Genomic DNA, 72,089 nt, shown 5'->3' with positions numbered 1-72,089 from the left:
CAGTAGTCTCCATTATTCAAATTACGCCGCATAGTAGCATCACTACACCAGGTAGAGCCCCTTTTACACCTTACGGCTGACAGATTCCCCTTTTTACACATTACGGCAGACATTGACCCTTTTTACACATTACAGCAGACAGCGTCCCCTTTTTACACATTAAGGCAGACAGCGTCCCCTTTATACACATTAAGGCAGATAGTGTCCCCCTTTTTACACATTACAGCAGACAGCGTCCCCTTTTTACACATAATGGCAAACAGCGTCCCCCTTTTTACACATTATGGCAGACAGCGTCCCCCTTTTTACACATTACGGCAGACAGCGTCCCCTTTTTACACATTATGGCAGACAGCGTGCACTTTTTACACATTACGGCAGACAGCGTCCCCCTTTTTACACATTAAGGCAGAAAGAAAGGAAGAAAGAAAGAAAGAAAGAAAGAAAGAAAGAAAGAAAGAAAGAAAGAAAGAAAGAAAGAATTATACTTACTCTCTCCGCTGGCAGTCAGGCTCCTCGGTGCAGCTTCTGTCAGAGATCCCGGGCAGGAGAAAAGGAGAAGGAGGGAGGAAGCCGCAGCCGCGCTGTGTAATTGGTGGAGGCGCTGCTGCTGCTGTCCCTGTCCTTCACCATAGGCTGTCCTCCGCTGCTGTGAAAGCTGGAATGCACCTCCCAGCATTCACAGCAGCGGAGAGCAGCCTATGGTGAAGGAGAGGACAGCAGCAGCAGCGCCTCCACCAATTATACCATGCTGCCGCGGCTTCCTCCTCCACCTTCCTCCTCCTCCTTCTCCCCAGTGGCCGGTGCGCTCCTCTCCTCGGCGGCGGCTGTGTGCTGCGGGTGGCGGTTGCCCGCAGCACACATCGGCATGTATTGAGTCAGTTTGACTCATTACATGCCGCGCTGCTTTGGGCCCCTGGACAGTGGTGGGCCCCAGTGCAAGGCACTGCTTGCACTGGCGGTAGTTCCGCCACTGGGTGCAACAATGGGTATTATAAGGGATGGGGGACATGCTACAGTGTGTGTGTGTGTGTGTGTGTGTGTGTGTGTGTGTGTGTGTGTGTGTGTGTAAGGGGGGAAGGGAGATGACACTGATATATACTGATAAAATGCAGGCACCCAGACCGTATAATACTTATTATTACACCCAGATTAACGTCCACATGGGCCTGGAGCTGAAATTTATGAAAGGCCTATTGTGTACCGCTGTAGCAGATCGGATTAAGGCGGTGCGAGCAGGGAATATGCTATCCTGAGGCCCCCTCTCTCAGGGCCCCACCGTGCCTGCCGTCAACCACTAGCCGATTGCATGTATTTTTAATAAGAAGAAGCTCAGCTGTGGGAGAGCCCCTACTCTATGTGTTCAGTGGTTTCCTCTAATACTCCCACCATGCACCTTGAAGCTGAGTACCCAACATGGGGGGTCATTCCGAGTTGATCGTAGCTGTGCTAAATTTAGCACAGCTACGGTCATGAACTTAGACATGCGGGGGGACGTCCAGCGCAGGGCTAGTCCGCCCAGCATGTCAGTGCCACCCCCCCCCCGCACAAATACAAAAGCATCGCACAGCGGCGATGCTCTTGTATTTGTAGAGCAACTCCCGGCCAGCATAGCTCCTGCGGCTGGCCGGGAGTTGTGTGTCGCTGTGAGACATCACACAGCCGCTGCGGCACCCCCCCCCCCAACGGTCCGGCCACGCCTGCTTAACGCCGCCGTTCAGCCCCTCCCGCCCAGCGACCGCCTCTGTCTTAGAGGTGATCGATAGGCAGCGGCGACTGCCATGCGCCGGCGCACTGCAGCGTCGGCGCATGCGCAGTTCCGACCCGATCGCTGCGTTGCGACAAACTGCAGCGAGCGATCGGGTCAGAATGACCCCCATGGTCAGCACACATCAGCGGTGGCCGCTGATTTACATTTGCCAATAGAGGAGGCATCACATAGAAGGAGCAGTGAAGGATAGCTGCAGCTCTGTTACATCTCTGTTGAGCAGCAGAGGACTTCACATATAGGCTTTATCAGCCACAATTTGAATTAAAAGGAAGACTGCGGAGTAGTTGCTTAAAAGCATTGTGCTTATATAATATATTAGATACATTTTTAGGGCATAGATGGTACCTAGCTACAACCACTTTATAGTGTAGCTACTGTATATCAAGAAAAAAGTTTTTTTGTGTCTGTGAAAGGGTGAGAATTGTATTGTCTGTCTTTCCTTGGGCGCTAAAATAGTTTAAATAAACAAAAAAATACAAAATTGTTCACTCATTATTACCATATTTATTTAAGTGTTCAGACCCCATTTCTAGTCACTGCAGTAAATGATAAAATGAATAAAATTCTTAGCTGTTGTCTGTTTTGAAAAATAAATATTGTAGCTGCCTTGACGATACTGCACCAGGGCTGTAAGGGTTAACTTACTGCTTCGCAGGTGTGCATGCATGAGCCGGTTTGTGTTTTACTCTTTAATTAAAAAATACAAACACATTTTTAAATAAAAAATATTTAAGATGATAAAGAATATCTGAAAAAAGTATTTACAAATAAAAATATATAACACCAACCCCCCCCCCCCCCCCATCTAAAACTTAGATGGCGCTCACAAAACAGGTAACGTGGTGGTGCAAGTACCACTAATCTACTAGTTAAATTATATATTACAGAGAGCATCAGTGACCACCATATATTACAGAGAGCATCAGTGACCCGTATACTACAGAGAGCATCAGTGACCACTAGAGCCATAACGAAACATTTTGGTGCCTGTACCAGAAAGTCCATTGGTGCCACCCTCTACATTTTATAAAAGGCAAGGTAGCATCCATTAGTCACATTACACCGCACGGTAGAATCCGTTAGTCACGTTACACCACACGGTAGCATCCATTTGTCACATTACACCACAGAACAGCGTCCGTTAGTCGCATTACGCCGCACGACAGCATCTGTTAGTCACATTACACCACACGGCAGTGTCCGGCAGTCACATTACACAGCGCGGTAGTGTGTAGCGTCCGTTAGTTACATTACACCACACTGCAGCGTCAGTTAGTCACTATTCACATTGCACCGCACATCAGCGTCTGTTAATCACATTACACCACATGGTAGTGTACGATAGTCACATTACACCGCGCAGTAGTGTGCAGTGTCTGTTAGTCCCATTACATGGCACAGCAGCATCCATTAGTCACATTTCACCACACCGCAGTGTCCGTTAGTCACTATTCACATTACATCGCTCAGCAGTATCCGTTAGTTACATTACACCCCATGGTAGTGTCCGAGTCACATTACACTGCACAGCAGCGCCTGTTAATCACATTACACCACACGGTAGTGTATGATAGTCACATTACACCGCGCAGTAGTGTGTAGTGTCCGTTAGTCCCATTACATGGCACAGCAGCATCCATTAGTCACATTTCACCACACCGCAGTGTCCGTTAGTCACTATTCACATTACATCGCTCAGCAGTATCCGTTAGTTACATTACACCCCATGGTAGTGTCCGAGTCACATTACACCGCACGGCAGCGTCTGTTAGTCACATTACCCCACATGGTAGCATCCGTTAGTCACATTACGCAGCACAGCAGCGTCTGTTAGGTACATTAAACTACACGGTAGTGTCCGAGTCACATTACACCGCACGGCAGCGTCCTTTAGTCACATTACGCAGCACGGTAGCGTCTGTTAGTCACATTACACCGCACGGCAGCGTCCGTTAGTCACATTACGCATAACGGTAGCGTCTGTTAGTCACATTACGCAGCACGGTAGCATCTGTTAGTCACATTACGCATCACGGTAGCGTCTGTTAGTCACATTACACAGCACGGTAGTGTCTGTTAGTCACATTACACCACACAGCAGCATCCGTAATACACACTGGCCGGAATTCAATTGATTATCACGCACAATAGATGGATAATATTGTATATACAGTATACTATATATATATATATATATATATATATATATATTCTATCTCTGAGCAATATTTAAAACAGTATGTCATTAAGGTCACAAAACATGCAGACATAACTTTCTGTGTTGGGATTTCGGGTGTTAACACGAAGACTCAGTGAAAGTCAGGATTGCTTAGTATGCTGTCCTGGGTACAGGGATACACAGCATATACTCTTTTGTACCTCATCTCAAACAGCAGCGGCAGAAGTAGAACACCTCAGATGACTCGGGCGGGGAGCACTGCAGTGTACTGTCCAGTGGGCGGGGCTTAGACCGGCCCGGGGGGTGGAGCTTCGGGCAACAGGGGGCTCAGCAGTGGAAGAACCAGGGGGCGGAGCTTATAATGGGCAGAGACACAGCTTGGGATTGCATGTGAGGGGACCTTTTGCCAATCATGGGCACAGCTGTAGATGGATAAGGAGGCAGAGCTTATCGCGATCGGGGGGAGGAGCCTATATCGAACCTTGGTTTGAGCTTCAACTGACGGGTTGGGGGGGGGGACACGCTTGTGCACAGCTGCTGGCAGATTGGAAGAGGCTCTCTGAGACAGGAGTTGAATGAAGGAATGCTACTGGTGATGACAGGAGAAAAGTTTTTTTCCCCTGTCAACACTATCGGAACTGCAGGGGATCTATGAGCCTATTTTCAGTGGGGGCCTGGAGCTGCAGCTCCATCCGCCCCATTGTTAATCCGGCCCTGATTACACCCAGTCACATTAGTGTTGACTGCATTATATATGAGTGCCTCTCCCCTTCCCCTTTTCTGATTGTAGAAGCCTATAAGATACCCCCATCTCTTGTAATACCCATTATTACACCCCTCAGTCAGTGTGTGCCTCCCTCCAGTGATGATTGTAGCAGACGGATGTTATACACTGTCCACCCCTCACCCCCACCCCCATGCCTGATTGGAATTTGAAGGAGGTGGATGTTATACCAAATTATAAAAATACTGTAATAAAGTATATCTCATGTTTTTCTCTGTGCTCGTCCTGACTCCTCTATCTGTGCCTCTGACATCAGATCATACACACGTGTGTCATGGTGGGTCACATGCACCATAGAAACATAGAATTTGACGGCAGATAAGAACTAGAGATGAGCGGGTTCGGTTCCTCGGAATCCGAACCCCCCCGAACTTCAGCCTTTTTACACGGGTCCGAGGCAGACTCGGATCTTCCCGCCTTGCTCGGCTAACCCGAGCGCGCCCGAACGTCATCATACCGCTGTCGGATTCTCGCGAGGCTCGTATTCTATCGCGAGACTCGGATTCTATATAAGGAGCCGCGCGTCGCCGCCATTTTCACACGTGCATTGAGATTGATAGGGAGAGGACGTGGCTGGCGTCCTCTCCGTTTAGATAGAGAGTGAGACACTTGATTTACTAGTAATTTAATTTTAGTAATTTTGGGGAGCATTAGGAGTACTCAGAGAGTGCAGAGTTTTGCTGATAGTTATACTAGTGACCAGTGACCACCAGTTTTATTTATTATTTAAAATCCGTTCTCTGCCTGAAAAAAAACGATACACAGTCACATACCATATCTGTGCTCAGCCTCAGTGTGCTGCATGATAATATCATCTATGTATATCTGACTGTGCTGAGTGCTCACTGCTCACACAGCTTAATTGTGGGGGAAACTGGGGAGCAGTTATAGCAGGAGTACATAACAGTGCACACTTTTGCTGCCAGTGTGACTGACCAGTGACCACCAGTATATTGTCTGCCTGAAAAAGTTAAACACTCGTGTGGTGTTTTTTTTTTTAATTCTATAAACGCATTCTGCTGACAGACAGTGTCCAGCAGGTCCTCATTCATTATATTATAATATATACCTGCAATAGTGATATATATATATTTTTTATATCATTATCATCCAGTCTATACTAGCAGACGCAGTACGGTAGTCCACGGCTGTAGCTACCTCTGTGTCGGCAGTGCTCGTCCATAATTGTATACCTACCTGTGGTGGTTTTTTTTTTTTCTATCTTCTTCATACTAGTAGTTTAGGAGTCTGCTGCTGACAGTGTCCAGCAGGTCCGTCATTATATAATATATACCTGTCCTGCAGTAGTGATATATATATATTTTTTATATCATTATCATCCAGTCTATACTAGCAGACGCAGTACGGTAGTCCACGGCTGTAGCTACCTCTGTGTCGGCAGTGCTCGTCCATAATTGTATACCTACCTGTGGTGGTTTTTTTTTTTCTATCTTCTTCATACTAGTAGTTTAGGAGTCTGCTGCTGACAGTGTCCAGCAGGTCCGTCATTATATAATATATACCTGTCCTGCAGTAGTGATATATATATATATTTTATATCATTATCATCCAGTCTATACTAGCAGACGCAGTACGGTAGTCCACGGCTGTAGCTACCTCTGTGTCGGCAGTGCTCGTCCATAATTGTATACCTACCTGTGGTGGTTTTTTTTTTTCTATCTTCTTCATACTAGTAGTTTAGGAGTCTGCTGCTGACAGTGTCCAGCAGGTCCGTCATTATATAATATATACCTGTCCTGCAGTAGTGATATATATATATTTTTTATATCATTATCATCCAGTCTATACTAGCAGACGCAGTACGGTAGTCCACGGCTGTAGCTACCTCTGTGTCGGCAGTGCTCGTCCATAATTGTATACCTATCTGTGGTGTTTTTTTTTTTTTCTATCTTCTTCATACTAGTAGTTTAGGAGTCTGCTGCTGACAGTGTCCAGCAGGTCCGTCATTATATAATATATACCTGTCCTGCAGTAGTGATATATATATATTTTTTATATCATTATCATCCAGTCTATACTAGCAGATGCAGTACGGTAGTCCACGGCTGTAGCTACCTCTGTGTCGGCAGTGCTCGTCCATAATTGTATACCTACCTGTGGTGGGTTTTTTTTTCTATCTTCTTCATACTAGTAGTTTAGGAGTCTGCTGCTGACAGTGTCCAGCAGGTCCGTCATTATATAATATATACCTGTCCTGCAGTAGTGATATGTATATATTTTTTATATCATTATCATCCAGTCTATACTAGCAGACGCAGTACGGTAGTCCACGGCTGTAGCTACCTCTGTGTCGGCAGTGCTCGTCCATAATTGTATACCTACCTGTGGTGGGTTTTTTTTTTCTATCTTATTCATACTAGTAGTTTAGGAGTCTGCTGCTGACAGTGTCCAGCAGGTCCGTCATTATATAATATATACCTGTCCTGCAGTAGTGATATATATATATTTTTTATATCATTATCATCCAGTCTATACTAGCAGACGCAGTACGGTAGTCCACGGCTGTAGCTACCTCTGTGTCGGCAGTCACTCGTCATCCATAAGTATACTAGTATCCATCCATCTCCATTGTTTACCTGAGGTGCCTTTTAGTTGTGCCTATTAAAATATGGAGAACAAAAATGTTGAGGTTCCAAAAATAGGGAAAGATCAAGATCGACTTCCACCTCGTGCTGAAGCTGCTGCCACTAGTCATGGCCGAGACGATGAAATGCCAGCAACGTCGTCTGCCAAGGCCGATGCCCAATGTCATAGTACAGAGTATGTAAAATCCAAAACACCAAATATCAGTAAAAAAAGGACTCAAAAATCTAAAATAAAATCGTCGGAGGAGAAGCGTAAACTTGCCAATATGCCATTTACCACACGGAGTGGCAAGGAACGGCTGAGGCCCTGGCCTATGTTCATGGCTAGTGGTTCAGCTTCACATGAGGATGGAAGCACTCAGCCTCTCGCTAGAAAAATGAAAAGACTTAAGCTGGCAAAAGCACAGCAAAGAACTGTGCGTTCTTCGAAATCACAAATCCACAAGGAGAGTCCAATTGTGTCGGTTGCGATGCCTGACCTTCCCAACACTGGACGTGAAGAGCATGCGCCTTCCACCATTTGCACGCCCCCTGCAAGTGCTGGAAGGAGCACCCGCAGTCCAGTTCCTGATAGTCAGATTGAAGATGTCAGTGTTGAAGTACACCAGGATGAGGAGGATATGGGTGTTGCTGGCGCTGGGGAGGAAATTGACCAGGAGGATTCTGATGGTGAGGTGGTTTGTTTAAGTCAGGCACCCGGGGAGACACCTGTTGTCCGTGGGAGGAATATGGCCATTGACATGCCTGGTGAAAATACCAAAAAAATCAGCTCTTCGGTGTGGAAGTATTTCAACAGAAATGCGGACAACATTTGTCAAGCCGTGTGTTGCCTTTGTCAAGCTGTAATAAGTAAGGGTAAGGACGTTAACCACCTCGGAACATCCTCCCTTATACGTCACCTGCAGCGCATTCATCATAAGTCAGTGACAAGTTCAAAAACTTTGGGCGACAGCGGAAGCAGTCCACTGACCAGTAAATCCCTTCCTCTTGTAACCAAGCTCACGCAAACCACCCCACCAACTCCCTCAGTGTCAATTTCCTCCTTCCCCAGGAATGCCAATAGTCCTGCAGGCCATGTCACTGGCAATTCTGACGAGTCCTCTCCTGCCTGGGATTCCTCCGATGCATCCTTGCGTGTAACGCCTACTGCTGCTGGCGCTGCTGTTGTTGCTGCTGGGAGTCGATGGTCATCCCAGAGGGGAAGTCGTAAGACCACTTTTACTACTTCCACCAAGCAATTGACTGTCCAACAGTCCTTTGCGAGGAAGATGAAATATCACAGCAGTCATCCTGCTGCAAAGCGGATAACTGAGGCCTTGGCATCCTGGGCGGTGAGAAACGTGGTTCCGGTATCCATCATTACTGCAGAGCCAACTATAGACTTGTTTGAGGTACTGTGTCCCCGGTACCAAATACCATCTAGGTTCCATTTCTCTAGGCAGGCGATACCGAAAATGTACACAGACCTCAGAAAAAGACTCACCAGTGTCCTAAAAAATGCAGTTGTACCCAATGTCCACTTAACCACGGACATGTGGACAAGTGGAGCAGGGCAGACTCAGGACTATATGACTGTGACAGCCCACTGGGTAGATGTATGGACTCCCGCCGCAAGAACAGCAGCGGCGGCACCAGTAGCAGCATCTCGCAAACGCCAACTCTTTCCTAGGCAGGCTACGCTTTGTATCACCGCTTTCCAGAATACGCACACAGCTAAAAACCTCTTACGGCAACTGAGGAAGATCATCGCAGAATGGCTTACCCCAATTGGACTCTCCTGTGGATTTGTGGCATCGGACAACGCCAGCAATATTGTGTGTGCATTAAATATGTGCAAATTCCAGCACGTCCCATGTTTTGCACATACCTTGAATTTGGTGGTGCAGATTTATTTAAAAAACGAGAGGGGCGTGCAAGAGATGCTGTCGGTGGCCAGAAGAATTGCGGGACACTTTCGGCGTACAGGCACCACGTACAGAAGACTGGAGCAACACCAAAAACGGCTGAACTTGCCCTGCCATCATCTGAAGCAAGAAGTGGTAACGAGGTGGAATTCAACCCTCTATATGCTTCAGAGGTTGGAGGAGCAGCAAAAGGCCATTCAAGCCTATACAACTGAGCACGATATAGGAGGTGGAATGCACCTGTCTCAAGCGCAGTGGAGAATGATTTCAACGTTGTGCAAGGTTCTGCAACCTTTTGAACTTGCCACACGTGAAGTCAGTTCAGACACTGCCAGCCTGAGTCAGGTCATTCCCCTCATCAGGCTTTTGCAGAAGAAGCTGGAGACATTGAAGGAGGAGCTAACACAGAGCGATTCCGCTAGGCATGTGGGACTTGTGGATGGAGCCCTTAATTCGCTTAACAAGGATTCACGGGTGGTCAATCTGTTGAAATCAGAGCACTACATTTTGGCCACCGTGCTCGATCCTAGATTTAAAACCTACCTTGGATCTCTCTTTCCGGCAGACACAAGTCTGCAGGGGTTCAAAGAACTGCTGGTGAGAAAATTGTCAAGTCAAGCGGAACGCGACCTGTCAACATCTCCTCCTTCACATTCTCCCGCAACTGGGGGTGCGAGGAAAAGGCTCAGAATTCCGAGCCCACCCGCTGGCGGTGATGCAGGGCAGTCTGGAGGATTATATGAGTAACCGCATCCAAGTAGGCACGTCAGACAGTCCGTACGTATACTGGCAGGAAAAAGAGGCAATTTGGAGGCCCTTGCACAAACTGGCTTTATTCTACCTAAGTTGCCCTCCCACAAGTGTGTACTCCGAAAGAGTGTTTAGTGCCGCCGCTCACCTTGTCAGCAAACGGCGTACGAGGTTACTTCCAGAAAATGTGGAGAAGATGATGTTCATTAAAATGAATTATAATCAATTCCTCCATGGAGACATTCACCACCAGCAATTGCCTCCACAAAGTACACAGGGAGCTGAGATGGTGGATTCCAGTGGGGACGAATTGATAATCTGTGAGGAGGGGGATGTACACGGTGATGAACCGGAGGATGATGATGAGGTGGACATCTTGCCTCTGTAGAGCCAGTTTGTGCAAGGAGAGATTAATTGCTTCTTTTTTGGTGGGGGTCCAAACCAACCCGTCATTTCAGTCACAGTCGTGTGGCAGACCCTGTCACTGAAATGATGGGTTGGTTAAAGTGTGCATGTCCTGTTTATACAACATAAGGGTGGGTGGGAGGGCCCAAGGACAATTCCATCTTGCACCTCTTTTTTCTTTCATTTTTCTTTGCGTCATGTGCTGTTTGGGGAGTGTTTTTTGGAAGGGCCAGCCTGCGTGACACTGCAGTGCCACTCCTAGATGGGCCAGGTGTTTGTGTCGGCCACTAGGGTCGCTTAGCTTACTCACACAGCTATCTCATTGCGCCTCTTTTTTTCTTTGCGTCATGTGCTGTTTGGGGAGTATTTTTTGGAAGGGCCATCCTGCCTGACACTGCAGTGCCACTCCTAGATGGGCCAGGTGTTTGTGTCGGCCACTAGGGTCGCTTAGCTTACTCACACAGCTACCTCATTGCGCCTCTTTTTTTCTTTGCGTCATGTGCTGTTTGGGGAGTGTTTTTTTGAAGGGCCATCCTGCGTGACACTGCAGTGCCACTCCTAGATGGGCCAGGTGTTTGTGTCGGCCACTAGGGTCGCTGAGCTTACTCACACAGCTACCTCATTGCGCCTCTTTTTTTCTTTGCGTCATGTGCTGTTTGGGGAGTGTTTTTTGGAAGGGCCATCCTGCCTGACACTGCAGTGCCACTCCTAGATGGGCCAGGTGTTTGTGTCGGCCACTAGGGTCGCTGAGCTTAGTCACACAGCTACCTCATTGTGCCTATTTTTTTTCTTCTTTGCGTCATGTGCTGTTTGGGGAGTATTTTTTGGAAGGGCCATCCTGCCTGACACTGCAGTGCCACTCCTAGATGGGCCAGGTGTTTGTGTCGGCCACTTGGGTCGCTGAGCTTAGTCACACAGCTACCTCATTGTGCCTCTTTTTTTCTTTGCGTCATGTGCTGTTTGGGGAGTGTTTTTTGGAAGGGCCATTCTGCGTGACACTGCAGTGCCACTCCTAGATGGGCCAGGTGTTTGTGTCGGCCACTTGGGTCGCTTATCTTACTCACACAGCTACCTCATTGCGCCTCTTTTTTTCTTTGCGTCATGTGCTGTTTGGGGAGTGTTTTTTGGAAGGGCCATCCTGCGTGACACTGCAGTGCCACTCCTAGATGGGCCAGGTGTTTGTGTCGGCCACTAGGGTCGCTTAGCTTAGTCATCCAGCGACCTCGGTGCAAATTTTAGGACTAAAAATAATATTGTGAGGTGTGAGGTGTTCAGAATAGACTGAAAATGAGTGGAAATTATGGTCATTGAGGTTAATAATACTTTGGGATCAAAATGACCCCCAAATTCTATGATTTAAGCTGTTTTTTAGGGTTTTTTGAAAAAAACACCCGAATCCAAAACACACCCGAATCCGACAAAAAAAATTCGGTGAGGTTTTGCCAAAACGCGTTCGAACCCAAAACACGGCCGCGGAACCGAACCCAAAACCAAAACACAAAACCCGAAAAATTTCCGGTGCACATCTCTAATAAGAACCACTTGGCCCATCTAGTCTGCCCTTCTTTTTAACCATATTTTTATCTCAAAACTTATTTGATCCTTATTTCTTTGTAAGGATATCCTTATGTCTATCCCATGCATGTTTAAATTGCTCTACTGTCTTAGCCTCTACCACCTCTGATGGGAGGCTATTCCACTTGTCCACTACCCTTTCTTTGAAGTAATTTTTCCCCATATTTCTCCTGAACCTCCCCCCCTCCAGTCTCAGTGCATACTACAGGACTGGAGACACAGGCAAGCGCTGGAGCCAACACCCAACAGTTGTTTAATCACTGACAGCCTGTCGGGAATATTCAACCAGCCCAGCTCTCTGACCATTTCGGATGAGCTTGTGGTCCACCAGAAATGTCCTTTCTACTGCCTTGTTTGTGGGCCCTTTGGGACTAGCAAGGTCCCCTGTAACCCACAGGGTCCTATGCAGCCACTTTGGATGCCATGTGATAAATCTGCTAGTGACCCTAACTATAATATCTATTATCTGGCCACCCTGTCTAATGTCAAGTGACCCCTGTGTAACCATATATATAGTGTTAATGATGTGTATATAAAAAGAAATAATATATATATGCTGGTGTAATATATCTATATGTGTATAAGGTATGTTGTAAGATGAAATATGGTGGTATTAGATAAATGTGTATATAAAAAGGATTTGGAGGGGATAACTAAATTAATTTGTTTGGAATGATTAATGTAATACGACAAGAATGAAACAGAGGTCGTATATTGCGATTTTTTTTTAGTCAGCCACTGTGGTGTACTATTTAACATAGAACGAGGCATTGTGAGCCGGTAATAGTCTGCAGGGTAATAGATGGATCTCTAGAGTGTCCACGCGCTGCAGGAGTAACAACCTGCCGGGCGGGAACAGCGGGTCCGCGAGCAAAGAGCAAGGCTGACCGCGAGGCTAAGGGAAAGATGGATATTGATTGGCAGCAGCAGGGGGATCGCGCGGCTCCGGCGGGAAGCGGGCGGCACGAGCCGGAGGTCTGGGGAAAATAAATAGAGCTCCCCGCCGGCAGACAGACAGACTGCTGTTCCCCCTGTGAGTGCGCACACCTGATTCTCCTACTCTGCTGACAGCAGCATACTGTCACTGCCGCCGGCGGAGTTCAGGTGATGTAGCCGGAGCAGGGCTGGCGGAGGAGAGCTGAGTGGCGGCGGGGCGAGTGCTATAGATTGTACTCACCGCTGTGCTAGTGTTGACGCCTGCGGGATCCAGAAGACCGGAGAGTTCAAAGACCTCTGCGCCGCAGAGCGGAGGGGTTACGGCGCTGGTCCAGGCGAAGGAGTGCTGAGGGAGAGGCTCGCTGCAGCGGTGCCAGCAGGACCTGAGAGGCGGCAAGTACAGAAGAGTCCTGGCGTTGAAAAAATAAAGAGGCAGAGAGAAGGACTGGCGACAGCAGAATCGACAGTCCATAGCAACCAGAGAAGCTATTCTGGTTGGCAGGGGCGGAGTGGAACAGGCATCAGTATAGCACAGAGGGACCTCAGCCTACCTATCATCTCATCACTGAGCAGAAGGAGGAGTCGGGGGAGCGCTCGGCAGCAGTACTACTAAATGAGTGAGTGAAAAATCCTGCACCTTGTCCATTTTCAAGCTGAATTCTATACACAGGTAGGTCTTTAAACTTTTCTATCACTATATAGGGGTCCTCTCTCCATCGATTTGAAATTTTTAATTTCCTCGGAATCCCTAGCTGTCTTAACAACACTCGGTCCCCAGGAAACAGAACCTGATCCCGCACACTTCTATCATAGCGAACCTTGTTCCTCTCTCCCAATCTACTGGCAGTTCGCTCAGCTAAAGCATAGGCATCCCCCAATTCTCTTCTCAGTCTTTCTACATACTTTAAATGAGAAACACAAGGGTCATTGCCTGCATTAGTTCCCATACATACATCGATTGGGAGCTTAGCCTCCCTCCCAAACATTAAATAGTAAGGTGAAAATCCAGTGGCCTCATTTCGGGTACAATTGTACGCGTGTATTAAACGGTCAATATGCCTCTTCCAATGCTGCTTATTTAAGGGATTCAGGGTCCCTAACATGTCTAACAAGGTTCTGTTGAACCTTTCGGGTTGCGGATCACCCTGAGGGTGATATGGAGTAGTCCTAGATTTGGAAATTCCACAACTCAAACACATTTCCTTTATTAATCGACTTTCAAAGTCTCTCCCTTGATCAGTATGTAATCTGTTCGGCAAACCATAATGGATAAAAAACTTATCCCATAAGGTATTCGCTACAGTGGTGGCCTTTTGATTTGGCGTCACATATGCCTGGGCATAACGAGTGAAGTGGTCTGTCACAATTAATATATTACACTTCTTTCCTTCTTCTACTTCAAGGGAGAGATAGTCCATACAGACCAAATCCATAGGCCCTTTGCTTTTAAATGTCACCAAAGGAGCTACTCTGGATGGTAACGTTTTCCGTAATACACAGTTTCCGCAGTTTTGGCAGTATTCTTTTATTTCCTTTCCCATACCCGGCCAGTAAAATCTATCTGCTATAAGGTTTAACGTTTTCTCAAACCCCAAATGACCATGATTATCGTGTAATGCGTGCATTATTAGAGCACGGTGTTTCTTAGGTAACACTAGCTGAAACTTCTTTCGCCCATCCACTTGTCTAATGCTGCGGTATAATATCCCTGCTTTTATAAGCAAATTACGCTTTTGTTTCCTCAACAGTCTGACTTCTAATAGAGATTCATGGGCAATTTCCGATTTTCTACTGCCAGGAATTAAGTGTTGTATGCAGGGGTCCTGTTGTTGCTCTTTCCGAATTTGATAGCGTTTCAGTTTAGGCAAATCTTCAAGCTCTACATGACTAATCCAACAATATGATGGAGGCAGTGCGGTTGACTTCATTCCCAAAGCGCTAACTTGTTCACTTCCAGCTGATACTTTCAAACTCATTTTATGACACATTCCTTTGATTTCTCCCGCTGGTATCTCTATCCACTCTTCTTCTGTATTTTCCATCTGCTGGTTTGGAATTCTGGAAAGGGAGTCGGCGTCAATATTGCTCACACCTGGTCTGTATTTCAGTGTGAAATCATATAGCGCCAGGGCAGCCAACCACCGGTGACCCGTGGCATCCAGTTTTGCCGTTGTTTGTACATAGGTCAGAGGATTATTATCTGTTTGTACCTCAAATGTCACTCCATATAGATAATCATGGAATTTATCTATTACACTCCATTTCAAAGCCAAGAACTCTAATTTGTGAGCGGGGTACCGTTTTTCGCTACTAGTTAGGCCTCGACTTATGAATGAAACAGGTTTCAATCCATCGGAATGTTTTTGATACAGAACACCCCCCAATCCTTCTAAAGAGGCATCAATATGAAGGACATAGGACAACCCAGGATCTATATAGGCTAATACAGGGGCATTAGTCAATTTTTGTTTTAACAAATTAAAGGCCATCTCAGCAGTGCCTCCAAATGTAACCCTACCTTCAATACCTGGAACGAGAGCAATCTATGCATATTAAGGGATGGTTACCAAATAGCTGTGCCTCCACCCAAGCTAATTATTTGGGCTTGCCTGGGTAAGCCTCTCTCTAATAGTGAAGATTAACTGGAAATCAGTTTGTTTTATAAATGTATCTATATATACTTTTCTTACAATATTATACCTGTTCTTCTGTTTGCATTTTCTTTTCAGGATCTCCAGATGGTATTCTCAAATCACATTACATATGATAAGTATGGGTAAGTATATTTATTCATCACAAAATTGTTTAAAGAATTAAAAGCAAACACATTTCACGGGTATAGTAACCTAAATCACATTTACAATCCTGCCCACTAATCCCTCCTTTAGAACCTATACAAGTTATCTTGCATGCAGTACAAAAAATTACCTTCTTAAGGCAACACCATTAGGTGTTAGAGTGACCCGGGTACTCTTACTGTGATAGTGCACTAAGAAAAAACCCTTAAGATACATGCAATTAACAATAATAATCAATATCCACAGTTTAGCATTACCCTGTAATAACTACTTTAGTTCTTCCCTACTTTCCTTGTTGTGTCTGGATCACCTAACCTAGCATGAAACACAGCTGTACTACTCACTGTATTATATAGTGTCAATGAGGTTTCTTTTCCTCTCTGTTAAAGAAACAAAAGTATCTTTTCCTTCAATGTATCACATTTCAATAGAAAGCATCCCTTTGACAAAACTGCTCTCCTATAAGTATTGTAGCATAAAATGTCTCATCTACTTAGTGAAGAGAAATTTCAATCATTCAGTTCCATACTAGACTTTTAAAGAAATGGATATAATTTACGTTCAATAGCTATGCTCCCTTGGCTTGACGTGGTTATTTCCTTGCACTTTAAATAATGTATCCTCTCTGCTCCTGTAGAATTAGATAGAATTTTCCTTCGGGTAATACCCGTGCTATTTTTACTCGCATTGAATATATTTTGTTTCACTACACTTGAACTCTCCAGCTTTGTATACAAATAAATATATATATATATCTCCTGTGCAGGTTTTTTTTCTTGTAGGTGCACAATTTATGTGTGATATTACAAAGTTATTTAGCGGCAGATGAATTAAATCCTCTGGCATGAAATGTTCATTCTCGGCTATTAATGCCATGCAAATTAATTCTTTACTAACGCCACAAGTCTTTGTCAATTCTTGTGCAGAGATATATCCATTAAATATACTAAAAAATATCTAAACTTTGGTGTAATAATTGGTGCGGCAATAAAACATGTCACAGTCTCTTCTTTCTTGTTTCAAAGTGACTACTTAGAACAATAGGGAATTTAAAGTTATCTGAGCAGAGTTACAGTCTCATCCCAAGGTATGACCTCCTTACTGATCTATTAGGCTGTCTCATATGGAGCTATAATGCAGTTATTAAAAGTTTCTGGGATATAGCTTGTTAAACTTTCACAGTAAACACTGCCCCTGCCTCCTCAATAATTGCTGCTTAGCAAATGTGCCCTCAATCGTATTCTAATTGTGGCATGAGTGATGCATAGCACTAGTGTTATTGTGTTTAGCTTAAATGTGGGAGAGGTGCAGGATTTTTCACTCACTCATTTAGTAGTACTGCTGCCGAGCGCTCCCCCGACTCCTCTTTCTGCTCAGTGATGAGATGATAGGTAGGCTGAGGTCCCTCTGTGCTATACTGATGCCTGTTCCACTCCGCCCCTGCCAACCAGAATAGCTTCTCTGGTTGCTATGGACTGTCGATTCTGCTGTCGCCAGTCCTTCTCTCTGCCTCTTTATTTTTTCAACGCCAGGACTCTTCTGTACTTGCCGCCTCTCAGGTCCTGCTGGCACCGCTGCAGCGAGCCTCTCCCTCAGCACTCCTTCGCCTGGACCAGCGCCGTAACCCCTCCGCTCTGCGGCGCAGAGGTCTTTGAACTCTCCGGTCTTCTGGATCCCGCAGGCGTCAACACTAGCACAGCGGTGAGTACAATCTATAGCACTCGCCCCGCCGCCACTCAGCTCTCCTCCGCCAGCCCTGCTCCGGCTACATCACCTGAACTCCGCCGGCGGCAGTGACAGTATGCCGCTGTCAGCAGAGTAGGAGAATCAGGTGTGCGCACTCACAGGGGGAACAGCAGTCTGTCTGTCTGCCGGCGGGGAGCTCTATTTATTTTCCCCAGACCTCCGGCTCGTGCCGCCCGCTTCCCGCCGGAGCCGCGCGATCCCCCTGCTGCCGCCAATCAATATCCATCTTTCCCTTAGCCTCGCGGTCAGCCTTGCCCTTTGCTCGCGGACCCGCTGTTCCCGCCCGGCAGGTTGTTACTCCTGCAGCGCGTGGACACTCTAGAGATCCATCTATTACCCTGCAGACTATTACCGGCTCACAATGCCTCGTTCTATGTTAAATAGTACACCACAGTGGCTGACTAAAAAAAATCGCAATATACGACCTCTGTTTCATTCTTGTCGTATTACATTAATCATTCCAAACAAATTAATTTAGTTATCCCCTCCAAATCCTTTTTATATACACATTTATCTAATACCACCATATTTCATCTTACAACATACCTTATACACATATAGATATATTACACCAGCATATATATATTATTTCTTTTTATATACACATCATTAACACTATATATATGGTTACACTCTCCCCCTGGTGATCTAAACAAAGGTATTTGGGTTAGATTACCACAAATATACACAATATTAGTTTATTCGATAACTATTTGTATAATTCTCAAAATAGGGCCAGGTAAGTATAGCATTGGGATGTATTATCCTGGGTATAATGCTAGGGATTCCTAATTCATCATAAGTAAGCATAGATGGGGGTTGACATGTTCTTCTTGGTCTATTTATAGTTTCTTGTTCTATGCTTATATCACTACAGGGAGAATAATGATCAAATCCCTCCCCTGGACCACTACTCTCCTTATCTTGAACAGCACTGTCATACTCTACAGGATCTATACAGGTAATTGTGTGGTCAAGCTCTGAAAAAGACACAGGGAGCCCCCTGATGTCTCCTATATCATTCACTTTCCTACTTTCAACATATGGATCCTTATAATAGCAGCCCTGACCTTCATCTTCTCCCTCATCACCACCATCATTGTTAGATGTTAATGAGTCAGTTAACTTATTTGATGTCTCCTTCCCAAATGGTACTATCTTATTTATACTTTCAGGGTCTTCTAGGCGTACTTCTCTACCTATGGGAAGTAGATTCTGCCTATGATGAGTTAAAACTGCACCTTGTCCATTTTCAAGCTGAATTCTATACACAGGTAGGTCTTTAAACTTTTCTATCACTATATAGGGGTCCTCTCTCCATCGATTTGAAATTTTTAATTTCCTCGGAATCCCTAGCTGTCTTAACAACACTCGGTCCCCAGGAAACAGAACCTGATCCCGCACACTTCTATCATAGCGAACCTTGTTCCTCTCTCCCAATCTACTGGCAGTTCGCTCAGCTAAAGCATAGGCATTCCCCAATTCTCTTCTCAGTCTTTCTACATACTTTAAATGAGAAACACAAGGGTCATTGCCTGCATTAGTTCCCATACATACATCGATTGGGAGCTTAGCCTCCCTCCCAAACATTAAATAGTAAGGTGAAAATCCAGTGGCCTCATTTCGGGTACAATTGTACGCGTGTATTAAACGGTCAATATGCCTCTTCCAATGCTGCTTATTTAAGGGATTCAGGGTCCCTAACATGTCTAACAAGGTTCTGTAGAACCTTTCGGGTTGCGGATCACCCTGAGGGTGATATGGAGTAGTCCTAGATTTGGAAATTCCACAACTCAAACACATTTCCTTTATTAATCGACTTTCAAAGTCTCTCCCTTGATCAGTATGTAATCTGTTCGGCAAACCATAATGGATAAAAAACTTATCCCATAAGGTATTCGCTAAAGTGGAGGCCGTTAAGAATTGGCCTAGACCAACAAAGTTAAAAGAACTAAGGTCTTTCCTAGGCTTTTGCGGGTACTACCGCAGGTTTGTCCCGAATTATTCCAGTATAGCTAGGCCTTTAACCGATTTGACAAGAGGATATCCAACGTCAAATAAGAAGAAGAGGCGAGAACGGTCGGGTGAAGGAGGTCCCTTGCATAAAGTAAATGATCCATTTGGAGAAAGATGGACTACCGACTGTGAAATGGCCTTTAATTTGTTAAAACAAAAATTGACTAATGCCCCTGTATTAGCCTATGTAGATCCTGGGTTGTCCTATGCCCTTCATATTGATGCCTCTTTAGAAGGATTGGGGGGTGTTCTGTATCAAAAACATTCCGATGGATTGAAACCTGTTTCATTCATAAGTCGAGGCCTAACTAGTAGCGAAAAACGGTACCCCGCTCACAAATTAGAGTTCTTGGCTTTGAAATGGAGTGTAATAGATAAATTCCATGATTATCTATATGGAGTGACATTTGAGGTACAAACAGATAATAATCCTCTGACCTATGTACAAACAACGGCAAAACTGGATGCCACGGGTCACCGGTGGTTGGCTGCCCTGGCGCTATATGATTTCACACTGAAATACAGACCAGGTGTGAGCAATATTGACGCCGACTCCCTTTCCAGAATTCCAAACCAGCAGATGGAAAATACAGAAGAAGAGTGGATAGAGATACCAGCGGGAGAAATCAAAGGAATGTGTCATAAAATGAGTTTGAAAGTATCAGCTGGAAGTGAACAAGTTAGCGCTTTGGGAATGAAGTCAACCGCACTGCCTCCATCATATTGTTGGATTAGTCATGTAGAGCTTGAAGATTTGCCTAAACTGAAACGCTATCAAATTCGGAAAGAGCAACAACAGGACCCCTGCATACAACACTTAATTCCTGGCAGTAGAAAATCGGAAATTGCCCATGAATCTCTATTAGAAGTCAGACTGTTGAGGAAACAAAAGCGTAATTTGCTTATAAAAGCAGGGATATTATACCGCAGCATTAGACAAGTGGATGGGCGAAAGAAGTTTCAGCTAGTGTTACCTAAGAAACACCGTGCTCTAATAATGCACGCATTACACGATAATCATGGTCATTTGGGGTTTGAGAAAACGTTAAACCTTATAGCAGATAGATTTTACTGGCCGGGTATGGGAAAGGAAATAAAAGAATACTGCCAAAACTGCGGAAACTGTGTATTACGGAAAACGTTACCATCCAGAGTAGCTCCTTTGGTGACATTTAAAAGCAAAGGGCCTATGGATTTGGTCTGTATGGACTATCTCTCCCTTGAAGTAGAAGAAGGAAAGAAGTGTAATATATTAATTGTGACAGACCACTTCACTCGTTATGCCCAGGCATATGTGACGCCAAATCAAAAGGCCACCACTGTAGCGAATACCTTATGGGATAAGTTTTTTATCCATTATGGTTTGCCGAACAGATTACATACTGATCAAGGGAGAGACTTTGAAAGTCGATTAATAAAGGAAATGTGTTTGAGTTGTGGAATTTCCAAATCTAGGACTACTCCATATCACCCTCAGGGTGATCCGCAACCCGAAAGGTTCAACAGAACCTTGTTAGACATGTTAGGGACCCTGAATCCCTTAAATAAGCAGCATTGGAAGAGGCATATTGACCGTTTAATACACGCGTACAATTGTACCCGAAATGAGGCCACTGGATTTTCACCTTACTATTTAATGTTTGGGAGGGAGGCTAAGCTCCCAATCGATGTATGTATGGGAACTAATGCAGGCAATGACCCTTGTGTTTCTCATTTAAAGTATGTAGAAAGACTGAGAAGAGAATTGGGGGATGCCTATGCTTTAGCTGAGCGAACTGCCAGTAGATTGGGAGAGAGGAACAAGGTTCGCTATGATAGAAGTGTGCGGGATCAGGTTCTGTTTCCTGGGGACCGAGTGTTGTTAAGACAGCTAGGGATTCCGAGGAAATTAAAAATTTCAAATCGATGGAGAGAGGACCCCTATATAGTGATAGAAAAGTTTAAAGACCTACCTGTGTATAGAATTCAGCTTGAAAATGGACAAGGTGCAGTTTTAACTCATCATAGGCAGAATCTACTTCCCATAGGTAGAGAAGTACGCCTAGAAGACCCTGAAAGTATAAATAAGATAGTACCATTTGGGAAGGAGACATCAAATAAGTTAACTGACTCATTAACATCTAACAATGATGGTGGTGATGAGGGAGAAGATGAAGGTCAGGGCTGCTATTATAAGGATCCATATGTTGAAAGTAGGAAAGTGAATGATATAGGAGACATCAGGGGGCTCCCTGAGTCTTTTTCAGAGCTTGACCACACAATTACCTGTATAGATCCTGTAGAGTATGACAGTGCTGTTCAAGATAAGGAGAGTAGTGGTCCAGGGGAGGGATTTGATCATTATTCTCCCTGTAGTGATATAAGCATAGAACAAGAAACTATAAATAGACCAAGAAGAACATGTCAACCCCCATCTATGCTTACTTATGATGAATTAGGAATCCCTAGCATTATACCCAGGATAATACATCCCAATGCTATACTTACCTGGCCCTATTTTGAGAATTATACAAATAGTTATCGAATAAACTAATATTGTGTATATTTGTGGTAATCTAACCCAAATACCTTTGTTTAGATCACCAGGGGGAGAGTGTAACCATATATATAGTGTTAATGATGTGTATATAAAAAGAAATAATATATATATGCTGGTGTAATATATCTATATGTGTATAAGGTATGTTGTAAGATGAAATATGGTGGTATTAGATAAATGTGTATATAAAAAGGATTTGGAGGGGATAACTAAATTAATTTGTTTGGAATGATTAATGTAATACGACAAGAATGAAACAGAGGTCGTATATTGCGATTTTTTTTTAGTCAGCCACTGTGGTGTACTATTTAACATAGAACGAGGCATTGTGAGCCGGTAATAGTCTGCAGGGTAATAGATGGATCTCTAGAGTGTCCACGCGCTGCAGGAGTAACAACCTGCCGGGCGGGAACAGCGGGTCCGCGAACAAAGAGCAAGGCTGACCGCGAGGCTAAGGGAAAGATGGATATTGATTGGCGGCAGCAGGGGGATCGCGCGGCTCCGGCGGGAAGCGGGCGGCACGAGCCGGAGGTCTGGGGAAAATAAATAGAGCTCCCCGCCGGCAGACAGACAGACTGCTGTTCCCCCTGTGAGTGCGCACACCTGATTCTCCTACTCTGCTGACAGCGGCATACTGTCACTGCCGCCGGCGGAGTTCAGGTGATGTAGCCGGAGCAGGGCTGGCGGAGGAGAGCTGAGTGGCGGCGGGGCGAGTGCTATAGATTGTACTCACCGCTGTGCTAGTGTTGACGCCTGCGGGATCCAGAAGGCCGGAGAGTTCAAAGACCTCTGCGCCGCAGAGCGGAGGGGTTACGGCGCTGGTCCAGGCGAAGGAGTGCTGAGGGAGAGGCTCGCTGCAGCGGTGCCAGCAGGACCTGAGAGGCGGCAAGTACAGAAGAGTCCTGGCGTTGAAAAAATAAAGAGGCAGAGAGAAGGACTGGCGACAGCAGAATCGACAGTCCATAGCAACCAGAGAAGCTATTCTGGTTGGCAGGGGCGGAGTGGAACAGGCATCAGTATAGCACAGAGGGACCTCAGCCTACCTATCATCTCATCACTGAGCAGAAGGAGGAGTCGGGGGAGCGCTCGGCAGCAGTACTACTAAATGAGTGAGTGAAAAATCCTGCACCTCTCCCACATTTAAGCTAAACACAATAACACTAGTGCTATGCATCACTCATGCCACAATTAGAATACGATTGAGGGCACATTTGCTAAGCAGCAATTATTGAGGAGGCAGGGGCAGTGTTTACTGTGAAAGTTTAACAAGCTATATCCCAGAAACTTTTAATAACTGCATTATAGCTCCATATGAGACAGCCTAATAGATCAGTAAGGAGGTCATACCTTGGGATGAGACTGTAACTCTGCTCAGATAACTTTAAATTCCCTATTGTTCTAAGTAGTCACTTTGAAACAAGAAAGAAGAGACTGTGACATGTTTTATTGCCGCACCAATTATTACACCAAAGTTTAGATATTTTTTTGTATATTTAATGGATATATCTCTGCACAAGAATTGACAAAGACTTGTGGCGTTAGTAAAGAATTAATTTGCATGGCATTAATAGCCGAGAATGAACATTTCATGCCAGAGGATTTAATTCATCTGCCGCTAAATAACTTTGTAGTATCACACATAAATTGTGCACCTACAAGAAAATAAACCTGCACAGGAGATATATATATATATTTATTTGTATACAAAGCTGGAGAGTTCAAGTGTAGTGAAACAAAATATATTCAATGCGAGTAAAAATAGCACGGGTATTACCCGAAGGAAAATTCTATCTAATTCTACAGGAGCAGAGAGGATACATTATTTAAAGTGCAAGGAAATAACCACGTCAAGCCAAGGGAGCATAGCTATTGAACGTAAATTATATCCATTTCTTTAAAAGTCTAGTATGGAACTGAATGATTGAAATTTCTCTTCACTAAGTAGATGAGACATTTTATGCTACAATACTTATAGGAGAGCAGTTTTGTCAAAGGGATGCTTTCTATTGAAATGTGATACATTGAAGGAAAAGATACTTTTGTTTCTTTAACAGAGAGGAAAAGAAACCTCATTGACACTATATAATACAGTGAGTAGTACAGCTGTGTTTCATGCTAGGTTAGGTGATCCAGACACAACAAGGAAAGTAGGGAAGAACTAAAGTAGTTATTACAGGGTAATGCTAAACTGTGGATATTGATTATTATTGTTAATTGCATGTATCTTAAGGGTTTTTTCTTAGTGCACTATCACAGTAAGAGTACCCGGGTCACTCTAACACCTAATGGTGTTGCCTTAAGAAGGTAATTTTTTGTACTGCATGCAAGATAACTTGTATAGGTTCTAAAGGAGGGATTAGTGGGCAGGATTGTAAATGTGATTTAGGTTACTATACCCGTGAAATGTGTTTGCTTTTAATTCTTTAAACAATTTTGTGATGAATAAATATACTTACCCATACTTATCATATGTAATGTGATTTGAGAATACCATCTGGAGATCCTGAAAAGAAAATGCAAACAGAAGAACAGGTATAATATTGCAAGAAAAGTATATATAGATACATTTATAAAACAAACTGATTTCCAGTTAATCTTCACTATTAGAGAGAGGCTTACCCAGGCAAGCCCAAATAATTAGCTTGGGTGGAGGCACAGCTATTTGGTAACCATCCCTTAATATACATAGATAGCTCTCGTTCCAGGTATTGAAGGTAGGGTTACACTTGCCTCAAATCTATCTAATGTCCACTAAACTACTTTCTATTTATATGTCTATCTATAGATATAATATTCTGGGATAACTGGTCACGAAATAAGAGATCGTAAAAGTATTGCATAATGGTGATACATGGGAGATCATAATACACTAAAGGGCATAACATGTCATTTCTACAGGCCTCGGCATGTGCACAAATAATTGTTTTTGGGCAGCACAGTGGCACAGCAACTAGCATTGCTGGTTCACAGCAAAAGCCTGTCTGTCCTCCTTGCTCTCTCATTGAAGGGGAGATGTATTAAGCCTGCGAGAGTAGAGAGATAAAGTACCAGCCAATCTGCTCCTAACAATTGTGTTACTGTGGGGCAGATGTATTAAGCCTGGAGAAGTGATAAAGAAGTGATAAGTGGAAGGCGATAACGCACCAGCCAATCAGCTCCTAACTGTCATTTTTCAAACCTGGAATGACTGGCTGGTAGGGAGGCCAATTCCGGGATCGGCGGGATCCCGGGATTTAGGCACAAAAATGCCGGGATTTGAATCCCGGGATTGGAGCATCCAATCTCGGGATTCACGGGATTATACTGCGCATGCGCGGCGGCGGGAGGGTGGGTGTGTAAGTAATAGTACTTACTCATTTAGGCGGGCAGCAGCCATGAACAAGTTGAACGCGCGCTGCACTTTAAATGTAGCGCCGGCCGCCAGCCAATCAGAGCTGGCGGACCGGCAGCCAATCAGGGAAGCTGCAGCGGCAGCCAATCAGGAGCGACTGCTGCGGCCGCTTCCCTGATTGGCTGCCGGTCCGCCAGCTCTGGTTGGCTGGCGGCCGGCGCTTCATTTGAAATGCCACCGTGTTCAGTGTGTTAATGGTTGCCGCCCGTCTAATAGTAAGTACTATTACTTACACACATGATCCTCTCTCCCTCCGTGCAGCCTTCCTCCCTCCCTGTTGCGACCTACACCCTCTGTCCTGAGTCCCTCACCGCTACCTACACCCTCCCTACCTCCCGCACCGCTACCTACACCCTCCCTACCTCCCGCACCACTACCTACACACTCCCTACCTCCCGCACCGCTACCTACACACTCCCTACCTCCCGCACCGCTACCTACACCCTCCCTCCAGCGCTGCTCCCTACAACTTTCTCCAATCCCTACTGCAATCCCGGGATCCCGGGAATCCCGGGATTGACCGTTTTTCAATCCCGAATCCCGTGATTGAAAAAACGGCCCGGGATTGGCCTCCCTACTGGCTGGTGCATAATCACCTTCCACTTATCACTTCTTTATCACTGTTGTGTTTGAAAATGGCAGTTAGGGGCTGATTGGTTGGTTAGTACGTCTTCCCCTGAGAATGGGAAAGTGGCATATGGTCACACCCCGAAAATGTCACAGGGGCACAGTTTCACAGACATAAGGCTAGCCCCCTTTCATATGCGTGCCAAAAATGTCTACACTGGGTGACACCAACCCTAGTGACTCAACTGTTTCTTATTGCTGCATATTACAGCAATAAGATATTATTATCAGGGCTATGTATCATATTTTCCTACAGGGACACACAATCTGGGCCTGATTCAGACATCTACACAAACCCGATGGCGGGGGAACTGTGCATGTGCAGAACAGGTCCTGTGTCTTTACATGCACTGCCGTCTAAGCCCCAGTTTGACTGACAAGCTGGGGGCATTTGGGGGTCAGAAGGGACAACTGGGTCCATTTCACAAAATGGAGGCACGTTGATTCCTTTTTGGGGAAGTGTCGAGGTCAGTGTCTGTGTCTGCCAATGCAGATTTACTGGTCTCAGATGCAATTCTGAGATGGCCATCTGAGTAACTTTTAAGATTTCTCAGATGACTGATAGACCTGCACAGTGATATTAGTTATACAGTATTGCCCAACCGCTTCCCTGCCACTTCCCTGTGGCCAGAGGTGTAGCCAGAAATTTTTTGGGCCACTTAATATAATTTTGAAAGGGCTCCTGTCCCAATGCTTCAAGATAGATGTTCCACTGCAATTGTTAATTTTATGCCATATAATAGTTCATTTTCTTAACCATAGTAGTGCCATACATTGGCGTAACTACAGCCCCCTCAGCCACTGCAAGAGCTTGGAGGCACCAAGTTTGGGGGAACGCAGCAGATTCCCATGTGGACTAGCTGTCTGCATGTAAATCTGCTAATGTCTCTCCAAAAATGCCCACTACCTTGGAGGAGACAGATGCTAGAGGTCATACTTATGCCCCTTTACTTGCTCACTGGTATAAAATGAATTAGAGGGCATTATAATGTTTCATAATTTGATCTGGGAATCTGTAATGTAGCACAATATGAGGTGGAGGCACTATAGTGTGGCATAATATGACTGGGGGTGCTGTAATGTGAGATAATATGAACTGGGCACACCACATGTTATAATGTGAATTGGGGTCACCATGTTGGATAATGTGTACTGGTGATACTACAATGAACTAGGGCTCTACTATGGTTTATAAAATAAACTATGGCACTACTATGGGGAATAACATTATTTAAGGCACTACTATGGTTCAGAAAATGAACTACAGGTAGGGCACTATTATGGGGCTTAAAGTGAAAAATTGTCATGGATAGGTGTCTCTAGATGTATTGGAACAGGGAACCCTTCAAAATTTTGCTATGGAGCCCACTTGGTTCTGGCCAAGCCCCTGCCTTCTCCTATCATCTTTAAGAACTCAAGGCCTGATTCCAATTTGTATGAAATTGCACAGCTGCAGGGAAGCAGCTGTGCAGGTGCCTACAAATAAAATGCAAATGCAGCAGGAGGCATCTGTAGGAGATAGACACCTCCTGCATAGATCTGCGAGATCCGAGTGCTGCATCTGAGAATGCATTATCGGATCACCATCGCCACCATCTGTTGCGACTCAAGCAGACCGAAGCTTACTCAGACTGGCTGCAGGAACCAGACAGCCAACAGCAGAAGTCAGTGACCAATGATGCAGATCCTGGGCTCGGCACATCTACATTGAAGTATGGTGCCAGTTGCCTCCCTGCTCCGACCCCAAATGCCACAGCGGGTGGCTTTCAGTGTTATCGCAAGACCCATTCTACACATAACGCTTCTCCCCCATGTATGGCAGCACAAGCAAAAACGCTATGCACCCCTGTCCATACTGGCACTGCAATCAAAATGATAGCACGCCGATGTGGCAGGCAATGTATGAACGGCCAGTTGCACTGACTGTTCCAACATCTGCAGCTATCGATTTTTGACAGCTGCAGGTGTCATTTTCCCTATCTCCACAGCAGGGACAGCTCTGTTGTCACTCCCCCTCTGGCAGCCGAGTTTCCCGCTTCACCTCGGGTAAGATGCATTTACCCCTCAATTCTTGCTAATGTATGTAAAATAGGGTGCCCACCATGAAATAGCAAATAGTAGACAAGGCAATGTCAGCACTCACACAGCATACAAATAAATAAACGGTCAAGAGACTGCAAACTCAGGCCAACATGGAGCTTTAGTAAATTTTCCCCTATGAATCTCTGATGTTCCGTGAGAATAGGATACAGTTAAAATACTAGTGTTTGGCATCCCGGCAGTCGGGATGCTGACGCTGGAATCCCGACACTGATCAGAATGCCAAAGTTGCCATCCCAACATCAATTGAAATGCCAGTGACGGGATGCCGAACGCCAAAATCCCACTGAGCTGCCGCCAGACTTTACTACTGGTAAGCTGTGGATAGGAGAACTTAGGTTTAGACTGCGGGGGGAGGGTTAGGGTTAGGCTGTGGGGGTGGGAGGGTTAGGTTTAGGGGCTGCGGGTAGGGGGTTAGGGTTAGGCACCCCCAGGGAGGGTTAGGCTGTGGGGGAGGGAGGGTTAGATTTAGGCTGCAGGGAGGAGGGGGGGGGGGGATAGGATTAGGCACCTTTGCTTAAAGAAGTTAGAGAACAAGTGGCAGTAGATATTTTATTTTCTAAAAATGTATATTTCATGCACCTTTTAACTATCTTTTTAAAACTATTTTGTTTATCTCAGAGTATCCCCTGAGACAAATATGTTTTCAAAGTTAGTAATACAAACTGAAATATTAATTCACATAAACTCAGTGGTCTCCAGTGCACTAAACATTAGGAATGCACTTGCTTTCTTCTTTCCTATTCTGTGTGACTTTATGGGCGCACAGTGTCGATGTTCACATTTTTTGGCAATTATTTGCAAATGGGCATGGGTGAAAATTTCTGAACACTCCTACGGCACATGCATTACACAGAGTGTACGCACAAAGGTGCTGTTGCGTTCAGTTTGGATGGTATCAGGAATGTGATTGCCGTTCCTGGACAGTGACTGAGAGGTGGCTAGTATTGCATGCAAAAATGGTCTATTCAATGAGAGTATTATGGGAGTGTCGCAGGTATGCCATTGAAAGATGCTGTGTTCGCAGACGCACAGCCACAAGCATAGGAGGCCATTGCCAGACGTAGACAATACACCTGTCTTAGGGCTGGTGAAAGTTTCAATGGTGCTTCCGACGGTGGCATACACGGATGCAACAATCGATTTTACAGTGTGCATGGGAGCTAAAATTGGGCATTTCTGTTCTTGCAAATTTGGCTGCATGGATAAACACAAGTGGAGGAGTTTGTTGCAGCATTTGCATAAACTTGCAGACAGGCGACCGCCAATGGATACTGCTATGTGCACTTTTATGTGTGACTCAGAATAGCCCCTACATGAGTTCACTGGTAGCACCAATCAGATGTTCTGTAAGTCAAATGAATATGTAACAGCAATCAATTACCTAAGCAATGAGGTTTATGTATCCCCAAACTAACTCAAACCACTAAACCACCCTAATACCCTTTCTCAAAACCCAAACTCCTTACCCAATCCCCAAATCTAATCCTAACCCATATATCAAACCCCTAAAATAACCCTAATACCTTAATACTCTTAACTCCTAACTAAAAGGCAAAATAGATGGGCCATATGGTTATTATCTGCCATCATACTCTGTTTCTATGTTTTCTGGACTGCGCATGTGCAGAAGTGTCCTGCATCAGCGGATGCAGTGCCCCACAGGCTGCGGCCTGACTAAAAGACTGCAGCCGTTTGGTGGCAGCAGAGCCGGCCCTAACCAACATGATGCCCTAGGCAAGATTTTGGCTGGTGCCCTTAGCATCACCGCTAGTTCTGCCTCTGTCCCTGCACCCTATTCCCAGTACCATCACCCCGCACCCATAGCAGTCCTTATTTTAGTGTTTCTATACCCTATATTTTAAAAAGGAACAGTGCACACATTCGACGCACAGCCCAAAAAGGTATGTGTTTTTGCTGGCAAGCGGCATGGCCACACAATAGTACCCCCAATTCAAATTATGCCACACAGTACTGCAACTTTATTCACATTATATCATGTGATAGTGTCCCTTATTCACGTTACATCACACTGTAGTACCAATTTACCTTATATACGTTACTCCTCACAGTAGTGCCCCTTATTCATATTACAGCACACCATCTTGCTCTTTATTCACATTACACCACAAAATAGTGCCCTTTCTATACGTAACACCACACAGTAGAGCACCTTATACACATAATGCCACACATTAGTAATGCCTTTATACACATAATACCACACAGTAAAGCCCCTAACACATATGACACACATTATTAATGTCATTATAAACATAATGCGCCTTACACATTATGCCAACCTTTATTAATGCCCTTATACACATAATGTCCCTTACACATACGCCAAACATTATTGCAGAACCAACCCACCCACACACAACACTCACACAGCTGCTAACACTGTGACCTCTGCCTCTCCTTGGATACAGATGTGTCCTTATACATCTTGCCGCAATGCGCCATGCAGCAGGAGATGCCTGGCGTGAGTCAGCTGGCAGCTCTGCTAATGTCGGGTGCCTTTTTTTTATGAAAATGCATCTTATTGGCATTGCTATGTGTCTAGGATGCACAAGCAGCTTCTGCTGATTAAAATGATATGCAGCATGCCTATATACTGTATGCAACTGTGGCTGTATCTGCATACGAAATGCTACACACAGACTATAGGCATGCCGCATATCATTTTAATCAGCAGAAGCTGCTGGTGCCCCTAGGCATACCAAAAGCCCTAGGCATTTGCCTTGTTTGCCTATGCCTAGGGGTGGCTCTGAATACATGATTCTGAACTCTCCTAATATTTTTGTCGTCCCAAATATGTGTAATTTCTTCACCTTTTGAGAGGATTTATTAATAAAATAAAGACAACTTCGATCAAAATATATTTAAAAAATAAATATCTATTTTTATTTAAAGTAAAATGCTGCCTGTTTTTTCTTCTTCCTCTTTTTCTTCTTCTTCTTCTTCTTCTTCTTCTTCTTCTTCTTCTTCTTCTTCTTCTTCTTCGTCTTCTTATTACTATTATGTGTAGTTATTATTATTATTTACTCTGCATAATAAAATAGGGAATGTTGGACTAAGATTGGTCCAGTAATCTTACAAACTTGTCCTATAAGAGGAACAAGATGACGTAAGCCTCATGACTCATGAAGTCATCCTTCAGCACTCAGGAGAAAAAAAACCCCTTGTGGGGGAAACCTCTGGGGACCCATGGCTGAAGGACTGCCCATCCCTCTAGGCATTAAGAGACTATGCAGTTTGCCCAGACCACTCGCCCACCCACTAACCTTGCCAAACCCAATCATCCCTTCTATCACCTCAATTCTGCTATTTTGACCTTTTACCCAGCCGCAGAAGAACGCACCTACACGTCAATGGTGAGAGAGTGAAAAAAGAGAGCAAGAGATGAATGGGAGTGAGGGGGGTGAAAGGGGGACAGCCATAACCACCATAGCATTCATTTCTGACTGTAACAGGGATTACAACTGTACAAATGTAGCCATTCTCATCGTGGCTACGTCATATCGCGATTGCGCCTTATTAGGCACGACCGCACCGCGTACGTCTGGATGTCTAAGAAGTGTGTGTGCCCCATACACATGGATGGGAACGGCAATGCTGCACCTCGGCACAGCTAGGCACAGGTCCAAGCAAGCACGCCTCAGCATGCCGGCACTTGGAAAACCACAAGTGCCAGCATGCCCGGACATTAAGGGGCCCTCTGGCACCTGTAGTCCACCTGTAAAGAAAATATTAAAATAATTACAAGACACAGTTTTAAAATACATTTTATTACTCAGGGTCTTCACCTGGGAGGCGGCAGCCTTTAAGCTCTTTTGCATAGCCGCTGCCTGCCCAGGGCTTCCGGCGTCTTCACCTGGTGGGTGGCGGCCTTTAAGCTCTTCTGCATAGGCGCCGCCCATCCAGGACTTCCACGGCGTCTTCTATCTTCAGGAGCTCTTCACTGCTCCTCCTCCTCCATTGGACTGACAGCCGCTGCCTCGCGCTGACTTATATAAGTCAGCCTGAGAGGGCAGGGTGATGACGCGGGGAGCCGTGATTGGCTCGTGTCGGCCATCTTTAATTTAATCAAATGACGCTGTGGCGCCATTTTTTAAATCAGTATCGCTCCGCTGCCAAACTCTGCAGAATGGCAGGCAGGGATCTTGGATCCATGCCTGCCGCCACTGATACCCGCCACCGCATCACGCTGCATCCCGCCGCCCGCATCTCCGCCCCGTCCCGCCGCATTCGCCTGCAGCCAGTGAGTGATGACAGCAGATCCAGTGACGGATCCGCTGGCCAATCACATCTGGCATCACTGACAAGAGGCGTGCTTTCTTGGGCTGAAAGCACGTCCCTGTATAAAAGCGGCACTTTAGTAGGTGTCGCTTTCCATTGTATTTTCAATGGGCTTTTACTGCCCAAGGCTTGGCCCGCCCCCATTCCCATTACCAACGGGAGGCACCACTGTCAGTGCCTCCCAAACCCATTCTAGGAGTAAAAATGATTTGATTAATATAAAGGAGATACTTATGACACAGAATATGTGTCATAAGTATCTTTGTATTTTTTTAATCATTAATGACAGGGGAGGCACTGCCTCCTACCTCCCCTGCCTCCCTGACTGCTTGTCCCTGGTGCGCATAGCCGCATTGAGGGTGCACAATTACCTCAGATGTAGCCATGACCAGCGTGGCTACATCTGTATATAGTATTGGATAAAAACAAACGTAATGATTAAAGCACAATATACTCTTACACCTCTACACATTAATAAAAATAGATCAGCCTGCAATACTGGCATACTGGGATTTAGGCAGGCAGAGAGAGAGTAAAGGATTTAATTTGCAACATTACAGGCTCACCAAACAACTCCAAGGAGATGTCATAGGTGCGGCTGCACATAAAGAATTTACCTGTAATTAGGAACATTATAGGCCCATCTAGACAGCGCGCTGCAAATTTCTCTAATGGCCCATTTGCAGGCGCTTGTGGTTTTTAAGTAACGGTGCTGTCCCAGTAGGTGTGAGATTTTGTTTTAATCCAATACTATGCTATCCCCAAGGTCATAAGTCATATATTACAATAGTCATGCTAAAAGTCTGCCGACGTTTCGAACTAAGCTGCCCTAATCTTTGTCCAGTCACTAACCTTCTGCCAGTGTGCTATGCCGTCCCAAGCCTCCGAAGGCATATGTGAGAGACAGCAACAGCACAGCGCTGATATAGGCAGTTGCCATTATGACTAGTGATGAGCACCGGAAATTTTTCGGGTTTTGTGTTTTGGTTTTGGGTTCGGTTCCGCGGCCGTGTTTTGGGTTCGAACGCGTTTTGGCAAAACCTCACCGAATTTTTTTTGTCGGATTCGGGTGTGTTTTGGATTCGGGTGTTTTTTTCAAAAAACCCTAAAAAACAGCTTAAATCATAGAATTTGGGGGTCATTTTGATCCCAAAGTATTATTAACCTCAATAACCATAATTTCCACTCATTTTCAGTCTATTCTGAACACCTCACACCTCACAATATTATTTTTAGTCCTAAAATTTGCACCGAGGTCGCTGGATGGCTAAGCTAAGCGACCCAAGTGGCCGACACAAACACCTGGCCCATCTAGGAGTGGCACTGCAGTGTCACGCAGAATGGCCCTTCCAAAAAACCCTCCCCAAACAGCACATGATGCAAAGAAAAAAAGAGGCGCAATGAGGTAGCTGTGTGAGTAAGCTAAGCGACCCTAGTGGCCGACACAAACACCTGGCCCATCTAGGAGTGGCACTGCAGTGTCACGCAGGATGGCCCTTCCAAAAAACACTCCCCAAACAGCACATGACGCAAAGAAAAAAAGAGGCGCAATGAGGTAGCTGTGTGAGTAAGCTAAGCGACCCTAGTGGCCGACACAAACACCTGGCCCATCTAGGAGTGGCACTGCAGTGTCACGCAGGATGGCCCTTCCAAAAAACACCCCCCAAACAGCACATGACGCAAAGAAAAATGAAAGAAAAAAGAGGTGCAAGATGGAATTGTCCTTGGGCCCTCCCACCCACCCTTATGTTGTATAAACAGGACATGCACACTTTAACCAACCCATCATTTCAGTGACAGGGTCTGCCACACGACTGTGACTGAAATGACGGGTTGGTTTGGACCCCTACCAAAAAAGAAGCAATTAATCTCTCCTTGCACAAACTGGCTCTACAGAGGCAAGATGTCCACCTCATCATCATCCTCCGATATATCACCGTGTACATCCTCCTCCTCACAGATTATCAATTCGTCCCCACTGGAATCCACCATCTCAGCTCCCTGTGTACTTTGTGGAGGCAATTGCTGCTGGTCAATGTCTCCACGGAGGAATTGATTATAATTAATTTTAATGAACATCATCTTCTCCACATTTTCTGGATGTAACCTCGTACGCCGATTGCTGACAAGGTGAGCGGCGGCACTAAACACTCTTTCGGAGTACACACTTGTGGGAGGGCAACTTAGGTAGAATAAAGCCAGTTTGTGCAAGGGCCTCCAAATTGCCTCTTTTTCCTGCCAGTATAAGTACGGACTGTCTGACGTGCCTACTTGGATGCGGTCACTCATATAATCCTCCACCATTCTTTCAATGGGGAGAGAATCATATGCAGTGACAGTAGACGACATGTCCGTAATCGTTGTCAGGTCCTTCAGTCCGGACCAGATGTCAGCATCAGCAGTCGCTCCAGACTGCCCTGCATCACCGCCAGCGGGTGGGCTCGGAATTCTGAGCCTTTTCCTCGCACCCCCAGTTGCGGGAGAATGTGAAGGAGGAGATGTTGACAGGTCGCGTTCCGCTTGACTTGACAATTTTGTCACCAGCAGTTCTTTGAACCCCAGCAGACTTGTGTCTGCCGGAAAGAGAGATCCAAGGTAGGTTTTAAATCTAGGATTGAGCACGGTGGCCAAAATGTAGTGCTCTGATTTCAACAGATTGACCACCCGTGAATCCTTGTTAAGCGAATTTAGGGCTCCATCCACAAGTCCCACATGCCTAGCGGAATCGCTCTGTGTTAGCTCCTCCTTCAATGTCTCCAGCTTCTTCTGCAAAAGCCTTATGAGGGGAATGACCTGACTCAGGCTGGCAGTGTCTGAACTGACTTCACGTGTGGCAAGTTCAAAAGGTTGCAGAACCTTGCACAACGTTGAAATCATTCTCCACTGCGCTTGAGACAGGTGCATTCCACCTCCTATATCGTGCTCAGTTGTATAGGCTTGAATGGCCTTTTGCTGCTCCTCCAACCTCTGAAGCATATAGAGGGTTGAATTCCACCTCGTTACCACTTCTTGCTTCAGATGATGGCAGGGCAGGTTCAGGCGTTTTTGGTGGTGCTCCAGTCTTCTGTACGTGGTGCCTGTACGCCGAAAGTGTCCCGCAATTCTTCTGGCCACCGACAGCATCTCTTGCACGCCCCTCTCGTTTTTTAAATAATTCTGCACCACCAAATTCAAGGTATGTGCAAAACATGGGACGTGCTGGAATTTGCCCAGATTTAATGCACACACAATATTGCTGGCGTTGTCCGATGCCACAAATCCACAGGAGAGTCCAATTGGGGTAAGCCATTCTGCGATGATCTTCCTCAGTTGCCGTAAGAGGTTTTTAGCTGTGTGCGTATTCTGGAAAGCGGTGATACAAAGCGTAGCCTGCCTAGGAAAGAGTTGGCGTTTGCGAGATGCTGCTACTGGTGCCGCCGCTGCTGTTCTTGCGGCGGGAGTCCATACATCTACCCAGTGGGCTGTCACAGTCATATAGTCCTGAGCCTGCCCTGCTCCACTTGTCCACATGTCCGTGGTTAAGTGGACATTGGGTACAACTGCATTTTTTAGGACACTGGTGAGTCTTTTTCTGAGGTCTGTGTACATTTTCGGTATCGCCTGCCTAGAGAAATGGAACCTAGATGGTATTTGGTACCGGGGACACAGTACCTCCAACAAGTCTCTAGTTGCCTCTGCAGTAATGATGGATACCGGAACCACGTTTCTCACCGCCCAGGATGCCAAGGCCTCAGTTATCCGCTTTGCAGCAGGATGACTGCTGTGATATTTCATCTTCCTCGCAAAGGACTGTTGGACAGTCAATTGCTTGGTGGAAGTAGTAAAAGTGGTCTTACGAGTACGACTTCCCCTCTGGGATGACCATCGACTCCCAGCAGCAACAACAGCAGCGCCAGCAGCAGTAGGCGTTACACGCAAGGATGCATCGGAGGAATCCCAGGCAGGAGAGGACTCGTCATAATTGCCAGTGACATGGCCTGCAGGACTATTGGCATTCCTGGGGAAGGAGGAAATTGACACTGAGGGAGTTGGTGGGGTGGTTTGCGTGAGCTTGGTTACAAGAGGAAGGGATTTACTGGTCAGTGGACTGCTTCCGCTGTCGCCCAAAGTTTTTGAACTTGTCACTGACTTATGATGAATGCGCTGCAGGTGACGTATAAGGGAGGATGTTCCGAGGTGGTTAACGTCCTTACCCCTGCTTATTACAGCTTGACAAAGGCAACACACGGCTTGACAAATGTCCGCATTTCTGTTGAAATACTTCCACACCGAAGACCTGATTTTTTTGGTATTTTCACCAGGCATGTCAATGGCCCTATTCCTCCCACGGACAACAGGTGTCTCCCCGGGTGCCTGACTTAAACAAACCACCTCACCATCAGAATCCTCCTGGTCAATTTCCTCCCCAGCGCCAGCAACACCCATATCCTCCTCATCCTGGTGTACTTCAACACTGACATCTTCAATCTGACTATCAGGAACTGGACTGCGGGTGCTCCTTCCAGCACTTGCAGGGGGCGTGCAAATAGTGGAAGGCGCATGCTCTTCACGTCCAGTGTTGGGAAGGTCAGGCATCGCAAACGACACAATTGGACTCTCCTTGTGGATTTGTGATTTCGAAGAACGCACAGTTCTTTGCTGTGCTTTTGCCAGCTTGAGTCTTTTCATTTTTCTAGCGAGAGGCTGAGTGCTTCCATCCTCATGTGAAGCTGAACCACTAGCCATGAACATAGGCCAGGGCCTCAGCCGTTCCTTGCCACTCCGTGTGGTAAATGGCATATTGGCAAGTTTACGCTTCTCCTCCGACAATTTTATTTTAGATTTTTGAGTCCTTTTTTTTTTTACTGATATTTGGTGTTTTGGATTTTACATGCTCTGTACTATGACATTGGGCATCGGCCTTGGCAGACGACGTTGCTGGCATTTCATCGTCTCGGCCATGACTAGTGGCAGCAGCTTCAGCACGAGGTGGAAGTCGATCTTGATCTTTCCCTATTTTTGGAACCTCAACATTTTTGTTCTCCATATTTTAATAGGCACAACTAAAAGGCACCTCAGGTAAACAATGGAGATGGATGGATACTAGTATACTTATGGATTGACGAGCGACTGCCGACACAGAGGTAGCTACAGCCGTGGACTACCGTACTGCGTCTGCTGCTAATATAGACTGGATGATAATGATATAAAAAATATATATATATATCACTACTGCAGCCGGACAGGTATATATTATATAATGACGGACCTGCTGGACACTGTCAGCTCAGCACTGCAGACTCCTAAAGTAAGCTACTAGTAGTATCAAGAAGATAGAAAAAAAAAACACCACAGGTAGGTGGTATACAATTATGGATGGACTAGCGACTGCCGACACAGAGGTAGCTACAGCCGTGGACTACCGTACTGCGTCTGCTGCTAATATAGACTGGATGATAATGAGATATAAAATATATATATATCACTACTGCAGCCGGACAGGTATATATTATATAATGACGGACCTGCTGGACACTGTCAGCTCAGCACTGCAGACTCCTAAAGTAAGCTACTAGTATCAAGAAGATAGAAAGAAAAAAAAACACCACGGGTAGGTGGTATACAATTATGGATGGACGAGCGACTGCCGACACAGAGGTAGCTACAGCCGTGGACTACCGTACTGCGTCTGCTGCTAATATAGACTGGATGATAATGATATAAAAAATATATATATATATCACTACTGCAGCCGGACAGGTATATATTATATAATGACGGACCTGCTGGACACTGTCAGCTCAGCACTGCAGACTCCTAAAGTAAGCTACTAGTAGTATCAAGAAGATAAAAAAAAAAAAAACACCACAGGTAGGTGGTATACAATTATGGATGGACTAGCGACTGCCGACACAGAGGTAGCTACAGCCGTGGACTACCGTACTGCGTCTGCTGCTAATATAGACTGGATGATAATGATATAAAAAAAATATATATATATCACTACTGCAGCCGGACAGGTATATATTATATAATGACGGACCTGCTGGACACTGTCAGCTCAGCACTGCAGACTCCTAAAGTAAGCTACTAGTAGTATCAAGAAGATAGAAAAAAAAAACACCACAGGTAGGTGGTATACAATTATGGATGGACTAGCGACTGCCGACACAGAGGTAGCTACAGCCGTGGACTACCGTACTGCGTCTGCTGCTAATATAGACTGGATGATAATGAGATATAAAATATATATATATCACTACTGCAGCCGGACAGGTATATATTATATAATGACGGACCTGCTGGACACTGTCAGCTCAGCACTGCAGACTCCTAAAGTAAGCTACTAGTATCAAGAAGATAGAAAGAAAAAAAAACACCACGGGTAGGTGGTATACAATTATGGATGGACGAGCGACTGCCGACACAGAGGTAGCTACAGCCGTGGACTACCGTACTGCGTCTGCTGCTAATATAGACTGGATGATAATGATATAAAAAATATATATATATATCACTACTGCAGCCGGACAGGTATATATTATATAATGACGGACCTGCTGGACACTGTCAGCTCAGCACTGCAGACTCCTAAAGTAAGCTACTAGTAGTATCAAGAAGATAAAAAAAAAAAAAAACACCACAGGTAGGTGGTATACAATTATGGATGGACTAGCGACTGCCGACACAGAGGTAGCTACAGCCGTGGACTACCGTACTGCGTCTGCTGCTAATATAGACTGGATGATAATGATATAAAAAAAATATATATATATCACTACTGCAGCCGGACAGGTATATATTATATAATGACGGACCTGCTGGACACTGTCAGCTCAGCACTGCAGACTCCTAAAGTAAGCTACTAGTAGTATCAAGAAGATAGAAAAAAAAACACACCACAGGTAGGTGGTATACAATTATGGATGGACTAGCGACTGCCGACACAGAGGTAGCTACAGCCGCGGACTACCGTACTGCGTCTGCTGCTAATATAGACTGGATGATAATGATATAAAAAATATATATATATCACTACTGCAGCCGGACAGGTATATATTATATAATGACGGACCTGCTGGACACTGTCAGCTCAGCACTGCAGACTCCTAAAGTAAGCTACTAGTAGTATCAAGAAGATAGAAAAAAAAAAAACACCACAGGTAGGTGGTATACAATTATGGATGGACTAGCGACTGCCGACACAGAGGTAGCTACAGCCGTGGACTACCGTACTGCGTCTGCTGCTAATATAGACTGGATGATAATGATATAAAAAAAATATATATATATCACTACTGCAGCCGGACAGGTATATATTATATAATGACGGACCTGCTGGACACTGTCAGCTCAGCACTGCAGACTCCTAAAGTAAGCTACTAGTATCAAGAAGATAGAAAGAAAAAAAAACACCACGGGTAGGTGGTATACAATTATGGATGGACGAGCGACTGCCGACACAGAGGTAGCTACAGCCGTGGACTACCGTACTGCGTCTGCTGCTAATATAGACTGGATGATAATGATATAAAAAATATATATATATATATATATCACTACTGCAGCCGGACAGGTATATATTATATAATGACGGACCTGCTGGACACTGTCAGCTCAGCACTGCAGACTCCTAAAGTAAGCTACTAGTAGTATCAAGAAGATAGAAAAAAAAAAAACACCACAGGTAGGTGGTATACAATTATGGATGGACTAGCGACTGCTGACACAGAGGTAGCTACAGCCGTGGACTACCGTACTGCGTCTGCTGCTAATATAGACTGGATGATAATGAGATATAAAATATATATATATCACTACTGCAGCCGGACAGGTATATATTATATAATGACGGACCTGCTGGACACTGTCAGCTCAGCACTGCAGACTCCTAAAGTAAGCTACTAGTATCAAGAAGATAGAAAAAAAAAAAACACCACAGGTAGGTGGTATACAATTATGGATGGACGAGCGACTGCCGACACAGAGGTAGCTACAGCCGTGGACTACCGTACTGCGTCTGCTGCAGTGCTAATATAGACTGGATGATAATGATATAAAAAATATATATATATCACTACTGCAGCCGGACAGGTATATATTATATAATGACGGACCTGCTGGACACTGTCAGCAGAATGCGTTTATAGAATAAAAACACCACACGACGAGTGTTTAACTTTTTCAGGCAGACAATCACAATATACTGGTGATCAGTGGTCACTGGTCAGTCACACTGGCACTGGCAGTGGCACTCTGGCAGCAAAAGTGTGCACTGTTAAAATATGTACTCCTGCTATAACTGCTCCCCAGTCTCCCCCACAATTAAGCTGTGTGAGCAGTGAGCACTCAGCACAGTCAGATATACAGTATTACATAGATGATGCAGCACACTGAGGGCACACTGAGGCTGAGCACAGATATGGTATGTGACTGTGTCACACTGTGTATCGTTTTTTTTCAGGCAGAGAATGGATTAATTAAACTGGTGGTCACTGGTCACACTATCAGCAAGTAGTACTTCGTCCTAATATGCTCCCCAAAATTAGTAAATCAAGTGTCTCTACTCTCTACTACTCTCTAGTCTACTCTAAACGGAGAGGACTCCAGCCACGTCCTCTCCCTATCAATCTCAATGCACGTGTGAAAATGGCGGCGACGCGCGGCTCCTTATATAGAATCCGAGTCTCGCGATAGAATACGAGCCTCGCGAGAATCCGACAGCGGGATGATGACGTTCGGGCGCGCTCGGGTTAGCCGAGCAAGGCGAGAAGATCCGAGTCTGCCTCGGACCCGTGTAAAAAGCGTGAAGTTCGGGGGGGTTCGGTTTCCGAGAAACCGAACCCGCTCATCACTAATTATGACATCAGCATGACCTCACACACCCCACCAGACCGACCAAAACTGGTTGGTTCTGATTTGAGGCCCCTGTTATCTTTTACTTGACTGACCTAAGGGAAGTTAGAGTCATTGTTAATCAATGTATCACAATATTGGAATTTGACGGCAGATAAGAACCACTTGGCCCATCTAGTCTGCCCCTTTGTTTATTTTCTTACCATATTTATCTCAAACCTTATTTGATCCTTATGTCTTTGTAAGGATATCCTTATGTCTATCCCATGCATGTTTAAAGTGCTCTACTGTCTTAGCCTCTACCACCTCTGATGGGAGGCTATTCCACTTGTCCACTACCCTTTCTGTGAAGTACTCAAATTTCCCCTGAACCTCCCCCCCTCCAGTCTCAGTGCCTGTCCTCGTGTACTATTGCTCCTCTCTCTCTCTCTCTCTATATATATATATATACTAGGTGCTTCATCGCGCCCTACGGGCGCTCTTCACACCGTCGCAAGGGGCTACGCCCCCTTAACCCTTGCATGCCTTTCTGGGGTTCAATATTTGTATCATATGGAGTATTACCTGCATTCCTTTGTTAGTGGTTAAATATTGCACAATGAAAGGGCGTGCGATGGTGAAGGAGGCGCAGCCCCTTGCGACAGCGTGAACAGCACCTGCAGGGCACGATGTACAGAATGTAGCGGGTGCGGGGGGGACTGCGGATGGGGGATGGTGTCTGTAGATGCTGCGGGTGGAGTGGGGGCGGAAGCGGGGGGGGGGGGGGGGGCGCCCGGATGGGGAAGGGTCGGGAGGTGCTGCGGGTGGGGGAGGGGCAGAGGAGTGGGGGCTGCAGATGGGGGAGGGGTACGGAGGCACTGCAGGTGGGGGAGGGGCAGGGGTGCCACAGGTGGGAGAGGGGCAGGTGTGGGGATGTTGCGGATGGGTGAAGGGTTCCGGAGGTGCTGTGGGATGGGAAGGGACGGGGGTGCCGGGGGTGGGGTAGGGGTTCGCAGGCGCCGTGGGTAGGGGAGGGGCAGGTACGGGTGGTGCGGCGGATGGGGAAGGAGGTCCGGAGGTGCTGCAGGTGGTGGAGGGGCAGGTGCAGGGGTGCCATGGGTGGGGGAGGGATGGGTGAGGGGGGGACCACGGATGGAGGGAGGAGGGGGTCATACCATGCACGCGGCGCGGACCTTGCGGCTGCTGAGCACTGTAATAAGGGGAGACTGGCAGTGACTGGTTAGCTCCCAGGAGACGCTGCGGCTGGAGGGAGGAGGGGGTAGGAGCCTGCAAGCAGCTCGGACTTCTGCAGCGCTGCCCGCCAGCTAAAGTGTGTGAAGGAGCTGGGCGCACCTCACTGCGGGCGGCAACGCTGCAGCTAGCAGTGGGGTTGCCGGGGCTGGAGATAACAGAGGCAGTACGGAACCTGCACAGTGGCAGGTGCCCCACAAAACTGCAGCTAAGAAGCGTGGAGTGTGGCAGAAAGTGACGCTCCTCCGCGCCAGAGAGACCCTGCTAAGTATGCTGATGTGGGGGGTCAAGCACACAGTGAGCCGGTGCCCGTCTGTCTGTACGGCATACCCCCTCACACACACCCATACCTCCCAACTGTCCCGATTTTCGCGAGACAGTCCCATTTTTTTGGGGTCTGTCCCGCTGTCCCACCCGCGGGTCGCAGTGTCCCGCGGTGGGGGGGGGGGAGGGAATAATCTCCTGTACTCGCTGTTCTGCTTAGCAGAGCAGCGGTGAATAGTGGAGACAGAGGGAGAGGGGGCATCAGGGGGTACGGATTAAAGGGGGGTTCCAGCAGCAGAGCCGGATTAAGGGGGGGGGGCAGGGGGTACGTACCGTTGGCCCCACAGTTTTAGTGGGCCCCCCGGCTCGAATAGCTCTGTCCCAGCACAGAAGCTTCCCCGTCCTGCCAGCAACAGCGGCAGCATTGTGCTACAGTCAGCACACGCTGCTGCGTGTTGGCAGGTCTGTGGTGTTGCAAGGAGGCAGCAGTCTCCCTGCTTTCTTCTGCCTGTGCGGCATACTTGCCTACCTGACCCTCTCCATGAGGGAGAAAATTCTCTGTTCCTGGACTTTCCTGGTAATGTATGATTGCCATCACCTGTGGTGAAACACCTTTCTTATCAATTAATTAGCTCACCACAGGTGATGGCAATCATACATTACCAGGAAAGTCCAGGAACAGAGCATTTTCTCCCTCATGGAGAGGGTCAGGTAGGCAAGTATGCTGTGCGGGTGTGTAGGGGGGAGCGACCAACTCCCCTGGATTTAGCCCTAGCTGAGGGGCCAAAATTCCATAAAAAAAATAATAATCCGGAATTTGCATAAGGGGCGTGGCCTCGCGGGCGCGATTTGACCACGCCCCCAACCCCGCAGCAGGCACAGCAATGCGATAGGGCTCCCCTGTCTCAAGTGCCCTGGGCCCCCGAACTCATAATCAGCCCCTGGGGGCATGCCAGCAGCTCACAGAGCGCTGGGCATGCCCCCTCACTGACGAAAACGGGGGCCCTCCCATAAAGCCACGCCCCTTTTTCGTTGACCACGTCCCCTTTTCTCCACTTGTGTGTCCCTCCTTCTGCCTGAAGAAAGCTGGGAGGTATGAACCCCTGCCTGTGCCATGCCCATACTATCTGCTTCTGCTCCTAGTCTCCTATAGATGTGGCCAGATCTGTGACTCATTTGACTAACTCCGCCCAGTGTTGTGACTCCGCCCAGCATTAGCAAATGAGTCACAAAGTCACAGATCTGGGCTATTATATAGGAGATATATATATATATATATATATATATAAAATCCTGTACATAAATACTTGCACACCCTTTTCTTTGTATATAAGGTGCTCCTTAAGTTCTGTACCATTACAGTCCAGATAAATATACAGGTTTGTAGAGAAGGGCACTCAATCCAGATTTGAAAAAAATTGTCTTTTAATATCACCCAACCAGGGCACTTAAAAAGGTGAAATACAGATTGCGGTGGCTCAGCATGAGATAATTTGAGATATTTATCCACAAAACATTGGCGTATCCACGCCTAAGTAATCATATCCATAGCAAGCGTATCATAATCATAGGGATACAAGTGGTAACTAAGCTAAGTTACCACTTGTATCCCTATGATTATGATACGCTTGCTATGGATATGATTACTTAGGCGTGGATACGCCAATGTTTTGTGGATAAATATCTCAAATTATCTCATGCTGAGCCACCGCAATCTGTATTTCACCTTTTTAAGTGCCCTGGTTGGGTGATATTAAAAGACAATTTTTTTCAAATCTGGATTGAGTGCCCTTCTCTACAAACCTGTATATATATATATATATATATATATACACAGTGTCGGACTGGGCCATGATGTGCCCACCAGGGAATGCTGTTATCCATTATAGGGGCCTATGTATGGGGGTGTGGACAGAAGAAGAGGCGGTGGGGTCCAGGCAGCGGGGCCTACTGGGGGTTTGCCCTGTACCCCTGTGGGCCAGTCCAAACCTGAATTCCGGGAGAATCTAGGTATTGCTAATAGTCCTTCATCTACAGATCTTGGTAATCAAGTGGGGAGGTAAGGAATCAGAAGCTGCTTCAGGTACCTTGGGCCCTGGTCATGTAGGGCTTTGAAAGGTAGTAAGCCAAACTTGAAAATGATTTGCCATCTTACAGACAACCAGTGGGGGGAGTATGGGTGTTATGTGGCTGGAACGGGGCTGGTTAGTTAATAGCCTGCCAGCTGTGTTTTGTACCAGCTGTAAGCAGTGCAATTGTTTTGCTGGGAGACCAAGGTAGAGAAACAGGTGTTAAAGTGGGGGACGGGGCGGACGGGGTGAAACTGAGTTCCATCACCTCTGATGATAGGTGGAACTAGTTCCACCTCCTCCACAGACCTGCACAGTTATTCCAACAGAAAAGCCTGCCCCACCACCCATGTCAATAGATGATGTAGGTAGCAATAGTGCCACTGATAAGCTACTGCCACCTCCCCCTTCCTCAGCTCCTGGCAGCTCCATGGTCCTCCTCCTCCACCTGTGGCCCACCCCTTGAAGAGGAGCAAGCTCTTTGCATGCTAAAGATAAGGTAAGAGGAGGCTGGAGGGACACAGAGACACAGGGAAGCTGCTAGAGGGACACAGGGCATGGAGTTGCTGAAGTGACAGAGGCAGATATTTGCATTGGGGCACTACTACTGTGGGCATTATGTGCATACTGGGCGCTACTGTGTGCATTATGTGTATAAGTGGCACTCCTGTGGGCATTATGTCTATAAGCAGCACTTCTGTGGGCATTATGTGCAAGGGGCACTATTATTATGGGAATTGTATAAAAGGGGCACTACTGTAGGCACTGTGTATAAATGGTACTACTGTGTGGCATAACATGTATAAGGGGTACCACTGAGTGACATCATCTGAATAAGGGGCATTACTATGTGGTAAAATATGAATCAGGGGCACTATGTGCATTGTAATGTGAATAAGATTGTGCTACTGTGTGGTGACACAGTAGCACAGATACATTACAGAGGTTACAGATACATGTTAGTTTTCTTTTGTGGTATAATTATTTGAAATAGCAGTTCTCTTAGAATGACCTTGGTAAAACACTTTTATAGAAAGAGAAGCTTTTGCTCTTTGAAACTAGACAATTTGTGTTCCTACAGGGCAGGGGTGGGGGACGTCCGGCCTGCGGGTCGTATAAGGCCCGCAAAGCCGATTGATCCAGCCCGGCCAGGCTCACCTTACCGAGGGAGATGTTGAGCGCCCGCTGAGATTGTGTTACCAGCGGGCACCGGCTCCTTGCCCTCAGTGGCAGCTGAAAGCCGGAGCTCACGCTAGAGCTCCAGCTTCTGGCTCTGACAGTGGGGGTCATTGCGAGTTGATCGCTCACTATTAGTTTTTAGCAGCTGTGCAAACGCTATGCTGCCGCCCACTGGGGAGTGTATTTTAGCTTAGCAGAAGTGTGAACGCATGTGCAGACGAGCTCTGCAAAAAAAGTTTGTGCTGTTTCAGAGTAGCTCTGAACTTACTCAGCGCTTGCGATCACTTCAGCCTATTCGTGTCCGGATTTGATGTCATACACCCGCCCAGCGAACGCCCAGCCACGCCTGCGTTTTTTCAGACACGCCTGCGTTTTTGCAAACACTCCTAGAAAACGCTCAGTTGTCACCCAGTAATGCCCCCTTCCTGTCAATCATCTTGCAGCCGTCAGTGCGACTGAAAACTTTGCTACAACCTGTGCACAACCACAACGGGATTTGTACCCGTACGACGCGCGTGCGCATTGCGGCCCATACGCATGCGCAGTAATGCAGATTTTTAGCCTGATCGCTGCACTGCGAACAACGGCAGCTAGCGATCAACTCGGAATGACCCACAGTGTGCAGCTGTGCGCTATGAGACGTTATGACGTCTATCCCATAGTTCCGAGGAGCGGACTGCCAGGCGGTGTGCAGCGGTACGGAAGTACAAACGGGGCTGGTATTGTGTTTTGTTGTTGTTTTTTTAATGTGCGTGTGTAAGTGGCGCTAGTAGAGGGGGCACATTTAATGGGGCATAACAAGTGACTGGGGGCATATCTAATGGGGGCATAACAAGTGACTGGGGGCATATCTAATGGGGCATAACAAGTGACTGGGGGCATATCTAATGGGGCATAACAAGTGACTGGGGGCATATCTAATGGGGCATAACAAGTGACTGGGGGCATATCTAATGGGGCATAACAAGTGACTGGGGGCATATCTAATGGGGTATATCAAGCGACTGGGGGCATAACAAGTGACTGGGGGCATATCTAATGGGGCATAATAACTGACTGGGGGCATATCTAATGGGGCATAACAACTGATTGGGGGTGTATGTACTGGGGTATAACAACTGACTGTGAGCATATGTACTGGAAGCATGTCTACTGGGTCATAACAACTGACTGTGGGTATATCTACTGGGGGCATAACTACTGGGGCATATCTACTGGGACCATAACTACTGACTGGGGGCATAATTCCTGGGGACATAACTACTGGGGGCAGGCTAATTTTTAAGTTGATAATTTTTGTATGGCCCCCGAAGGATTTTATACATATCCAAATGGCCCTTGGTAGAAAAAGGGTTCCCCACCCCTGCTATAGGGGCTGCTTCAGTAAGGCTTAGCACTGGTTTTGCCTATTATACTGACCATAAATAATTTGAATTGGACCTAGACCACCAACCCAGGACACCACAAGTGCTTAGAGACAACCACTGAGGGAATAGATGTTTGTATGAAGCTCATTTTTCAATAATCCTTCTGCTGTTTCGAGACTTTAGCGCTGATTTCTATTTTGGTCCAGTCATGTGCCGCGGCTCTCAGGACTCTGCAGGTCAGTCGTTGGTCAAGTCCTAGGAAGCAGGTCAGATTCTGTACCGCAGATCACATCCAGCACTGTTTCATCACTTTTTCTTTATTGATACTGGTTTGTAAGTGAAAATAGATAAAAACTGTACGATATTATCCCCACTGTAGTTGTTTAGAATGTACTTAACATTTGTTTAGGTGGTCTCACAGCACTTGTATTTGTCTATTTTGCATAGAAACAAAGTCTGCGTCATTGGAACCCTTACCACAGCCCAGAGTTATCACATACCTCCTGAGGTGTCAGCAATCCTTGTGGGCTTCATATAAATATTTTATGCAATTCCCAATATGTGCTTACTATCTTCGGAGTATTAGAGAATTAATATAACTTTATTTTTTTCTTATTTTTTGGTCAGATAATTATTATTTTTTGTCAATTATTTCAAAATCTAACCGGAACCTTTTTTGCTATTTTCCACTTAGCTCACTTTAAATTTTTTATAAAGGAGAACATTTTCTGAAAGCAATTACAGAGCAAGACCATTTTCCTTACTATGTAAGCTGCAGAACTAGGTGTTCTGTTAGTTGCTTTTCTTTGTACCCTTGACCCTTGTATGCCTTACTGCCACGTTTTGCTAATCGCACAGTGTAACCTATGTAGTGCGCCCAACATGGCTGTCTCGCCTGGTACTCTCTTAGGATAAACAATACATGCAGAGCCGGCCCTAACCAATATGATGTCCTAGGCAAGATTTTGGCTGGTGCCCCTAGCACCAACGCTAGTTCTGCCTCTGTCCCTGTACCCTTTTCCCAGTACCATCACCCCGCACCCATAGCAGTCCTTATTTTGGTGTTCCTATACCCTATATTTTAAAAAGGAACAGTGCGCACATTCGACGCACAGCCCAAAAAGGGCCGTGTTTTTGCTGGCAAGCGGCATGGCCACACAATAGTACCCCCAATTCAAATTATGCCACACAGTACTGAAACTTTATTCACATTATATCATGCGATAGTGTCCCTTATTCACGTTACATCACACAGTAGTACCAATTTACCTTATATACGTTACTCCTCACAGTAGTGCCCCTTATTCATATTACACCACACCATCTTGCTCTTTATTCACATTACACCACAAAATAGTGCCCTTTCTATACATAACACCACACAGTAGAGCACCTTATACATATAATACCACACATTAGTAATGCCTTTATACACATAATACCACACAGTAAAGCCCCTAACACATATGACACACATTATTAATGTCATTATAAACATAATGCGCCTTAAACATTATGCCAACCTTTATTAATGCCCTTATACACATAATGTCCCTTACACATATGCCAAACATTATTGCACAACCAACCCACCCGCACACAACACTCACACAGCCGCTAACACTGTGACCTCTGCCTCTCCTTGGATACAGATGTGTCCTTATACATCTTGCCTCAATGCGCCATGCAGCAGGAGATGCCTGGCGTGAGTCAGCTGGCAGCTCTGCTAATGTCGGGTGCCTTTTTTTAATGAAAATGCATCTTATTGGCATTGCTATGTGTCTAGGATGCACAAGCAGCTTCTGCTGATTAAAATGATATGCAGCATGCCTATATAATGGGGGTAATTCCAAGTTGATCGCAGCAGGAATTTTGTTAGCAGTTGGGCAAAACCATGTGCACTGCGGGGGAGGCAGATACCCATCTAAAAAATGGCGCCACAGCGTCATTTGTTTAAATTAAAGATGGCCGACACGAGCCAATCACGGCTCCCCGCGTCATCACCCTGCCCCCTCAGGCAGACCAGGGGTGACACTTGCTGGGGGGAGCAGCACAGCATGCTCATTTGAATGAGAGCCCTTCCCAGCTGATGGCCAGATGAGGCCTGGTGATTCTTTTTATTTGTCATTATGACTTATTTTTTATTTTGTAACTGGTGAGGGAGGATGGTGCAATGGGCAGTGATTTGTGGTGGTGGTGGAGGGGGAGGGTGAGGTTGGTGTTGTTTTGGTAGTCTGGAGGCCCCAACATCAAGGGTGCAGTGATGTGATGCATAACCTAGTCCTGAGGCTGCTCCTCCATCCCTCTGCCTCATGCCTTGAACATCTCAGCTTTGCTTACATACTGCCATCAGGCTACCACCCGCTTGCTTGCACCTCATGTCATCTGTCTGTTGCCCCTTCACACTAGATTGTTAGCTCCTCAGAGCAGGGCCCTCTTTCCTCTTGTTGTCAAAGCCCTCTTCTCGACACATTTTACTCGCAGCTCTCTCCTACTCAGTGACCATTTTTACCCGTTCTTTCTCCTGCTGGTAAAGCCTCATCTCTATCGATGGTCGCCAGCCCCAAGTAGTACGATGATTACTCCCTCGCTACTTACATCTTAGCTGTATCATGTTTTGAGAATTGTGGTGCTCTTTGTTACCTTTACTCTATTTTTGTTATTTATTTACTGTGATGCTAAGTTTTGTCTCCCTGTACTGTCCTTTGTACAGCGCTGCAAAACATTTGTGGCACCTTATAAATAAAATGTAATAATAATAATAATAATAATAATGTGATGACCCCTGTTGACCGGTCTGTGGCTATGCAGCCTCTTCCGTAGCACTGTGTGTTCATCTTTCTACCATAGCCAGCATTCACTTTTTCAGCATTTTGTGCTACAAAAGCTTTTCTGTGGGATCAGACCAGATGAGCTAGCCTTTGCTCCCTCTGCATATCAGTGAGCCTTAGGAGCCATGACTCTGGTTGTCCTTCCTTGGATCACTTTTGGTAGGTACTAACCAAAACATACTGGAAACAGTACACAAGAACTGCAGCTGTGGAAATACTCTGACCCAGTCATTTAGTTATCACATTTTTGGCCCTTGTCAAAGTCACTCAGATCCTTGCTTTAATGCTTTTGCCCATTTTGTCTTGCTTGCAATGCACAAACTTCAAGCACTGATTTTTCACATTCTGCCTAATATTGGATTTTTTTCTTCTAATTTTTTTTTAGTAAATACAGTAGCGGAGAGGCACCTCAATCCCTCATACCTGTTGCAGTGGGAAGGGAACCTCTCTCTTTAACGTAAATAATAATAAGGAATTATTTTGCAATGAGGATCTCCCTCTATGTCTATGTCTGGGGAAAGGAGAGCGGCAAACAATCATGCACGAACAGGTCCTGCGCATGTGCAGTTCCACCACCCCCTTTCTCTTTCTAATAATAGTCTTTGTTTTATGTGCACATTTTTTTGTTTTTTGAACCAAAATTCATATGGCGTCACTAGACCACCTTAAAAAAGTCTTCAAAATGAAAGCACATAGATAATTTTTTTTTCAGGCACTAATTGCATCTCATTGTCATACTAAATATAATATATGTTATCTGTATTTGTTTTTCCAATAGTGATGACTATTGTGAAAAACATCCAGTAATTTACAATACCATTCCGGTAGATCTGCTTCATTGAATGGAAATTTTAGGGAAAAGCATGTCTGTGAAGATATCTTTTATGATCTTTATTGCACAGTTTTGCCTTTCAACCATTTTGTTTACAATCTATAACAATGTGGACACTAACTCAGGACCACCTGAACATGCTCAAATTATCCTGCTATGGACTTGGCCATTTGGTGATAAATTTCCCCTTAATGACTGTCCACCATTCTTTAATATAAAGGGATGTTTCTATACAGCTAAAAGAACATTGTTTCTCTGACGTCCTAGTGGATGCTGGGTACTCCGTAAGGACCATGGGGTATAGTCGGGCTCCGCAGGAGACTGGGCACTCTTAAAAGAAAGATTAGGTACTATATCTGGTGTGCACTAGCTCCTCCCTATATGCCCCTCCTCCAGACCTCAGTTAGTATCTGTGCCAGGCCAGAGCTGGATGCACCCTAGGGGCTCTCCTGAGCTTCCTAGAAAAGAAAGTATTTGTTAGGTTTTTTATTTTCAGTGAGATCTGCTGGCAACAGACTCACTGCTACGTGGGACTGAGGGGAGAGAAGCGAACCTACCTGCTTGCAGCTAGCTTGGGCTTCTAAGGCTACTGGACACCATTAGCTCCAGAGGGATCGAACACAGGCCCAGTCCTCAGTCGTCCGGTCCCGGAGCCGCGCCGCCGTCCCCCTTGCAGAGCCAGAAGAACGAAGAGAAGTGGAAAATTGGCGGCTGAAGACTTTGGTCTTCATTAAGGTAGCGCACAGCACTACAGCTGTGCGCCATTGCTCCCTTAGCACTCCACACACTCCGGTCACTGATGGGTGCAGGGCGCTGGGGGGGGCGCCCTGGGCAGCAATTAGATTACCTTACTTGGCGAAAAGCACATAATACAGTCTGATAAACTGTATATGTGCATTAACCCCCGCCATTAAAGTACATAAAAGGACAGAAGCCCGCCGCTGAGGGGGCCGGGCCTTCTTCCTCAGCACACCGGCGCCATTTTCTCTTCACAGCTCAGCTGGAAGGAAGCTCCCCAGGCTCTCCCCTGCAGTATCCTGGTACACAAAGGGTAAAAAAGAGAGGGGGGGGGGCACATAAATTTAGGCGCAAAACTGTGTATATAAGCTGCTATAGGGGAAAAATCACTCAGTATAGTGTACATCCCTGTATTATATAGCGCTGTGGTGTGTGCTGGCATACTCTCTCTCTGTCTCTCCAAAGGGCCTGGTGGGGGAACTGTCTTCAAATAGAGCATCCCCTGTGTGTGTGGTGTGTCGGTACGCGTGTGTCGACATGTCTGAGGTAAAAGGCTCCTCTAAGGAGGTGATAGAGCGGATATGTGTGTGGGAGGGTGTCTCCGTCGACAACGCCGACACCTGTTTGGATTTGTGTAAGTGCTGAGGTAAATTATTGCACAAAAGGTTAGGGAACAGAAAGGAAATCTACCCTGGTCTGTCCCTATGTCACAGAGTCCTTCAGAGTCTCTCTATGTTCACTATCCAAAATAACAAAGTATTGACACGGAGTTTAACTCCACTGTCGACTACGATAATGCAAAGTTACAGCCAAGAGGGCTAAAAGATATTCAATATATGATTATTGGAATAAAAGATGATTTGCATATCACTGATGACTCATCTGTCCCTGACACGAGAGTACACATGTTAAGGGGAAGAATGCTGAGGTAAATTTCCCTCCTCTCATGAGTAAAAAGAGCGGGAATCTCCAGACAAGAGACGGCAGCTTCCCACAAGAGAATTCTCTGGCTGTATCCTTTCCCCACTAGGGCCAGGATGTGTTGAGAATCTTCCCCTTGGGTGTCCTGTTTGCACTAGCTATTCTCAGGGATCCTGCAGATAGTGTGCACATTCTAGTATACTACCCAGACCGGCGATTGTGTCGGCATGGGTTTATAGCGCTGTGGCAGCGTGGACAGGTACCTTATCAGCAGAGATTGAGACCCTAGTATGCATATAAATATTTTAAGATGCTGTCTTAAGTGATAGATATATAATTATAAAGCATGCCCAAAGGGACATTAGTATACTGGGTCCTAGAGACAAAAGCTATGTCGATTTCTGCTTGACGTGTCCTGTAGAATATACATTGGACAGATGATGCCGACTTAAGAGGCATATGGAAGGCTGAGGATTGCGTGGAGAAAGGTTCTCGGGCCTGGTCTCCACAGCTATAGCTGGTACTTCTGATATTTTGCCTTATATTCCTGCACAGCCTAGGAAAGCACGACATTATTAAATGCAGCTTTTCGAATAAAGAAACAAGAAAGTCTGAGGTGCGTCCTTTCTTGTCAGAGCCGGGGGCAGAGGAAAGAAGCTGTACAACACAGCTAGTCCCCAGGAACAGAAGTCCTCCCCGGCCTCTACAAAAATCCACTGCATGTCGCTGGGGCTCCACAGGCGGAGCTAGGCCCGGTGGGGACACGCCTTCGTAAGTTCAGCCACAAGTGGGTTCACTCCCTGTTAGATCCCTGGGCAATAGAAATTGTATCGCAGGGATACAGGCTGGACTGTGAGAAGATGCCCCCTCACCGAGGACCCGGCGGGCTTCCCCCCAAGAGAGGGAGCCAGTGTTAACTGCAATTCGTAAATTGTATCTTCAACAGGTGGTGGTCAAGGGTCCCCTCCTTCAACAAGAGGGTGTTATTATTCGACCATGTTATAATCCCGAAACCAGACGGTTCGGTTAGACCCATATTGTATTAAAATCCCTGAACATATACCTGAAAAGGTTCAGGTTCAAGATGGAATCGCTAAGAGCGGTCATTGCAAGCCTGAAATGAATCGGGACATAAGGGATGCATACCTTCGTGTCCCCATTTATCCACCTCATCAGGCGTACCTCAGAATTGCGGTACGGGGTTGTCATTACCAATTTCACCAAGGTAATGGCGGATATGATGGTGCTCCTGCGGAAGCAAGGTGTCACTATTATCACATACTTGGATGATCTCCTCATAAAAGCGAGATCAAGAGAGCAGTTGCTGGACAGCGTATCACCTTCTCTGGAAGTGAAACAGCAACACGACTGGATTCTATATATTCCGAAGTCGCAGTTGGTTCCTACAGCTCATCTGCCTCGCCTAGGCATGATCCTAGACACAGACCAGAAGAGGGTTTATCTCCCGATAGAGAGAGCTCAGGAGCTCATGACACTGGTCAGGAATCCATTGAAAACCAAAACAGGTGTCAGTGCATCACTGCACTCGAGTCCTGGGAAGGATGATGGCATCATACGAGGCCATCCCCTTCGGCTGGTTCCATGCAAGGACAATGGAACTTACAGGACAAGTGGTCCGGATCACATCTTCAGATGGATCGGTTAATCACCCTATCCCCCAGGGCCAGGGTGTCTCTCCTGTGGTGGCTGCGGAGTGCTCACCTTCTCGAGGGCCGCAGATTCGGCATTCAGGACTGGGTCCTGGTGACCACGGATGCAAGCCTCCGAGGGTGGGGGGCAGTTACACAGGGAAGAAAATTCCAGGGTTTGTGGTCAAGCCAACAGACTTGCCTTCACATCAATATCCTGGAACTAAGGGCCATATACAACGCCCTAGGTCAAGCGGAGTTCCTGCTTCTCGACCAACCGGTTCTGATCCAGTCAGACCGCAGGGGCTCATGTAAACCGCCAGGGCGGCACAAGGAGCAGGGTGGCGAGGGTACAAGCCACCAGAATTCTTCGCTGCGCGGAGAATCAAGTAAGCGCACTGTCAGCAGTGTCCATTCCGGGAATGGACACGACCTCCACCCGGGAAAGTGGTGACTTCATCAGGAAGTCTTCACGCAGTTTTGCAAATTGATGGAAACTGCCTCAGGTGGACTACATGGCGTCCCACCTCAATAAAAAGATTAAAAAGGTTTTACGCTGGGTCAAGGGACTTTCAGGCGATAGCTGTGGTCGCACTAGTAACACCGTGGGTGTTCCAGTCGGTCTATATATTCCCTCCTCTTCCTCTCAGACCCAAGGGCTGAGAATTGTAATAAACGGAGGAGTGTGAACAATATTCTTTGCTCCGGATTGGCCAAGAAGGACTCGGTACCCGGAACTGCAAGAAATGCTCTCAGAGGACCCATGGCCTCTGCCTCTCAGTCAGGACATGTTGCAACAGGGACCCTGTCTGATCCAAGACTTACCGCGTCTGCGTTAGACGGCATGGCGGTTGAACGCCGGATCCTAGCGGAAAAGGGCATTCCGGATGCAGTTTTTCCTACGCTGATAAAGGCTAGGAAAGACGTGACAGCAAGACTTTTTCACTGTATATGGCGAAAATAGGTTGCTTGGTGTGTGGCCGGGAAGGCCCTACAGAGGAATTCCAGGGGGGTCGATTCCTGCACTTCCTACAGTCAGGAGTGACTATGGGCCTAAAATTAGGATCCATAAAGGCCAAGATTTCGGCCCTATCCCTTTTTCTCTCAAAAAGAACTGGCTTCACTGCCTGAAGTTCGGACGTTGTTACAGGGGTGCTGCATATTCAGCCCCTTTTGTGCCTCCAGTGGCACCTTGGGATCTTAACGTGTGTTGGATTCCTAAAATACCACTGGTTTGGGCCACTTAAGACCGTGGAGCTAAAATATTTCACGTGGAAAGTGGTCATGCTTTTGGCCTTAGCTTGGACTAGGCGTGTATCAGAATTGGCGGCTTTGTCATGTAAAAGCCCATATCTGATCTTACATATAGAAAGGGCAGAATGGAGGACTCGTCCCCAATTTCTCCCTAAGGTGGTATCATCGTTTCATTTGAACCAACCTATTGTGGTGCCTGCGGCTACTAGGGAATTGGAGGATTCCAAGTTGCTGGACGTAGTCCGGGCCCTGAAACTTTGTTTCCAGGACGGCTAGAGTCAGAAAAACTGACTCGCTATTTATCCTGCATGCACCCAACAAGCTGGGTGCTCCTGCTTCAAAGCAGACTATTGCTCGCTGGATCTGTAGCACGATTCAGCTTGCACATTCTGCGGCTGGACTGCCGCATCCTAAATTAGTAAAAGCCCATTCCACGAGGAAGGTGGGCTCTTCTTGGGCGGCTGCCCGAGGGGTCTCGGCTTTACAACTTTGCCGAGCTGCTACTTGGTCAGGTTCAAACACTTTTGCAAAATTTTACAAGTTTGATACCCTGGCTGAGGAGGACCTTGAGTTTGCTCATTCGGTGCTGCAGAGTCATCCGCACTCTCCCGCCCGTTTGGGAGCTTTGGTATAATCCCCATGGTCCTTACGGAGTACCCAGCATCCACTAGGACGTCAGAGAAAATAAGAATTTACTCACCGGTAATTCTATTTCTCGTAGTCCGTAGTGGATGCTGGGAGCCCGTCCCAAGTGCGGACTCTCTGCAATACATGTATATAGTTATTGCTTAACTAAAGGGTTATTGTATGAGCCATCTGTTGAGAGAGGCTCAGTTATTGTTCATACTGTTAACTGGGTATAGTTATCACGAGTTGTACGGTGTGATTGGTGTGGCTGGTATGAGTCTTACCCTGGATTCCAAATCCTTTCCTAGTAATGTTAGCTCTTCCGGGCACAGTTTCCCTAACTGAGGTCTGGAGGAGGGGCATAGAGGGAGGAGCTAGTGCACACCAGATATAGTACCTAATCTTTCTTTTAAGAGTGCCCAGTCTCCTGCGGAGCCCGTCTATACCCCATGGTCCTTACGGAGTACCCAGCATCCACTACGGACTACGAGAAATAGAATTACCGGTGAGTAAATTCTTATTTTTCTTCTGCTGATGCTGTTGTAATCCATCACATGGATGTATCCCACTTTAAAAACCAACTTCCCCAGATGCCAAGACCACCCAATCAGTACTGGGTTTGGTTTAACTTGGAGTCCCCATCTCTCAGCCCAAACTTAAACTTTATGGACAATCTCATCAATCTGACCATGTCCTACAGGGCTGACTCTGATATATTCTCTCCTTATGGCTGGTTGGAGGAGAATAAGGAAGAAGAGAACTTCACTATCCCTCCAAAGACTAAGCTGGTGGCCTGGGCAGTCAGTAACTGGAATCCACAGTCTCGGAGGGTGCGCTATTATGAGCAGCTTAAGAATTTTTTATCCATTGACATATATGGATCGCAGCATAAACCTCTGCCTAGAAATAGACAACAGCAAACACTTTCCAGATACAAATTTTACCTATCCTTTGAGAACTCAGCTCATGAAGACTACATTACAGAGAAACTGTGGAAAAATGCCTTTGCAAATGGCATTGTACCAGTTGTTATGGGCCCCTCTCGTGAAAATTATGAGCGTTTCATTCCCAAAGACTCTTTTATTCATGTAGATGACTTCTCCACAGCCCAGGAAGTGGCCACATATATTTTAAAGTTGGACAGTGATGACAAAGCCTACCAGCAATATATCCACTGGAGGTCCAGACCTCATCCTTTTGCAGGCATTAATTGGCAGACTGCATACTGTAGAGTATGCAAAGCAATAAAAGAAGCTCCTAAACATAAGACTATTCTAAGTCTTGGAGACTGGTACAAATGAATTATAATGTTATAAATGAGTTTTAATGTTATGATCACGGGAATGCAGTTATCCTTGTTCTTCTATTTATTACAGTATATAACTACAGGTTGAGTATCCCATATCCAAATATTCCGAAATACGGAATATTCCGAAATACGGACTTTTTTGAGTGAGAGTGAGATAGTAAAACCTTTGTTTTTTGATGGCTCAATGTACACAAACTTTGTTTAATACAAAAAGTTATTAATAATATTGTATTAAATGACCTTCAGGCTGTGTGTATAAGGTGTATATGAAACATAAATGAATTGTGTGAATGTACACACACTTTGTTTAATGCACAAAGTTATAAAAAATATTAGCTAAAATGACCTTCAGGCTGTGTGTATAAGGTGTATATGTAACATAAATGCATTCTGTGCTTAGACTTAGGTCCCATCACCATGATATCTCATTATGGTATCTAATTATTCCAAAATACGGAAAAATCCCATATCCAAAATACCTCTGGTCCCAAGCATTTTGGATAAGGGATACTCAACCTGTACAACCAAGCTGAAAACAAATTGCCAATTGTTGTGGTTATAGCCTCTCTTTTATTACTAACGAGCTGTTCTTAATTCCAGAACAGCCAGTTATTCCTGTTACTAGCTGTTGTACCCGTTCTTCGCACAATGGGGGTAATTCCAAGTTGATCGCACCAGGAATTTAGTTAGCAATTGGGCAAAACCATGTGCACTAGTGATGAGCACCGGAAATTTTTCGGGTTTTGTGTTTTGGTTTTGGGTTCGGTTCCGCGGCCGTGTTTTGGGTTCGAACGCGTTTTGGCAAAACCTCACCGAATTTTTTTTGTCGGATTCGGGTGTGTTTTGGATTCGGGTGTTTTTGTCAAAAAACCCTAAAAAACAGCTTAAATCATAGAATTTGGGGGTCATTTTGATCCCAAAGTATTATTAACCTCAATAACCATAATTTCCACTCATTTTCAGTCTATTCTGAACACCTCACACCTCACAATATTATTTTTAGTCCTAAAATTTGCACCGAGGTCGCTGGATGACTAAGCTCAGCGACCCAAGTGGCCGACACAAACACCTGGCCCATCTAGGAGTGGCACTGCAGTGTCACGCAGGATGGCCCTTCCAAAAACTACTCCCCAAACAGCACATGACGCAAAGAAGAAAAAAAAGAGGCGCAATGAGGTAGCTGTGTGAGTAAGCTAAGCGACCCTAGTGGCCGACACAAACACCTGGCCCATCTAGGAGTGGCACTGCAGTGTCACGCAGGATGGCCCTTCAAAAAAACACCCCCCAAACAGCACATGACGCAAAGAAAAAAAGAGGCGCAATGAGGTAGCTGTGTGACTAAGCTAAGCGACCCTAGTGGCCGACACAAACACCTGGCCCATCTAGTAGTGGCACTGCAGTGTCACGCAGGATGGCCCTTCAAAAAACTACTCCCCAAACAGCACATGACGCAAAGAAGAAAAAAAAGATGCGCAATGAGGTAGCTGTGTGACTAAGATAAGCGACCCTAGTGGCCGACACAAACACCTGGCCCATCTAGGAGTGGCACTGCAGTGTCACGCAGGATGGCCCTTCCAAAAAACACCCCCCAAACAGCACATGACGCAAAGAAAAAAAGAGGCGCAATGAGGTAGCTGTGTGACTAAGATAAGCGACCCAAGTGGCCGACACAAACACCTGGCCCATCTAGGAGTGGCACTGCAGTGTCACGCAGGATGGCCCTTCCAAAAAACACCCCCCAAACAGCACATGACGCAAAGAAAAAAAGAGGCACAATGAGGTAGCTGTGTGACTAAGATAAGCGACCCAAGTGGCCGACACAAACACCTGGCCCATCTAGGAGTGGCACTGCAGTGTCACGCAGGATGGCCCTTCCAAAAACTACTCCCCAAACAGCACATGACGCAAAGAAGAAAAAAAAGAGGCGCAATGAGGTAGCTGTGTGAGTAAGCTAAGCGACCCTAGTGGCCGACACAAACACCTGGCCCATCTAGGAGTGGCACTGCAGTGTCACGCAGGATGGCCCTTCCAAAAAACACCCCCCAAACAGCACATGACGCAAAGAAAAAAAGAGGCGCAATGAGGTAGCTGTGTGACTAAGCTAAGCGACCCTAGTGGCCGACACAAACACCTGGCCCATCTAGGAGTGGCACTGCAGTGTCACGCAGGATGGCCCTTCAAAAAACTACTCCCCAAACAGCACATGACGCAAAGAAGAAAAAAAAGATGCGCAATGAGGTAGCTGTGTGACTAAGATAAGCGACCCTAGTGGCCGACACAAACACCTGGCCCATCTAGGAGTGGCACTGCAGTGTCACGCAGGATGGCCCTTCAAAAAAACACCCCCCAAACAGCACATGACGCAAAGAAAAAAAGAGGCGCAATGAGGTAGCTGTGTGACTAAGCTAAGCGACCCTAGTGGCCGACACAAACACCTGGCCCATCTAGGAGTGGCACTGCAGTGTCACGCAGGATGGCCCTTCAAAAAACTACTCCCCAAACAGCACATGACGCAAAGAAGAAAAAAAAGATGCGCAATGAGGTAGCTGTGTGACTAAGATAAGCGACCCAAGTGGCCGACACAAACACCTGGCCCATCTAGGAGTGGCACTGCAGTGTCACGCAGGATGGCCCTTCCAAAAACTACTCCCCAAACAGCACATGACGCAAAGAAAAATGAAAGAATAAAGAGGTGCAAGATGGAATTGTCCTTGGGCCCTCCCACCCACCCTTATGTTGTATAAACAGGACATGCACACTTTAACCAACCCATCATTTCAGTGACAGGGTCTGCCACACGACTGTGACTGAAATGACGGGTTGGTTTGGACCCCCACCAAAAAAGAAGCAATTAATCTCTCCTTGCACAAACTGGCTCTACAGAGGCAAGATGTCCACCTCATCATCATCCTCCGATATATCACCGTGTACATCCCCCTCCTCACAGATTATCAATTCGTCCCCACTGGAATCCACCATCTCAGCTCCCTGTGTACTTTGTGGAGGCAATTGCTGCTGGTGAATGTCTCCACGGAGGAATTGATTATAATTCATTTTAATGAACATCATTTTCTCCACATTTTCTGGATGTAACCTCGTACGCCGATTGCTGACAAGGTGAGCGGCGGCACTAAACACTCTTTCGGAGTACACACTTGTGGGAGGGCAACTTAGGTAGAATAAAGCCAGTTTGTGCAAGGGCCTCCAAATTGCCTCTTTTTCCTGCCAGTATAAGTACGGACTGTCTGACGTGCCTACTTGGATGCGGTCACTCATATAATCCTCCACCATTCTTTCAATGGGGAGAGAATCATATGCAGTGACAGTAGACGACATGTCCGTAATCGTTGTCAGGTCCTTCAGTCCGGACCAGATGTCAGCATCAGCAGTCGCTCCAGACTGCCCTGCATCACCGCCAGCGGGTGGGCTCGGAATTTTGAGCCTTTTCCTCGCACCCCCAGTTGCGGGAGAATGTGAAGGAGGAGATGTTGACAGGTCGCGTTCCGCTTGACTTGACAATTTTGTCACCAGCAGTTCTTTGAACCCCAGCAGACTTGTGTCTGCCGGAAAGAGAGATCCAAGGTAGGTTTTAAATCTAGGATCGAGCACGGTGGCCAAAATGTAGTGCTCTGATTTCAACAGATTGACCACCCGTGAATCCTTGTTAAGCGAATTAAGGGCTCCATCCACAAGTCCCACATGCCTAGCGGAATCGCTCTGTGTTAGCTCCTCCTTCAATGTCTCCAGCTTCTTCTGCAAAAGCCTGATGAGGGGAATGACCTGACTCAGGCTGGCAGTGTCTGAACTGACTTCACGTGTGGCAAGTTCAAAAGGTTGCAGAACCTTGCACAACGTTGAAATCATTCTCCACTGCGCTTGAGACAGGTGCATTCCACCTCCTATATCATGCTCAGTTGTATAGGCTTGAATGGCCTTTTGCTGCTCCTCCAACCTCTGAAGCATATAGAGGGTTGAATTCCACCTCGTTACCACTTCTTGCTTCAGATGATGGCAGGGCAGGTTCAGGCGTTTTTGGTGGTGCTCCAGTCTTCTGTACGTGGTGCCTGTACGCCGAAAGTGTCCCGCAATTCTTCTGGCCACCGACAACATCTCTTGCACGCCCCTCTCATTTTTTAAATAATTCTGCACCACCAAATTCAAGGTATGTGCAAAACATGGGACGTGCTGGAATTTGCCCAGATTTAATGCACACACAATATTGCTGGCGTTGTCCGATGCCACAAATCCACAGGAGAGTCCAATTGGGGTAAGCCATTCCGCGATTGCCGTAAGAGGTTTTCAGCTGTGTGCGTATTCTGGAAAGCGGTGATACAAAGCGTTGCCTGCCTAGGAAAGAGTTGGCGTTTGCGAGATGCTGCTACTGGTGCCGCCGCTGCTGTTCTTGCGGCGGGAGTCCATACATCTACCCAGTGGGCTGTCACAGTCATATAGTCCTGAGCCTGCCCTGCTCCACTTGTCCACATGTCCGTGGTTAAGTGGACATTGGGTACAACTGCATTTTTAGGACACTGGTGAGTCTTTTTCTGAGGTCTGTGTACATTTTCGGTATCGCCTGCCTAGAGAAATGGAACCTAGATGGTATTTGGTACCGGGGACACAGTACCTCCAACAAGTCTCTAGTTGGCTCTGCAGTAATGATGGATACCGGAACCACGTTTCTCACCGCCCAGGATGCCAAGGCCTCAGTTATCCGCTTTGCAGCAGGATGACTGCTGTGATATTTCATCTTCCTCGCAAAGGACTGTTGGACAGTCAATTGCTTGGTGGAAGTAGTAAAAGTGGTCTTACGACTTCCCCTCTGGGATGACCATCGACTCCCAGCAGCAACAACAGCAGCGCCAGCAGCAGTAGGCGTTACACGCAAGGATGCATCGGCGGAATCCCAGGCAGGAGAGGACTCATCAGAATTGCTAGTGACATGGCCTGCAGGACTATTGGCATTCCTGGTGAAGGAGGAAATTGACACTGAGGGAGTTGGTGGGGTGGTTTGCGTGAGCTTGGTTACAAGAGGAAGGGATTTACTGGTCAGTGGACTGCTTCCGCTGTCGCCCAAAGTTTTTGAACTTGTCACTGACTTATGATGAATGCGCTGCAGGTGACGTATAAGGGAGGATGTTCCGAGGTGGTTAACGTCCTTACCCCTACTTATTACAGCTTGACAAAGGCAACATACGGCTTGACAAATGTCCGCATTTCTGTTGAAATACTTCCACACCGAAGAGCTGATTTTTTTGGTATTTTCACCTGGCATGTCAATGGCCCTATTCCTCCCACGGACAACAGGTGTCTCCCCGGGTGCCTGACTTAAACAAACCACCTCACCATCAGAATCCTCCTGGTCAATTTCCTCCCCAGCGCCAGCAACACCCATATCCTCCTCATCCTGGTGTACTTCAACACTGACATCTTCAATCTGACTATCAGGAACTGGACTGCGGGTGCTCCTTCCAGCACTTGCAGGGGGCGTGCAAATGGTGGAAGGCGCATGCTCTTCACGTCCAGTGTTGGGAAGGTCAGGCATCGCAAACGACACAATTGGACTCTCCTTGCGGATTTGTGATTTCGAAGAACGCACAGTTCTTTGCTGTGCTTTTGCCAGCTTGAGTCTTTTCATTTTTCTAGCGAGAGGCTGAGTGCTTCCATCCTCATGTGAAGCTGAACCACTAGCCATGAACATAGGCCAGGGCCTCAGCCGTTCCTTGCCACTCCGTGTGGTAAATGGCATATTGGCAAGTTTACGCTTCTCCTCCGACAATTTTATTTTAGATTTTTGAGTCCTTTTTTTACTGATATTTGGTGTTTTGGATTTTACATGCTCTGTACTATGACATTGGGCATCGGCCTTGGCAGACGACGTTGATGGCATTTCATCGTCTCGGCCATGACTAGTGGCAGCAGCTTCAGCACGAGGTGGAAGTCGATCTTGATCTTTCCCTATTTTTGGAACCTCAACATTTTTGTTCTACCGTACTGCGTCTGCTGCTAATATAGACTGGATGATAATGATACAAAAAATATATATATATCACTACTGCAGCCGGACAGGTATATATTATATAATGACGGACCTGCTGGACACTGTCAGCACTGCAGACTCCTAAAGTAAGCTACTAGTATCAAGAAGATAGAAAGAAAAAAAAACACCACAGGTAGGTGGTATACAATTATGGATGGACGAGCGACTGCCGACACAGAGGTAGCTACAGCCGTGGACTACCGTACTGCGTCTGCTGCTAATATAGACTGGATGATAATGATATAAAAAATATATATATATCACTACTGCAGCCGGACAGGTATATATTATATAATGACGGACCTGCTGGACACTGTCAGCACTGCAGACTCCTAAAGTAAGCTACTAGTATCAAGAAGATAGAAAAAAAAAAACACCACAGGTAGGTGGTATACAATTATGGATGGACGAGCGACTGCCGACACAGAGGTAGCTACAGCCGTGGACTACCGTACTGCGTCTGCTGCTAATATAGACTGGATGATAATGATATAAAAAATATATATATATCACTACTGCAGCCGGACAGGTATATATTATATAATGACGGACCTGCTGGACACTGTCAGCACTGCAGACTCCTAAAGTAAGCTACTAGTATCAAGAAGATAGAAGAAAAAAAAAACACCACAGGTAGGTGGTATACAATTATGGATGGACGAGCGACTGCCGACACAGAGGTAGCTACAGCCGTGGACTACCGTACTGCGTCTGCTGCTAATATAGACTTGATGATAATGATATAAAAATATATTTATATATCACTACTGCAGCCGGACAGATATATATTATATAATGACGGACCTGCTGGACACTGTCAGCACTGCAGACTCCTAAAGTAAGCTACTAGTATCAAGAAGATAGAAAAAAAAAAAACACCACAGGTAGGTGGTATACAATTATGGATGGACGAGCGACTGCCGACACAGAGGTAGCTACAGCCGTGGACTACCGTACTGCGTCTGCTGCTAATATAGACTGGATGATAATGATATAAAAAATATATATATATCACTACTGCAGCCGGACAGGTATATGTTATATAATGACGGACCTGCTGGACACTGTCAGCACTGCAGACTCCTAAAGTAAGCTACTAGTATCAAGAAGATAGAAAAAAAAAAAAACACCACAGGTAGGTGGTATACAATTATGGATGGACGAGCGACTGCTGACACAGAGGTAGCTACAGCCGTGGACTACCGTACTGCATCTGCTGCTAATATAGACTGGATGATAATGATATAAAAAATATATATATATATCACTACTGCAGGACAGGTATATATTATATAATGACGGACCTGCTGGACACTGTCAGCAGAATGCGTTTATAGAATAAAAACACCACACGACGAGTGTTTAACTTTTTCAGGCAGACAATCACAATATACTGGTGGTCAGTGGTCACTGGTCAGTCACACTGGCAGTGGCACTCTGGCAGCAAAAGTGTGCACTGTTAATGTACTCCTGCTATAACTGCTCCCCAGTCTCCCCCACAATTAAGCTGTGTGAGCAGTGAGCACTCAGCACAGTCAGATATACATAGATGATGCAGCACACTGAGGCTGAGCACAGATATGGTATACTGTGTCACTGTGTATCGTTTTTTTTCAGGCAGAGAACGGATTATATTAAATAATAATAAAACTGCACTGGTGGTCACTGGTCAGTCACTAGTAAACTCTGCACTCTCTGAGTACTCCTAAGCTCCAGTAAATCAAGTGTCTCACTCTCACTCTCTATCTATTTCTATTCTAAACGGAGAGGACGCCAGCCACGTCCTCTCCCTATCAATCTCAATGCACGTGTGAAAATGGCGGCGACGCGCGGCTCCTTATATAGAATCCGAGTCTCGCGATAGAATCCGAGCCTCGCGAGAATCCGACAGCGGGATGATGACGTTCGGGCGCGCTCGGGTTAACCGAGCAAGGCGGGAAGATCCGAGTCTGCCTCGGACCCGTGTAAAAAGGCTGAAGTTCGGGGGGGTTCGGATTCCGAGGAACCGAACCCGCTCATCACTAATGTGCACTGCAGGGGAGGCAGATTTAACATGTGCAGAGAGTTAGATTTGGGTGGGTTATTTTATTTCTGTGCAGGGTAAATACTGGCTGCTTTATTTTTACACTGCAAATTAGATTGCAGATTGAACACATCACACCCAAATCTAACTCTCTCTGCACATGTTAAATCTGCCTCCCCTGCAGTGCACATGGTTTTGCCCAATTGCTAACTAAATTCCTGCTGCAATCAACTTGGAATTACCCCCAATGTTCCTGAGTTTCATGGTTGTAAATATAAATAAGTGTTAAAAATTTGGTAAATATATAGAGCTGTAAATTTGAGACGTCTTAATGTAAGTGAATATTAATCTATGGTTCTCGCCGTTACCCGAGGAGCACCCATAGCAGATACGGTAAAAAGGGACAGGACCATTTTGGTAGTTTATTAAATTGTAACCACTGGAGATGCAATCCACATTTTTATCCGATTGTCTGTTTGGGCGTTATTGGAGCTCAGAGTGAAAGTTTCCTTTGGGTGCCCCTCATGTTTAAAACAGGGACAAAAATATAGGGGAGGTTCTAACATAGTAGAGCCACTTATACATGTTAATCTGCAGCTTCTAAAGCAGAGAGAGGTGCTGCAGCAGCCGCTGGGGTAGAGAGAGGTGCTGTAGCATTAATGTAGTGAGAGGTGCTGTAGCAGCTGTAGCAGAGAGAAGTGCTGCAACAACTGAGGCAGAGTGAGGTGCTGCAGCAGCCGAGGCAGAAAGGGGTGCTGCAGCAGCCTGGGCAGAGAGGTGCTGCAGCAGTGGGGGCAGAAAGAGGTTATGCAGCAGCTGAGATAAAGAGAGGTCCTGCAGCAGCTGGGGCAGGGAGTGGTGTAGCAGGAAAAAAGTAACCTGCTGCACAGTTACAAGCAGACAGTGAGACATATAAAGAGGGCAGCAGATCTCCGGCATGTGCTGGCTGTCAGTGTCTTTTGCTGTCTTCTCTGCCCTGCCCTGTTCCCTACTTATTGTCCAAGTCAGTGTGCACCCCTCTGCTTCTCCTCCTCCTGCTCTGTGGCTGCCTAGTGAGTAGGCTCCGACGTGCCCGCTAACTTTTCCGGCGCCTGGAGCTCGCACTCCACCAGAGCCACCCTCGCTACACCCCTGATTGGGAAGTAAGAGAATTAGTGATGAGTGAGTGAATGAGGGCTTTCACATTTTTGTAGTTTGTGAAATTCTACACACTGGAGATGCCATCCAAATCTTGATCTAATTGTCCGTTTGGGTGTTATCGTTTACGCAACGCATGCCATGCATCGTGATGATGTCATTGTGTCAACCCCATTTTCATCCCATTAGGGGAGGTTTATTAAAATTCTAATTATGTAGTTTTCTTATTTCCCACCTGAAGAATACCTATGTTACATTTCAGCTTCCTAACATATCGGGAAGTAAGAGAATTAGTGATGAGTCAGTAAGTGAGTGAGCGAAGGCTTTCGCATTGTATATATATATATATATATATATATATATATATATATATAGCTATAGCTTTCTCTAGTGCCTGCCTTTTTAGCTGCAATTCCATCTTCAATGACTGAGTAAAAAGACAGTTCTCTGTAAGCCATGATAAAATGTTTAAAATGTCTAAATAAATAACTTATTAATTTAAACAGATTGATGTGCAAGATGACTAAATTGCCTTTCTAAATCCAGTGTGTCATTTACCCAAGACTGGGGAAAAGTTGTGATCTTAAGGGCCCTACACACTGGCAGATAAAACTGTACGACATGAACGTTCTCGTTCATTAATGAACGAGAACTCGTTCATATTGTGCAGTGTGTAGGCACCAACGATTAACGATGCGCGGCCCCGCGCTCGTTAATCGTTGGTGCCCCGTTGCTTATGCATGCAGGCCAATATGGATGAGATTGCCCATATAAGCATACAGTGCCATGGAGCCGGGTGATGCCGTCACCTCCCCCCTGTCGCCGGGTCACCCGTCGGCCATATCCGCCGTCGGGCAGCTCAGCGGCGGATTTGCCAGTGTGTAGGGGCCATTAGTTTTAAAACTTTCAATATATTTTACTAACGTTTTTCTGAATGTTTTCTGTCAAACCTTTTTTTTTACTTCCAATTTATAGCATACTTGCCTACCTGACCCTCTCCATGAGGGAGAAAATGCTCTGTTCCTGGACTTTCCTGGTAATGTATGATTGCCATCACCTGTGGTGAGCTAGGTAATTGATAAGAAAGGTGTTTCACCACAGGTGATGGCAATCATACATTACCAGGAAAGTCAAGGAACAGAGCATTTTCTCCCTCATGGAGAGGGTCAGGTAGGCAAGTATGATTTATAGTCCTAATGCAGATCAATTATCATCACCCATGCCTGAATGCACTCAGGCCCTGATTTATAGATGCTAATGCCACCACAGCTGTGATTTTGTGCAGCAGAGGCTCTGCAAAATTAAGTACATGTTGCAACTATCAGAATTTGTATTGAGACACCCACTGATGGCGTCTCTGAGCCTCTGCTTGCATACACAGACAGAAATCTGCCTCCTGAGTAAATGAAAATTGGTGTTGATCAAAGTGGTATGCCGAAAGCAGCCTGAAGAAGCATCACCTACTGTACACTCCAAACAGTATTCACATAAAGATATAGAAATCACCAACAGGTGCACAAGCACTAATGTATTATATTGTATTGTGACAAAATCACTGGAATAGTGGTGGAAGGCAGATAGATTTGCTGCAGGTTTCTTACCAATGTGTTTTAAAACCCCATGAATATTTTGTTGGTTCTGCTGAAAGTTTTTGGGTTTTGGTAAGATTAGGGTCCTGGGTTTGGATGGGTGAAGAGAGGGCGGGTTCTCCATCCATTTAGGCCAAGTTCAGGTCTTTGGGCTATTAGCCTCACAGAAGGCTAATTAGGACTTTCAGGTGTGTGTTAAAAGGCTGTCAGCCTGATCATCTGTATCTCACACTGCCTGGGGAAAGAGGAGAGATTATGGAGTCTCTGTGATACAGAAACCTGATTTGGAAAATCAGTGAGCTGTGCCTGGTAAATGTCTCCTCACGTTTTTTATTTTGTGAATTAGGTATTAAGTAAATTCAAATGAAAAAATTAAGTAAATGTTGCAACCGTCAGAATTTGTATTGAGACACCCACTGATGGCGTCTCTAAACCGCTGCTTGCATACACAGACGCAACCGTCAGGCAGAAATCTGCCTCCTGAGTAAATGAATAGGTTTTGGAAAAAGGGAAAAATGATTGGTCTTGGGTGGCGCACTGATACAAATAATTGTACACTTAAAATATAACTTTTAATTGCATATAATTAAAAAGCCTATAACTGTGAAATATTAAAACAAATAAAGGACAAGTAAAAGACAAAGTGCAACATACAATTATTAAAATCACATACTGCACCCACTGTGCTGTGTCTCTATACTGGATAATCAGATTCTGGGTACAATGACCTTGGATGAAAATATATACGTGCTGTCAGAATATTAATAATTCCACTTAAATGAACCTCAGTTCTGTCAATCAACTTAATTTAATATGGGCTCCTTAAGTGTGATATATTATATATACTTCTAGATACTATGTCAACTACGGGGTAGACCTGATGGGCTGAATACAACCTAATCAGCTCTTGCTTGTCAATAATATAATTGCACCACTGATGTGTGTTCCCCTCTCATTCACTCCCACAAAATTCGCTATGCAACTGTTATTCTAAATACTGATTGTTTCCTTGACATTAATACAAGCAGAGCCGTCTTAACAGCAGTGTGGGCCCCTGGGCACAGCAATGCACTGGGGCCCCTACCCATCCTCCAGCAGTAGGGGTGCTGTCAGCGGCAGCTTTGATGTCCCGCGGGCGGTAGGGGGTGTTCTATCTGTCCCTCAGCATGTAGGACCTGGAGAAATAATTTCTGCTAATTACTCCTTTACTGCACAGATGGGGCGGAGGGAGAACACTAAACTGTAGAAGGGGACATTGGGCTGAATGAAAGGGCCCTGGTACATGGCTTCCTGGGTAGTAGGGGATGTTTAATACGTAGGGGAGGGGTGGATAGTGGAGTGGGCTTAATAGTCATAATTTTCTGGTGGAAGGGCGGCTTGCTTGACTGCAGATAACTCAAGTTCCTGAAAATAGATTTCTTAGCTTTGAATGGGATAAAAAGCTAGAGAGTCCCACCTTTGAGTAGGTGCTGGGGACTTGGGGATCAGCGTTCAGGAGCCAGAGTAATCCACCGATGAAAATATAAACCTGCATATTGGGCGTGTGGAGCTGGAGCAGGGACCAGCTGCTGGAAGGCTGATATTTCAAGTTCTGGGCATAGTAGAGACAAGCTGCCAGTGTCCACCGAAAAGGTGAGAGTCTCAGTTTTTGGAATATACCATCATAAAAAAGTCAGACAGAACCCGAGATATCTGGCTGGGAAGAACAATTATCAGGCTAGGATGGGGACCACTGCTTTGAAGTCAGATATCTCCGGTTCCCCAGGGCCGATTTTAAAAAATCTGGTACCCCTGGAAAGAGGGGATCCTCAGCTATCAGCCTAGGGCCCTTTTACTCCTGGGGCCCTTGGGCAAGAGCCCATTGAGCCCATATGAAAAGACGGCCCTGAATACAAGGTGGATGCTTTACCACCAATGATGAGCATCAGTCGAGTTTATATTAGTAATTATATAAAGGTACAATGGGGGGTAATTCCAAGTTGATCGCAGCAGGATTTGTGTTAGCAGTTGGGCAAAACCATGTGCACTGCAGGGGGGCAGATATAACATGTGCAGAGAGAGATAGATTTGGGTGTGGTGTGTTCAATCTGCAATCTAATTTGCAGTGTAAAAATAAAGCAGCCAGTATTTACCCTGCACAGAAATAAAATAACCCACCCAAATCTAACTCTTTCTGCACATGTTATATCTGCCTCCACTGCAGTGCACATGGTTTTGCCCAACTGCTAAATAAAATCCTGCTGCGATCAACTTGGAATTACCCCCAATGTTGGTTAGCATTGTCAGACTCTGCTGTCAACGCTGCCCCATGTAATCCATTGTGCTATAGTATATGTGATATTATTTTTGTACTTCCCTCTTATTAATTGCTGTTGGCAGTTTGCCTATTCATACAGCTTGTCTGAGAACAAAACTGGTGTTTTGGCGGGCGTTCTCAGTCTCTGCCGTCAACGCTGCCACATATGATGCACTGTGCTGATATCCAGCACAATAACAAGGTTTCAGTGCACTCTTATTAATTGCTGTTGGCAAATTGCTTATTGATACAGCATGATTACAGTATGATTACAGTATTCCTTCTTATTCAGCTAGCGTTCTCAATCTCTGTTGTGAACGCTGCCTATTATAGTACAGTAAGGATGTGGTAGAACAGTTTGTGGTTCCTCAGCCGTATAGGAGAACCATGATGGACCTAGCTCATGGTCACATCACAACAGGACACTTAGGGGCTGATAAAGTTTTGCTGTCCCATTTGACAGGTAGCCATGGATCTGGTTAGGCCCTTGTTAAAGTCTGCTCAGGGTCATCAGTATATTCTTGTAATAGTGGATTATGCTACACAACATCCTGAGGCAATCCCTTTGTGTAATATGTCAACCAAGACAATAGCTACACAAGAGCTAGTGCATGTTAGTAGTGTGGGAATACCAAAATAAATTTTGACTGGCCAAGGTACCCATTTTATGTCTAGAATTATGAAGAATTATGCAAACTGTTTAATGTTACTCACCTGAGAACCTCAGTTTATCATCCCTAAATGGATGGGTTGGTTGAGAGGGTCTACAAAACCTTAAAAAGTATGATGAAATAGGTTATTGATAAGGATGGGAAAAACTGGAATTACTTATTGCCATATTTGATGTTTGCTATTAGAGCTGTATCTCAGTCTTCTACGGGATTTTCTCCTTTTGATCTGTTGTATAAGAGACATCCCATAGGGGTGCTAGATGTTGTTAAAAAGACATTGGAAGGGCAGTTTCAGGTCCCAGCTTGGAGTTACTCACACATGGCCTTCCTGTCATGCAGCCCTGTCCTGCTGGGGGTCCTACTTAGCAAAGATCAAGGTGCGTGTGTTGCTGGCAGGGCTTGGTGGTCTGGGAGCTGCAGGTGTCTTGCGGCATTCCCGCCACTTACAGACCTGTGCGCCACCATGTTGTCCAGAGTCAGCTGATAGCTGTCCACCAATGAGAACTGTAGTTTCAATCACCTGAGTGTGACCACCAACCCACTTGCAGGCCAGGGTATAAATATATCAATACCGGTTCCAGCAATTCCAGTTCCAGCCAGTTCTAGCAATACTGGTCCCAGCCTGGTTCCAGCAATACAGGTTCAAGCCCGGTTCTAGCAATTCTGGGTCCAGCCCAGTACCAGCAATACCAGTTCCAGCCTGGTTCCATCCCAGCTCCAGCAATACCAGTTCCAGCCCGGCTCCAGCCTGGTTCTAGCAATTATGGTTCCAGCCCAGTTCTAGCAATATTGGTTCCAGCCC

General features: G+C 46.0%; 2 protein-coding genes across 2 annotated transcripts in view; both read left to right on the top strand.

Annotated features, from left to right (window-relative positions):
• The first annotated feature begins 31,378 nt into the window (after positions 1-31,378).
• On the top strand, positions 31,379-57,526 carry LOC134968676 (4-galactosyl-N-acetylglucosaminide 3-alpha-L-fucosyltransferase FUT5-like). Its single transcript, XM_063944194.1, has 3 exons — positions 31,379-31,504; positions 51,107-51,290; positions 56,751-57,526. Exons 1-3 carry the CDS (start codon positions 31,379-31,381, stop codon positions 57,524-57,526), a joined length of 1,086 nt encoding a protein of 361 aa, XP_063800264.1.
• A 10,993-nt stretch (positions 57,527-68,519) lies between these two features.
• The window catches only part of LOC134970003 (4-galactosyl-N-acetylglucosaminide 3-alpha-L-fucosyltransferase FUT6-like), a 22,993-nt gene continuing 19,423 nt past the window's right edge, over positions 68,520-72,089 (top strand). Inside the window, exon 1 of the mRNA XM_063946121.1 lies at positions 68,520-68,629. The gene's annotated coding sequence lies outside the window, so the exon portion shown is untranslated. The remainder of the gene's footprint in view (positions 68,630-72,089) is intronic.

This window comes from Pseudophryne corroboree, chromosome 11 (genome assembly GCF_028390025.1).
Source record: "Pseudophryne corroboree isolate aPseCor3 chromosome 11, aPseCor3.hap2, whole genome shotgun sequence".
Taxonomy (NCBI): Eukaryota; Metazoa; Chordata; class Amphibia; order Anura; family Myobatrachidae; genus Pseudophryne; species Pseudophryne corroboree.
Note: the sequence above shows the minus strand (reverse complement) of the source record. Positions and strands in the feature narration are given on the sequence as shown.

Excerpts from the sequence above, each read along its gene's own strand:
- LOC134968676 (XM_063944194.1), top strand. The coding sequence starts at position 31,379 with ATGCAGTTTGCCCAGACCACTCGCCCACCCACTAACCTTGCCAAACCC. Across the intron at positions 31,505-51,106 it reads AACGCACCTACACGTCAATG|TTTTGCCTTTCAACCATTTT; the intron begins GTGAGAGAGTGA and ends TTTATTGCACAG. Across the intron at positions 51,291-56,750 it reads AGCTAAAAGAACATTGTTTC|CTTCTGCTGATGCTGTTGTA; the intron begins TCTGACGTCCTA and ends ATTCTTATTTTT.